At 40.1% G+C, this 70,146-nt stretch overlaps 3 protein-coding genes across 5 annotated transcripts; all 3 read right to left on the bottom strand.

The window, feature by feature from the left end:
• Positions 1-12,480: 12,480 nt before the first annotated feature.
• ankk1 (ankyrin repeat and kinase domain containing 1) lies at positions 12,481-19,979 on the bottom strand. Its single transcript, XM_028573971.1, has 9 exons — positions 19,780-19,979; positions 19,207-19,486; positions 18,929-19,080; positions 18,550-18,599; positions 17,829-17,975; positions 16,711-16,835; positions 16,256-16,290; positions 13,850-14,068; positions 12,481-13,513 (listed from the first exon to the last, which is right to left on the bottom strand). The coding sequence occupies exons 1-9, from the start codon at positions 19,977-19,979 to the stop codon at positions 12,481-12,483; spliced, it is 2,241 nt and encodes a 746-aa protein (XP_028429772.1).
• A 4,067-nt stretch (positions 19,980-24,046) lies between these two features.
• Positions 24,047-32,666, bottom strand: LOC114552874 (uncharacterized). Its single transcript, XM_028573970.1, has 6 exons — positions 30,112-32,666; positions 28,161-28,394; positions 26,846-27,002; positions 25,562-25,691; positions 25,076-25,243; positions 24,047-24,153 (listed from the first exon to the last, which is right to left on the bottom strand). Exons 1-6 carry the CDS (start codon positions 32,664-32,666, stop codon positions 24,134-24,136), a joined length of 3,264 nt encoding a protein of 1,087 aa, XP_028429771.1. The 3' UTR covers positions 24,047-24,133.
• A 7,211-nt stretch (positions 32,667-39,877) lies between these two features.
• ttc12 (tetratricopeptide repeat domain 12) lies at positions 39,878-64,578 on the bottom strand. Of its 3 annotated transcripts, none has more exons than XM_028574576.1 (21): positions 64,398-64,578; positions 62,036-62,190; positions 61,692-61,713; positions 60,567-60,644; positions 60,331-60,452; positions 59,837-59,896; positions 59,186-59,257; positions 58,786-58,846; positions 54,530-54,718; positions 51,661-51,730; positions 50,317-50,405; positions 49,713-49,881; positions 48,954-49,049; positions 47,613-47,676; positions 47,318-47,452; positions 47,017-47,109; positions 45,978-46,046; positions 42,665-42,766; positions 42,208-42,307; positions 41,730-41,958; positions 39,878-40,218 (listed from the first exon to the last, which is right to left on the bottom strand). In XM_028574576.1, exons 1-21 carry the CDS (start codon positions 64,450-64,452, stop codon positions 40,149-40,151), a joined length of 2,100 nt encoding a protein of 699 aa, XP_028430377.1. In that variant the 5' UTR covers positions 64,453-64,578; the 3' UTR covers positions 39,878-40,148. The 3 variants fall into 3 exon arrangements, with proteins under 3 accessions (XP_028430377.1, XP_028430378.1, XP_028430379.1); XM_028574577.1 differs by lacking the exon at positions 64,398-64,578 and adding an exon at positions 61,360-61,407 and having other exon boundaries at positions 62,036-62,104; XM_028574578.1 differs by lacking the exon at positions 39,878-40,218 and having other exon boundaries at positions 41,770-41,924.
• Positions 64,579-70,146: the final 5,568 nt, after the last annotated feature.

Here is a 70,146-nt window from a genome sequence, read left to right as displayed (position 1 = left end):
AGGATCATGACTTAATTTGGATCAAAAAGATCGAGATTAGCAAGTGATATGGATTCCAGAGTGGCATTGATTCCTCACATACCTTACAAATCTTGAAGAATTGGGAGGGATCCTCTTTCTGGAAATGGGCCAGGTCAAGGAGAACAACTGCTCTCTCTCTCTTTTAGTTCTGGACAATAGAAGAGGGATACAGACCAGAAAGGACATCAGTGCTGCATAAATAAAAAAAATATATGTAAATGTATATGCAGGTAAAGGGGCAAGTAGTTCCATTGAATCCATGCTGAACTTTGTAATGCCTTATTACTTTGCGTTGATTTGTTGAGGAAAAACTACAAAACTTACAGTTCCACTGCATCAATCATGACACTGAATTAATCTTCGGTCAGTTGTTTCTGAAGAAAGAAATAGAAACAAAAATACTGCATTAGCGTGGCTTAAAATACAAACAAATAGCATAGGTGTGTTGTCAGACAAGCTTGTTATTTCATGAAATGTAATGCGATTTAAGGACTATGCCCTATGTTGGAAGGCTATTTTAAACCAATCAAAAATAATGCATTAGTCAGCCCTTTCCCTAGTGTACTAAGGCCTACATCTATCCAAAGAAAACAAAGCAATTCAGTCTGATAACCCTTACTTCATTGCACGCGCGCGCACACACACACACACACGGTAGCGTGAGTAATGAATATTTCAGTTCAGTTTGAGAACTATAAATAGTTCACTACTTCAATATTATTATTATTGATAATATTCACGTTAACGTTTCACTTCATTTAGTTATTAAAATGACGGTTGGGGAAGAGGATATGAGAGACTATAAATCTTTAGCCAAAATAATCACAAACTCACTACGTGAATTTATATTACATTCTAAGTATTACTTAGGTAGCTCCATCCGCCGTCCCGCTGTCTCTCCTACCTATCCCGGCCCCCGCACCTCCTCCCCTTCTAGCTACCTGCCGGATCAGTGCTGCTGCAGATGAGGAGAAAGCAGAGGGGGGATGGGCTGCTCCTCAGTCACAGACTGTTTTGGCGGACACAACAGAGAAATACCTTGCCTGCTCGCCGGACAATACTGGCTTCTTTTCAACAGAAAGTCGCCAGATTTGTGGCTAGTCGCTTTCGTGAAAAACGGGGGTTTGAAAAGTCGCTAAATCTAGAGCAAAAGTGGGCGCACAATTCATGATAAAAAAAATAGTATCTTGCTTGTTTAAACTAGTTAACGTGTTTCAACGTCATAGCTCATTTGCTACATCTGACCATATGCAAAAGATACGTTATCAGAACATGTTCGGACAAGCGTGCCTAAATTAAACCACCTCAGCCTGCATATTTAGCCATGACAGAAATTCAAAAGAAAACAACATTTCCCCATGCATGCCTTCATCCATAGATATACAGCCTTCATCGAACAAACCAGCTAACTAGTCAACATAAGGGCTAACTAACTTAACTAACTTACATTCAGAGGATTAGTTCGTTACTTGCATAACTTAGTTGAAGGCAAGTTCAGAATTTCTCCACATAATCATTACATAGCTAGCTAGCTAATTAATGAGCAATGTTTGTTCTTTTCCCGTAATTCTCTCTCTCTCTCTCTCTCACACACACACACACACACACACACACACACACACACACCTCTAACATATCCCTTAGCTAGCTACGTTTTTGAAACTAAGGGCTTGCACGTTATACTGTAGGTTTGAATGGTCAGTTCACAGTATTTCGTTTTTAACTTTTACTAAGCTAAAGTTAAAAACTTTAGCTTAGTAAAAACAAAACTCAAGCTATACTGAAATATTAGACCATAGAAAAAGTTAAAAGTTTACTTATGCCAACGGTCAGCTCGCTTCTCGCGCTCAGTCCTTCAATAGAGGAGACGTTGACTAACGTGGACTGCCGCTCTGCGCATGTGCAAAATGACGTAGCGTGGTGAACCCTGGGTGAACTTCAACTTACATTTGAGAAGACAAGCAAGACTCAGTTGTGTCAACTGTGCATTAGAATTTCTGAGCAAAACACAGATATGTGTGTTATCTTAACAAAAGTATTAAAGTTTTGAGTTGAAAGTTGACTTGACCCCAAAACAAGTTGAGACAACAAAAAGGGGAAATATTTTACAGTGGTTGGAGGCTGCTCAGAAAAGTGCTTCTAATATCCTTCACTGGTCTCCGACTATAGCAACGGGATCTGTTGGTCCATTTATATACTGTCTATGGATGTCCCACACCTTCCGCTTTCTTTGTGTTGGCATTCTAAACTCTGGTCGATTTATTAGGACTTTGGTTAACTTTGTATCTGTCGATACCCAATACCGATCTGATACCGTTGTTGAAGTAATAATAAACTGTATACCTTCCACCTTTATACCTTCCTTCCACCATGTGGAAGAGACTAAAGACACCAGACTTTCCTAACTAAACATTACTTTCCTAACTAAGATAAAATAACATAGATGTAATGTATTGAATTCTTATTTATTTGTCATTTAAAAAACGATTGTGCATTCAAATCGCAAATATAATGTAATCAAACTTCTTAAAATAAATTTAAATAAATAACAATAATGGGCCTTTATATAGGTTTATAATGGCTTATTCTACTGTCAGGAGTACATAGAATATCACAAAAACATTTTAATGTCATTATGTTTACTAAAAGCTTTGATTACTAAAGGGTTTGCTTGGCTCGACGACATTATACAATAACTTTATATGAAGGAGAATCCATGAAACAATTACAGAATCTAAACAATTTTTTTTTCTGCAAACTGCAAAGTAGTAAAATAAACTTAAATCGAATGTAACAACTTTAACATTGTTTCCCTTTCAAAACAAAATAGTTGTAAGCTAGTTGAATAAAAACTACCTTGGCCACAGGTAAGTTAGGTTTTTGTAGTGTGGTTGTAGTGGGCGACTGAACGTAGCTCCGCTGTCAGCCTCCTTCGCTGTTTGAATAATGTTAGTAGGTTGGCGGACGTATTTCAGCGAGGCAAGACATCTTAAATCCAGTGTTTTAATTATTGCTCTGAACCCGTCCTTACTCAACGGTCTGTAGCGGGACCGTAGGTGGATTGCGTTCATAATGTTGCTCCGCTGCATGCTTGAAGTGACAAGTCTTTCACGTTAGCACTGTAACGTTAGCACGGTAACGTTTTAGAAACAAAAAACCTTGCAACAGCAGTCGGCTCCTCTCTTGAGCATACGTTGTTCTGGTGTATCTCCGGTCTTTCTTCATTCTCTAACTTTCTTCTCTGTTCTTGAATGTGCAGTAGCGACCGGAACCTCTCCCAGCTTAACAGACTGTTATGCTACCTGGCTAGCTAGCAGCTATAATGTTACCCAACATGCCATTTGGCGGTGTAGCTACATTTGTAAATGTAAAATTATTAGTGTTAGAAACTGTTTGTCACAAATTGTTATGTGCTATGGTGTTTTATCCTTTTAAAGAAAGTTAGTTTTGGGATATTAATTGTTGTGTTATAAAGTTACTACCATGAGAGAGAAGGGTACGCAGTTAACAGCGGTCCCAGTGCTGCCACGGAGAAAAAAAAATAAAAATAACTGGATCAGCCCATGGATCTGTTAATTTTTCCGATCCCCGATCTAGCTATTTTGTCTATATCGGGACCGGTATCCGATCTTAATATCAGATCGGTGCACCACTAGTATAGCTAAATAATAAGCTAACTAGGCCTCTCTACACCCAAATTAGAGTCATATGCCCAATTTTGTTGGCTACTGTAGACACATCCTGATTTTACATTTTAGTGCCCCTCACCAATTCATCTCCCATGCAATGGATCTATCAGATTTAAAGGGGCACATGCTAATCCTGTAACCAATAGAGCTGGGCAATATATCGATATTATATCGCTATCGTGATATGAGACTAGATATCGTCTTAGATTTTGGATATCGTAGTATCGTATTATGGCATAAGTGGTGTGTTTTTCTGGTTTTAAAGGCTGCATTACAGTAAAGTGATGTCATTTTCTGAACTTACCAGACTGTTCTAGCTGTTCTATTATTTTCCTTTACCCACTTAGTCATTATATCAACATTACTGATTATTATTTATCAAAAATCTCATTGTGTAAATATTTTGTGAAAGCACCAAAAGTCAACACTACAATATCGTTGAGGTATCGATATCGAGGTATTTGGTCAAAAATATTTTATATATATAATAATTAGAATTTCTCCGTATCGCCCAGCCCTGGTAACCAATTAGAATTGAGTGAGTGGGCTACATAAAGAGTTAAAAATTGCTTTTCACTTCAATTATTAATTACATTCTTTGAACTACAAATAATTTTGAAGAAGGAAAAAGTAAACAAAAGCCAAATCCATGCCTTTGGATTTATTATGGATCACTTATTACACTTATTATATCTAAATAAGGGAGCATGATGCATGACATAACCACATGTAGACTTGATTTCTCTTACATAGTGTCTAAGTAGAGATGGAACATACAATCCTCCCAAGTGTACTGTTAAGCTATGCAAAGTGCACTCACAGTAGGTATTCAAATAGTGTAACGTGTTGGGGGTTTCTGCTCTGTGCTAGGGAGATAGGAGTGAGATCCGCCATTAATCATTTTACAGGAACATGACAACACCAAGGAAAGGGAGCTGAGGGGATAAGAATACACTGAAGAAAACAAGGCCATTCAATGCATACAGTAGGTCAATAGCTTTGAGACTGCAGTGTAGGAATAGATTATGATTTTTAAAATCCTCCAGAAAATACTTTAAAATCATCTTTTTAAAGCCAAAGTGTGATCTTTCTTTCTTTGCATAGGCTTCAAAGGGTGTATGTGATAAGAAAGTAAATGCTTCCACTCAGTAACCTCAACAGAGGTGAAAAGGAGCACTTGTCACATGCAGCAAGCAACAACCTTGGGGAATTAGAGAGACCGACCTGTGTTTTATTTTCCACTGTCATATTGCAGAGTGAGAGGTTGCTAAGAGATGACAAGGGCAAAAAATGTTTTCCGTATCATCACTCTGGAAAAAAGCATAATCTCTTAGGAGAGATAATAGATCACTCAATCAATTACTGTGGCATCGACCAGAGACGCCTGCCTAGATTCCTGCTTGGCCCTGCTGAGGAGGCACATCTGGATCAAAAGACACAGCTGCACCAGTCATGATTGTAGCTGCTTAACACCACAGGGCACAGCTCAAGGGTGAGTTTAACCCTGCCAGTTAAGAGGGGCTCTGGAGGAAGTGTGTAATGGCTCTCCCCTGAGAAGCTAAATAAACCGATAAGTAGTCAGATTATGTCCTATCATTAAGATAAGAGCTTTGAGTGTCAGACAGACCTTTTCTAAAGGTAACTACCATTTTTTTCAACATGAACCCTATTTTGATATGTTGTGTAAGTGACTGATCGGAACAACAATCTTTAAAATAGGTCCAGTATTAAGCGTGAATGCTGTAACCAGCAGCCACCGACAGTGTTGCAATGTAACCCTATGGGGTAAATGGGCATTGTCAATTTGGTCAACTAAAAGGGCTTTATTTGTCATGGTTGTATGTTTCTGTATATGTTCGGTTTCCTGTTTTATTTTGAAGTCTCTGGTTTTCTTTCTTGTCTGGTCTAGTTTTACTTCCTGTCTTTAGTTTTCCCGCCCTTGAGATTGTCTTATTGTGTTTCACCTGTTGTTTCACCGGTTTCCCAGCCCTTGTGTCACCTGCCTCTCGTTACCTCATTACCTCCTTTATTTAGTCTCTGTCTTTCCCTTGTCTGTTGTCAGGTGATTGTATTTGTTTGGAGTGTCTGTGTGTCATCTACCCTGTTAGTCTCGGTGTTCCTGATGTTTTGCCTGTTCCTGTTTTGGATTCTGCCTGTTCTTGTTTTTGTTGTATTTTGCCTGCTGTTCCAGGACACCTTTTGTTTGTTGGATTTATATTGAAATAAATCCTTGAGCTTACTTCTGTGTCTGCCATCTTGCACTTGGGTCCTACATCCACTGAAACTCCTGACATTATTTTGCCACTGAAAGGCTTAGATTATTACAAGTGTCTGACAACATTATGGAAAGGATCCCTACAGAGATGGGCCTTTTTAAGCTCTTTCAGTTTAACCAGAAACAGCTCTGAGGTCACTAGCGCTAAACCCCCTAGACTACATAAAAAAACAACAATACTTTTATTATAGAGACAACATACACTACTGGTCAAAAGTTTTAGAACACCCCAATTCTTTTAGTTTTTTATTAACATTTTAGCAGTTCAAGTCCAATGAATAGCTTGAAATGGTACAAAGGTAAGTGGTGAACTGCCTGATGTTAAAAAATAAAAAGTAAGGTTACCCAAAACTGAAAAATAATGTACTGTACATTTCAGAATTTTACAAAAAGGCCTTTTTCAGGGAACAAGAAATGGGTAAACAACGTAAAGCTGTTCTGCAGCAATGGAGGTTGATCAAGCTTTGAAAGTTGGTGCTACCAATTCCCACAGGTGTTCCAACTTGTCTGGATTACTTACAACCCCCTCTGTTTGTATAAAAGTATTGTTGGAACACACTGTGGTACAATACCCTCATGAGCATTAGATAAACAGTATTGTACTGCAGAAAGTAGTGTGTTGCTATAAAAATGGCGGGAAAAAGGCAATTAACAATGGAAGAGAGACAGACCATCATAACACTTAAGAATGTTGGTCTTTCCTAAAGAGAAATTGCGAAGAAAGTCAAGGTGTCAGTGAGTACAGTATTATTCACCATCAAAAGGCACTTAGAAACTGGGGGAAACTCTGACAGGAAGAGGTCTGGCAGACCCAAAGCCACAACCGAATCAGAAGACAAGTTTCTGAGAGTCAACAGCTTGCATGATAGGCGGCTAACAGGACAACAGCTTCAAGCACAGCTTAATAGTGGTCGTAATAAGCAAGTCTCCGTTTCAACTGGAAAGAGAAGACTTCGAGCTGCAGCTTTGATAGGTCGAGTTGCAGCAAGAAAGCCATTGCATCAGAATAAGAAAAAGAGGCTTGCCTGGGCCAAGAAACATCGTCAATGGACTACTGAAGACATAGAAGGTGCTATGGACTGATGAATACAAATTTGAAATCTTCGGTTCATCACGCAGGAATTTTGTACGCCGTTGAGTAGGCGAAAGGATGGTTCCTCAGTGTGTGACATCAACTGTCAAACATGGAGGAGGAGCATGATGGTCTGGGGCTGTTTTGCTGGATCCAGGGTCAGTGCGCCTTTCACAGAGTGAAAGGCACACTGAACCAAAACGGCTACCACAGCATTTTGCAGCGCCATGCAGTACCCTCTGGTATGCGCCTAGTTCAGGGGTGTCAAACTCATTTTCCCAGAGGGCCACACTGGAAAAAGAGAATCACACCAAGGGCCAGACATGAGTTTATTGACGTGCTTTTGTTACTGCATGTCACTTTTTTTAACATTTTGGTAGCTTTTCTCCTCATTTTTGTTGTTTTTGTTCCAATGTTTTTTGTGGCTTTCTCAGATGTTTGTCACCTTTTTGTAAATTTGTTGCTTTTTATAACATTTTTGTATGCTTTTTGTTGCATTTTTGTTGACATGAAGCCCTACAAAAGTCGTCAAAAGAGTTCCTTAGCCATCACAGAATTTAGCAAATCAAAAAAAACTTATTCAAACTTTTTTTTTAACAACAACCAGTTTCACAGCCTGAATATGAAATATCTCTGCTGCTTCTGAGTCTCAGAGTCAGCAAATCTGCCATTTGTCTGCTTTGAATGTCAGGTAAAATTTATTGTGAACACAAATTGATATACGGGCCGGATCTAAATCTGCAAGGGGCCAGATTTGGCCCGCGGGCCTTGAGTTTGACACATGTGGCCTAGTTGGTCAGGGGTTCATCCTACAGCAAGATAATGACCCAAAACATAAGTCCAAGCTATGCCAGAACTACCTTAGCAAAAAAAGAACAAGATGGTAAGCTTAAAAACATGGAGTGGCCAGCACAGTCACTAGACTTGGTTTGGGATGAACTGGACAGAAAATTGAAAGCAAAGCAACCTACAAGTGCCACACATTTATGGGACCTTCTGCAACAGAGTTGGGAAGAACTTTCTGAAGAAATTGATTTCCATTGTAGAAAGAATGCCACAAGTGTGTTCAGCTGTTATATCTGCCAAAGGGGGCTGCTTTGATGAGTCAAAAATGTAGAATACATTTTGGTTTATAAATTGATTCCATGATTTATTCTTTTAACTTAAATTGTTCATTTGTTCTATTCTTTCATTTCAGAGTACAATAAGACATTGAACTGCATGAATTTCAATAAAAACCTGGAAAAATTGGGGTGTTGACCAGTAGTGTATTTTCACATGTCTATCGGTAAACTGTGTTTATTTCAACCAGAATTTGAATTGTCATGGTTGAAAAAGTGGAAAGACAATCCAAAACGGCTTTTCATAGTTTTAATTTGTCAACTTTGAATGAGGTGTATTTTACAATGCTAAAATTATGAATTTGAATTACTCTTCTATAGGAATGACATATACAGTACAGTATGTTCCATAAGCACAGTTATTAAAGAAAAAGAAACATTTCAGCCCTCTACTTTCTTTCCTTCCATAGCTCTTGGTGTTTGTACTCACAACTTACATGACATTATCTTCTTCCTGCTTTTCACCTCTTTGAATGAGGTGTATTTTACGATGCTAAAATTACTGTTTATTTACATGGAGGCTGGTGGCTTTAGTGAATGCAATTTCGCGGATGTTTTTATGTTTAAAAAAAGGATCTTACTCTTTAACAGAAAGGTCAACCTCCTTAGAAATCCTTTCCATAATGTTGTCAGACACTTAGAATATTAAACTGAGCCTGTCAGTGGCAAAAAGAGCACTTTTGTGAAGGTAAATACAAGCTGCACAATTGCCCTGTTAACTTAAATTGTTGCTTGTTTCACCTCTGCCAACTGCAGCGATCTTGCTTAATACTGGACCAATGTCACTGATTGTTGTTCCCATCAGGTTGAAAAAAACGGTAGTTGCCCTTTAACAGTGCAACAAAATATCTTAAAATCCTAATGCAAACATAACATCTGTACTCTTAAACAGGCTGAAGAGGGGTTTAGGGTAACATCAGACGGCTCATGTATAGCAGGCCCATATCTAAATTATCTTATTGTGTAAGTTGTTGAAACTACTATTATGTATGCAAACTGCTTGAGATAAGTTTTAGAGCCTTTGTATGCAGCAACATGTATGGGGAAATACACTATGGTGAGCTGTATTCCGTAGTCATTTTCAACCCGTTAAGTTAAAGCAATTGGAAGTTTCTGTTTCATTTAAAACAATTCTACAAGTTTGTATAATTGCATTGCGCAAAACATGAGCACAAGGTGGACAAAACATATTAAGTATAGTTTTAGAAATAGTTTAATTAAAGCTTAAGTGCGTAACTTTTCATAGTAATAACCGTCCGTTAACTTACATTCAAGCCATTGCCAAATGATTTCATATAAAGCTAATTAAGACTATCAGCTCCACACAACTCTCTCTGCATTTCTCAGTATGGCTATGTTCAGAAGATTGTGTCTTCCAGTGACTTTCCCGCGCCGAAACTCGAGTGAATATAATTACCTCTTCTGAAGAGTTGGTCATGTTTTTTTTAATCCTAGCCACTGCGTGGAGGAGGGTTGGGGGCGCATGTGCGATCACGTGAGGCTTTATCATGTGGACGCGCTGACAATTTTGTTGTCATTACTTAGTATTCCTCATGGGGGCGGCAGAAGCTACGCACTTTATCTTTAAACTATTGTTTTATTCTATAGGAATACAGTACAGTATGTTACATAAGCACAGTTATTAAAGAAAAAGAAACATTTCAGCCCTCTACTTTCTTTCCTTCCATAGCTCTTGGTGTTTGTTGTACTCGCAGCTTACATGACATTATCTTCTTCCTGCTTGTCTCCCTATTAGAAAATAAAATTAGTTTAGGTGCCTGCAAACCCAATTACTGGCTGATAGAGGGTATCCGATGTGTCACCGTGTGTGTAAAAGGTTGAGGCAACACCATTGATTTAGGTCGGGCCTGATTAGATGTTGGAAAGTGAGTTTAATTTTTCAGGAACGGTCACTAGAACAATGGTGTAGTTAAGCACAAAGGCCTGTTTCATTTCAATGACAGGACAAAAATGCAGTTAGACAGGCTAGACAATGACACAGATGTGTTTCATTCCCATCTGTTAAATTGCCACCATACTGTTTACTGTAGGTAACAATCACACAAATGAGGTTTCCTTCCAATTTTTGAGACACATAAATTTCAAATGGGAGTTGCTGCAGTAAAAAGTACACTTTCAACTATAAATCATCCTACCCAATGTGAAATATCCAGTCCTCTCTAAGGAGCCTTGTTTCATAACTGTAGTGGATAAATTAGGGTGAGAGCAGGGTCAGCAGATACTTTTCAGGCTGCTAATATAAGCCATGTGACATTATAAATAAGGATTTTTGCTTATCTAAATCTAAGACAGTTCAAGTGAGTGCTGCCTTGATAGCTGTCTAAATTATGAAAACAAATAATTTAACACAAGTATCACAGGAAAGGAACTCAGCCGAAGAATGAAACTAGAGAGAATAAGCAACGCTATCATGCTGTTAATGTAAATAAACACCTCCTGTGGCTACTTTTCAAAGTAAAACCTGTTTAATGTATGGCTTTTATTGTGAAGTAGCCACACCCAGTTTAGTGTAGGTTTTAGTTGAGGTTAGAAGTTTGTATGAGTCTATTTGTACACTTAAAGCAATTTTTGTCATTGGGTTGGTTTTATAGTTCACTAGTCAGGTGAACAGTACAGGCAAGTGTAATTTTAGTGAGCCTTAAACCTCATAGCATACACACTGTGCCTTTTCCAATTTGTCTAATCCCCCTAGGATTAGAAGAGGATGGATGATTCAGTGTTGTCATACAAACATTCAAAAATGGTTACTGTAACACTGGGAGACAACCCAAACAAGCTAGCAGACAGCAACAAATGGGTCGAATGTCATAGAGAAAAAATAGTTTAATAGTTAATAGTTTGGGAATAAAATAAACATTTAACAGACACTTACCAAACAACCAAAAAAGGGAAATAAATGTAAGATCAGCCTGAGTCTAGCTTAAGTCTGCTCTGTTCATTTACAATAATTTGATTTGGCTCACCTCCCACCCCTCCATCAGAGTCGGTCTCTTGTGGTTCCAGTGAAAACCCTGTTAAAGCAACACTATGTAACTTTTAGCTGCAACTGTAGTTTCAATGAGACAACCTGTAGGGGGACCGTCCCCCTACAGGTTATCTCATTGGAACTACAATTTGCGTCGGGTAGCACGATTTGTAGTTCCAAAAGGCCGGGACACACAGGGACACACTGGCTTTGAATTTCCGGAGAAAACAAACCCATCTGATGCGTTTGTCCAATCAGCTGCCGGTTTTCATTTCTTGGGCAACAATACAGAGTAGTGCCGCCTGCTGCTATGGAGATGTATTACGTTTCTCAAGTCGGTGTCGCCTCAGTGTGTTCCGAGGCAGTTTTTTGGACCTCGGGGACCCGACTGATCATTTCCACTGGCTTTTCTGCCGAGGGTCGGCCGTCTGGTTGGTGTGTACTGGCTATAAAAGTTATATAGTGTTGCTTTAAGGTGCAGGTCAGTACAGCTCCTGAATCCACACATTTCATTTCAATTTAATCACTTGACGCTGTGTTAAATGAGTGTGGCATAAGCTGGGCAGTGCATACCTTAGCCTGCAGGGAATAAAGCATACATGTATTTATAGTTGGAAGAGTTCAATATATGCATCAAAGTAGTGCTAGTAAAAGTAATCCACAATACAATAGTTCTGTTGTCATTATTATAGACACATAACACCTCTGAATGAATGCCTCTATAAATCATTATAACAGCAGCTGCACTTTTTTATTTTATTCATATATTCATTTTCATCAATGTGTGGCATCAGCAAGCATTAGCAAGCAAGCAGGTGATTCAGAGAGGAGAATCAATAAGTGTTTTGTCAATACATGGTATATCCCATTTTTCACTATAATGTCCCCGTAGGATCTTTTCTACATTGTCACGTCAACCAATCAATCAGACTTTATTTAAATAGCACTTTTCATACATAAAAATGTAGCACAATCTGCACACAGAGATATACACATATAACACAATGCCTGTACATTGTTAAAACATAAAATACCGATAGATAACTAGAATAAAAACAACTATTGCAATTAATTGTAAAACTAACTAAAACAAACTACATATAAAATAGACAGCAAGTAGATATATAATAAAAGGTGTAACGTGATATAACGTGTTTAAATAATAAGGCATGGCTAAAAAAGTTTTAAGTGTCATTCATATATATATATATATATATATATATAAAAAATGGAAAGCCCCATTCAAAAGGAGGAGAATATTACAGCTGTGTGATGTTGTAATTGTTATACTTCAATTCATATTACCTTCACCAGAACTACTTCTGCAGTAGTTCCACTATTTCCCATTTTTCACACCTCTGGGCCACATCTAGAGATGTGGATCCAGAACCGTCCATCAGAGTCCTGTCTGCTCCATTCAGCAGCAGAGCCTTTACAATAGGCATACAGCCATTCTGGGCAGCCAGGTGTAAAGGTGCCACCTTTCCTGAGTTTACTGCATTGACATCTGCATGATGTGATATCAAGTGGAGGACACTTGGTAAACTGGCACTTGTACAAGCTACATGCAGTGGCGTCCATCCTTCGCTGTCCTCCGACACGTTTGGGTCGGCTTTGGCTGCCAGGAGTTTTGCCACCACTTCCGGCTCACCCTGGTGGCAGGCAAGGTGGAGCGGGCTCCATCCATTCTCACCTCCAGCGTTCACACAACCACCCTGACTCTCCAGCTGGACCACCGTGGCTCCATGTCCCCTTAAGGCAGCCAGGTGCATGGGTGTCCAGCCTTGGAGGGTCTTGGAGTCTGGGCAGGCCCCGTTTGACAACAGCTGTCTGCATATGCCTGTATGGCCTCTCAGAGCAGCCAGGTGAAGTGGAGTGTATCCTATGCTGTCTGCACTGTTAATATTCACCCCACTCTTCACCAACTGTCTGACTATTCTGTTATGGCCTTCCTCAGCTGATAGGTGAAGAGCAGTGGAGAGAGAGCAGTCAGCAGCGTTGGGATCTGCTCCCTTGGAGAGGAGGAGCTTGGCAATATTCGGATGCCCGTAGGCGGAGGCTAGGTGGAGCGGCGTCCTCCCTTGTGCCTCCCGTTCTCCGATTGCTTCCTCTGACAGCCGTGAAAGCAGCAGGCGCACCACTGTTTCATGGCCATTTTGGCAGGCTAGGTGGAGGGCCATCCAACCGGTTTTTTCCCGGGCATCCGCCACTGCTCCTTTGTCCAACAGAAGTCGGACAGTCCTGTCGTCTCCGTTCTGAGCAGCAAAATGGAGCGCTGTCCACTGGTCCTCATCTCCCTGGGCGGCAGCTGCACCATGTTCCAGCAACAATGAGATGATGTCATAAAGCCTGTAGAAAAGAAGTTTCATTCATACTGTAGGGTACATTATTACTGACTCTTGTCAGCACTGTGAGGTTACAAGGCAAACAGCAGAGACGCCTACTTTACACTAAACTTAGCTAACCGTCTTCTGGGTCTAGCCTACAATCATGAGAGTGGTATCAATCTTCCCATCCAACTCTTGGCAACAAACAAGCAAAATGTCAATCTTTTCCTTTTAACTTTGAATAGAGGAGTAAAAGGTATTTGGTAACCTGCAGACATTTTCAAAATATCCAGTTGCAAGAGCAAATTTCTTTTCCTTGTGTCACTTTAAAAAAAAATATATATTTCTTTATACAGACCTGTGTACAACAGCAATAATAAGAGGAGTGTAACCTCTGGCAGTCATACAGTTGACTTCAGCACCCAGTCTCAGGACGTGCTCGACACTCTCTACATCACCGCTGGCTACCGTGTAGTGGAGGAGGCTCGTCTCGCCTGAAAACTGTGTGTAAACATGATCTCTTTTCACAGACTTTCTGAAACTACCGAAGTCCTTTTTGCACAGCAGAGAGAGAATGCTGTTGTTGCCACGATGGTCCTCTGTGAATTTGAAGCAGAGGCAGTATATGAGAAAAAGACCTGCAGAAATGGTGATAATAGTATTTTTTTATGAATTTGCCGTATTAAAGTTGAGTATGCTCATTATATTGTGTACAGCATTGTCCTTCTCTACATGATGGCTGAGGGTGAAGCTTTCAGAAGGCTGTTGACTTGGTGCTTAGTCAATAGCTTGTGCATTAGTATTTGAATATGGGTGTATAGAGATTTATATTAATGGAGGGTGGCCAGGGCTCGAGAGTAGCGGTTGCCCAGTTGCCCTTGTTTCGTGGCCTCTTGTTGCCCCCTTTGGCAACCATCTGTTCAATATTTAACGGCACAACAGTCTACCGCTAAAGCTATGAGCTAAAAGACACAAACTAGCACTGGTCACTGCTTTTGTCGGCAAAACAACACAGACGTGAATAAAGGTTGCGTTTACTTAAAACTGGTAAACCTTGTGTTATTGTAAAATACTCTTTTCTCATCTGTTTTTGTCGTTTAACAGTAGTTTACTGGTAAAAGAAGTAATTATTGTTAAAAGTTATTGTTTACAGTTAAATTATTATTTTTAATAATTTAAATTTCTCCCTTTTTTGCTAATCCGAAAATGTATCTGATCCGTGAGTTCTGTGATCCGTTGCACCCCTATTTGAGAGGGATGGGAAATTATATTGCAAGCCATTCTATCATTGTTTCATTATTAAAATGGGTGGTTAACTTACATAAGAAATGAATTGTTCCAAATATAGACGGTTTAAAACATGGCAACATTATTGTCAATTTCGGCAACCAACAGCTGATACCTGGTTGCCACCCTGTCAACCACTTTAAAAAGTTAGCGTTGAGCCCTGGTGGCAATGAAAGGATCACTAAAAAGTATTGTGAATTATCAATTCAATAATCTAGTCAAGTCTTTAGAGGAATAGGATCAAAGAGGTTGTGTGAATGTTCCTTTTATTCTCCCTTGCACTAATAGTTGACTTTGCTTTTCCCTACTAAAGGTAATATTAAGAATGGAACAGCACTGTAAATATCATTTATTAAATGTCAGCCCTCCAGGCTTGTACTGCATTGAACATGATTGTCCACGTGTTTACCTGAGGGAAGGTCAAGCATCTCAGGCAAAGCAATCTAAAATGGAAAAGAGAGAACGGAAATAGTACGGAAGTTATTTGCTGTGACATCAATCATCAGGGGGTTAATAAGCACTGTATCTGAGCATGGCTGTTTCAGGGGCTCGACACAAACTTTTTTTTCCCCAAGGAACACGTGTGCTCTTAGCTGAAAAATTTAGAAGCACATAAAGAATTGAAAATGTATCAAATAATGTTTTTCTTAATAAAAGCAATACGTGTTGACATTTACAAGCATAGTGATTTCAGTTATTTGAATAGAAAAAGTATACTAGGTTTTAGATCCTTTAATTATGTAATTATTTATACTTTAACCCTTGTGTTGTCTTCCCGTCAACCTTGAAAAAAACTTTTCCAACGTTTTAAATTTTCAAATTTTTCTTCTACACATTTTCAGCGCTTATTTCTACGTCCCATATTTTCTGATATAAAACAAAAATTGGAAACGGGTCAATGTGACCTGAAGTCAACACAACTGTATATGGCTGAAGGTTAATTAATTGTCATTATACAACAAATGTTCCACTGAATCCAGACAGACCCCTGGAGAATTCAGTCCAGTCAGCTATAGAGTGACTTACAAAAGGTAACTGCCATTACTGTTGGTGCACAGTGATACATTCCATATGTGCACAGAATATTGTGAAGAAGTTGTGTACTTTTCTCTTTCAAACCACACTTGCAGCTAAAAATGGCATTCATGTTACAGGATGAAGCCAACTGACATTAGCAATCCCCTGAATTTTATTCTAGCGCCATCATGAAGTAGAAGAAGACATTTTTGTTTTTAGTGAAATATTTCATCAACTATTAGTTGCCATGAAAAGTGGTTTCCAGAGGTGCGTAGAGGATACATCTTAATAACTTTAGTGATCCCCTGACCTCAGATGATACTCATCTAGCGCAAAACGAATGACATCCTAGCAAATGTTTGAATGCTGACACGCAAATTAAGATAGTCCACATGATAAACGTTATACCTTCTTGTGAAATGTGAAAACAAAGTGGCAAAGTTTGTAGTGACAAACCTACAGAGAATTATCCCCCGTATCTGCAGTTCCTCTCGGCTTTACAGATCTTTGTGAGTTTCAGCTCATTGTTTTGCTGCTCAGCTTTACTTTTTGGGTTCACTCTCATAGTGTTGTTCTAAGCTCCAAAAGCCCACTGTACACTACCTGCTCAGCACCGAACAGCGGACAGAACCAGTTAGCAACTACCTGGTGTATCAAGTCAAAAGTTGATATGTCAATGTTGTGTTCACAACTGCCACCAAGTGGCCAACAAATCAGTTATTGCAGGTTTAAAGTGACACTGCCTAATTACATCCTCACAGAGCCTCTATACTATTTTTGTTGTGTAAACTTCATTACCTTTTGCCACACTCTTCCTTATAATATATTTTACCTAAGCTGCTCATTATGCCAAAGGTGGAGTACATATAGCAGATACTGCAGTTCCATTCAAGCAGAGTATCGAGCAGAACTAACTTTATGCATTGGGTGAACCAGCCAAGGATGTTCTAATTCCTGTCCCTCTTCCCCGTTTTTGTGACATTGGATTGGTCCTGGGAACTTCAGGACTTTACTCAGAGCTTCCGTTTTCCTCACAGTGTCTGCAAACAGAACAGCAGTCAAGGAAAGGACTGTTAAAATAAATTTGCCTAATCACAAAAAAAATGATTTCTAGATCCTCTCACAATTGCATCACTCCAGAGAATGCATTCATGAATTAGGCTACAGGTCAATTCGTTCATACATATGGTAACAACAGGGAGTTTTTGTGAACATCACAAATTGGAATAGCTGCTGTTATGAATACAAATGAAATTTGTTTGTATTTCATTAACACAACTTCTCAAGCCACATGGTTGCTTTGTTTGCTACATTTTCTTTGGAAAAATGTGGACCGAAAGAGGGACAAGTGCCAAATGCCTTTTATCGCAGCAGATTAAAACAATGATGTTTCAACATGATGTGAAAATGTCTGTCTTAATCATTTGGCACTTGTCCATCCTTTAGTGTGTGAGAGTCTGTTTGGTGCACATTAACATTAACACTGTGTTTGATAGCATTTTTCATGTTTTATCTTGACAATCTCATTAAGGGAAAACAAATTGGCATAATTTTACAGTCAAAAATATTTAACATAACATTAAAATGACAAAAGCTAAATTATACACATCAGACACATTTGACAAATCACTTATCTTTCTATGGATGCAGCCAAGATATTGTGTGTGCTGTGATCCAGATGTATTTAGTTTCATCTTTAGGGCAGACTGGCAATAAACCAATAAGCCTTGAAAATTATCATTATCCTCGAGCTTCAGGAATTTAAAATTTTACCCAAATAGGTGTCTTGTGTACACGTTTGCAAAATGTTATGTAATCATGATCAATCTCTGTTATGTTACTTGGATCTCATTATGTAACAGATAATAGTGTTCTTTTTCATCGCAATGTATTTGGGAAATCAGCTTTTTCTGTTAAAGCACTAGCTCGATGAATGACAAAGAGCTGCAGTCCTTTTGAGAGCTTAAAATCTAAATTAGAAAGTTGGATGAAAACAATTAAAAAACAATTTTGTTTCTTTTTGACTTCTGCACCTGAGAACTGTAGCCTCTTCCTGTGATCCTGGTCCCAGCACTGCCTCATGATGTCGATTATCTCACGTGGCTTCTGTTCGGGTATCATCTCCACACAGGGTCTCTTACCATGTGACACCTGTAAAAGCACTGTGGTCGTACTGCACCCTGGGCCCATAAAACAGATGTCAGACGCAAGGTTCAATGTAAATCAACACACATTATAACATTAATTCAACACACCACACCGGTTATGTGAAGGTCAGAGTTTCAGGCTGTGTTTTTGATCTATTATGGCCCCGTTTTGACCTGGTATCAAAATCTGAGTGATCCGATCTCAAGTAGACAGCTCTAAGGTATGAATGCACCCAGCATGCATTGAGGACACTTTGAGATCCGATCACCCAGACCACATTCAGAGGTGGTGTAGGCCACAAAAGGCCACATTACAGAGCCAGGCTAGATGTTTCCCCAAACCATGACTTAATGAGTAGCATGACTAATTTATTAACGTTTAACAGTATGCGCATGCCTATCATTGAAACCTCTGCATCTATATACCTTTTTAGCATGTTATTTCAATGAAATATTGAATATCCATTGCTAGACATTACCACATTTGTGCTATGCACTGTATTTTTACATTTTGGAGAGCAAAGACTGGTTTCATTTTATCCAGTTACCTTTGCAACAACGGATTTGTTATGAAGATGGGATGCATTTTAAATGAATTCATCCCTACCTGCATATGGTTTCTGCTGAGACAGAATCTCCCACATCACTATTCCAAAGCTGTATGTCAAATCAGAAAGAGGCACATCAGTCTTAACTTCCTCACTTTTGCATACCCTGCATTAAGTGAACGTTAAGGCAGTCCCTTTTTAAATAAAAATAGCTCTATAACAAACACAAAGCTTTTTAAGAAAACAAAACCAATAAATATAAAATGGTATGAGAGAGGGAGTCAGACATGAGTAAAACACATAAGTCCCAGTGACTTGGGATAGATTACAAATATATACAGTGCAAAGTTACACTGTGTGAATTGTACATTGAATCGGGGTGGGGGGGGCAGCAGTGACTCTGATTTTTGAATTTTGAAAATGCCCTTGGCAAGTCACCTGTACACATCAAAGGTAGTTCCTGGAGGATCGGGGCACTGACTGAACGTCTCTGGAGGAATGTAACTTATGTTCCCTCTTGCTGTCAGATGCTCCACGAACAATTTACTGTTCATGCCCTCCTCCCAGTGGATTAAACCAAAATCTGAAATCTTAGTAGAAAAACAAGAATTCCAGAGTAGTACAGAATGAGCATACATTGCTCTGCAGAGCTCAGAAATGTCAAGAGATCACTGTAATCCTATCTCATCATGTTGTTTTCACTGAGTTTCACTGACCTTGACGTGGAGACAATTGTCTAGTAGGATGTTGGATGTCTTGAGGTTAAGATGGAGTAGTGGAGGTGTCATGCTGTGAAGGAAATCCATTCCCATAGAGGCCTCATGAATCATCTGGAACTTCTTTGGCCACATCAAAGTGTGACTGGCTAGGAGATTGTTCAGCGATCCATTACTCATGTGCTCCATCACCACAGCAGACGCCTCACTGCACAGTCCGTAGATGGACACAATGTTTTTGAATTTCACTTTGGCTATGTTGGACGCCTCGTCTATTGTTCTCCTGTGGTGGAAAAAAAATTGTTATGTTTCATGTGTGTGTTATTATGGTTAGTTGCTTTGGGGATTAAATATGTATTTTGAACTTTGATCATAGGAAACATTCCTCTCTGTGTCAAACATTGTAGAGGTGCAAATACTAATGAAACCACAAGATCTTTGGAATGTGCAGTATTAATTTAAAGTACACAACTGTGCCAATATGCTAAGGAATTGCTGTAAATTCAGACAGTTGCTTGTACCTGACAGCAAGATGATGACAATTTGTGCTAGTTTTCAAAATTTAAATCCCACCTGTAAATGTTGTTTGCACATAACGTTGTGTGAAAGCTCTTCAAGGCACATTTTTCCTGCTGGCGCTTAAGCCTGACCTGGTACACCTGACCAAATCTGCATTCTGCCACCTTAATCCAATCAGCCTCAAAATCGTCCTTCTTGAAGTTCCTGAACTGCCCAGGGGATCCGTCAAGGCAATCCATGAACACAGATCCCATGTGACACACTTGCGGTCTAATTCTACACATGAACAGGGTTTATCCTCTTGTCTCACATGGGGAAAGAAAAAGTCGTAGAACATAGATACACATTGCCGTAATATAAGTGGCAGCTGACTGTGTGTAAGGCATGTGGAGTCCCATAGATACTAGACTACGCTGTTCATTTGTGGGAGGAGCTGAGGCATAGAACTTGTTTGCACTACAATGTTGCAAAGCCGGTTTTTAGCTGGCAACACATGCCTGACTGCACTCATCATCCATCTAAAAGGAAAACTAAGAGATTCCTAAGAAATATTTAGATTCAGCACCAACAGATCATCAGGTAGGACAGTTTATATAATATATATTCACATTGTAATTTGGGTCTAAAATATGTATGTATGTGTGTATGTATGTATATATATACACACACACACACACACACACACACACACAGTAAATGAACTGCCTAATGAACCATCCACTTCTATCAAACTGCACTTTAACAAGGCACTTAGCCCCCAGCAGCTCCAATGGAACAGCTCAGTTTTCAGCTGTGTGTGTGTGTGTGTGTGTGTGTGTGTGTGTGTGTGTGTGTGTGTGTGTGTGTGTGTGTGTGTGTGTGTGTGTGTGTGTGTGTGTGTGTGTGTGTAACATGCACTTTTAAATAGTAATGTCTATATTACATAAATGGATTTATATATATGAAAACAAACACTAAAATGATGCCACTTCGTCTGAATATGAAGCTAAAGCCAGCCAATGGTTAGCTTAGTTTAGTATAAAATCTAGAAACCTGGGTGAAATAGCTAGCCTGGCTCTGTCCAAAGGCAACAAAATTTGATAACCATCACCTCTAAAGCTCAACACTATTATGGGGGGTTATGTGCCGATCTATTTCTTAGTCGGGGAGCGGTAATTTCCAGCAGAGACTTCAGTCAGATGGCCTACAGAAATGTTATTTAACTACAAGCTAGCATGTCATTGGTTGGTACCAATGGATTCCTTATATCTAGTCTAGTTTAGTATAGTTTTACATGGTACCAACATCTTCACTCTGGCTTTAACTTTCACTTTAGTCTAAATAGAGTTTTCCAAACCAATGTGCAAACACATAAGAATTACTTTGCTGTTATATGGGGCAACTGTGGCTCAGGAGGTAGAGCAGGTCATCCTCCTGTCCGCATGTCAAAGTGTCTTTGAGCAAGACACTGAACCCCATGTGTGTGTGTGAATCTGTGAATGTGAAGCACTTTGTCCGGTAGGAAGGCACTATATAAATGCAGTCCATTTACCATCAAGCAGTGTTAATGAAAGGATGCAATACTGTTGTCGTTTTGTTACTTAATACCAACAATTTTCAGATAAACCAAGAAAATAATCACATTCATTAGATGATGCATACTTCTTATTCATTTACAGTCCTAAACTGGTTGGTAAATTGCGTGGAAAAATGAATGTAATACTTTGCTGGCAAAGCACAAGCATTTGTTAGGTATAAAAGTATTTACTGTGACGCAAGCCATAACTGAGTTTCATTTCTCTCATATCAATCACCATCAGTCAGGCTGGTTGTCTCTTATTGTTTTCAATAGAAAAAAAGCGAATTATTTCTTTTGTCTGTGTTCAGAAAAATTGGTTTCAGTTAGAAAAAGATATTGCGTGGTTCTCTGCTGGAGGTCATGGAATGCATTTAGCACACTGTAAATTGATAATTATTAGATTATTAGATAATTAGTTAAGATGAATTGTGAATTTTGCATAGCTGCAAGCTGACTTTCCTGATGGTGTAGGGACTGTGATGTGTGAACTGCCTTGTACCTTGACCTAGACCTCGAAATAGCGGATTTCATCTTAACCGCATCATGAAAGCAGGACGTTATTTGAGAGAAAAGATTTAAACTGCCTGGCTTATGTGAGAGGATTACCGTAATAGGAAGCTCATCCAAGAAGATGAGGAAACAAAGATGTCCTCTACCCTCTCCCCTCTTATTCCCACCTGCTGCTCTGTTTTATAGGCTTTTCAGTTATATTTTACCACCACTCAACCATCTTCACGGCTGATTTTATCTTGGGACATTAAAGATGTGTTTTGCTGCAATGTTAAAGAGATAGGTGAACTCAGATAAGCATTTATAGACACACACACAAACATATTTATACAAATTGTTCTTGTGGGCCACTAGTAGCTTTGGCAGTCATATAAATATTTGGGCCATCTCCCTTGGGTTTCTTCATATAGCAGATAGCACATTCAGATTCAATATGGTCCCTGCTGAGAGCAAATCTCCACCACAAAATCTTTTTTGTGTGCTACACTCACCAGGCAGCTGCCTATCTCTTACTGTCTCTGTGTGTGTAGTGTAAAAGTAAATCGGTACACAATGTTTGTCTCATGAGAGAGGAGCTACAGGTCAGGATTCTGCAGTCACATATATTCTTCTATACTTCTGGCTCTTTGCTTAAGCTTTCATTTCAAAGAGACGGTTAGAAGATTTTATTAATTATTTCATTTCAATGGGATTTTCCCCCCTCCTTGCTCCTTTTTAAATCTGCTGGCTCGCCCTACAGGGATGTTGTTGAGAGAAAATGCGCATCAGTGGGATGATTTGCATTTATGTCCCATGGCCTGTGTGTCTGTGTTACACACATCATAAATGGAAAATGCTGTAAACATATTATTGTGAGACTTTAATAAGATTATAGATTCATTATATTTGTAGCACATTAATACACTGTGGATCATTATGGTGGGCTCGCATAAGTTTTTTAGCCGATATCTGAGACATGAGCAGAATCCTAAAAATCATGAAAGAGAGCATCATCATTAAGATATTTTTGAATGCACAGGCTTTACACAGCTGCAATGAAACCTGTTATTCTCATACATACACTAAAGCTGCACTCTTTTTGTTGTTTTGTATTGGGTAATATAAGCATCATCTTCTTGCAATACAATATTTACCCAAACACCCTAACCCTTCAACTCTCTGTATACAGGCATGATAATAGGTGAATTTAACATTCACTGACAGCCATAGTTTCATGCTTCGCTAACTCACACTATTATTTAGGACAGACTCATGGATTGATGTTCCAATGAAAACCAGGCACTCGTGATCAGATTCCTGATAGGCTACCTGAGGGGAGAAGTCTGTCTTCATTGATGAAACCCACATATCACAGCTCAGCCAATTGCATTAGCAGGCTCCCCCACGCTGGGTAAGCTGACTGGCTGGAGCCAAAGGCTTTTCTATTGCCCCTTATGTCCTCTAATAACTAACAGGCTTAACTCCAGTGTCTCTGATCCATATTCTGGGAGCATAGAAGGTGCTAAACATAACCAAACAAAAAAGAGTGGGGGGCACTGATGCAAACGGGTATGTTTACTCAAACATTAATTGGTTCCTGTGTATCTCTCAAGAGCATTGAACATTTTTTAATCAAATCCTTATTTTATGCTGATATTTTACCACTATATTTCTGCAGAATTCTAAAGATGCAAAGATACGTGAGAGAGAGTAACAACACTATTAATCATGACCTAGTCAGCCGAAGAAGAGGATGTCTAGGATTTGCTTGTGAGAGGAAACATTTGTAATATGATTATATATTACTCTTTTGTGAACTGGTTTAAATCTATTTCATCATCTCATTTTGAAACCATTGGAATGTCAGCTAAACCTCACTCAATATACAGAAGTATCGGTTTCCATGGATATAAATATTGTTTGGATAAACTTTGCCTGCTGTGTTGACCTTGATTTACATTAATTAATTTCTATGGTGATGATGTGAAATACCTCTGAAGATTCTGGCTATAGCAACCCCTGCTTGCACAGTGCTCAAGGAGTTATGCTTACATAGTTAAATTGCACCTATTGGTGAAAGCTGTGACCAACCAAATGAAAAGCATCTTTTATCTCCTCCCAAATGCCCTTATTGTATTTTCTATAGGTACTCTTTCTGCAGGTACACCTTATTAGTGTTATAGTTATAGTCACAGATAATGTTGGACGCAGCATGACACATGACATTGTTTTTAGGTTTTTAATCACTATTACTGAATTGTTGAAGTTGTCCAAGACTCTTTTCCCAGTTTTACAATTGCTACCAGTGAAATCCACCAAGGCCAACTGCTGCATTCAACCTCTATTGGAAGTGTGTTAAGCTCAACTGCATAGCTGTGGGCCTGCACACATAGTGAGAAAAGAAGAATCACAGTGTTATAAGTACATTATGTTCTTTCACTGATAACCTAAACATGAATGAAGGTATGTGATGTGAGAAATAATAGAAATAGACAGCTTTTCCCATTTTATATTATTTCATTGTAATGATTGAGGATCCAAGTCAGAAATTCAGAGCATGAATTGAAGTCACAGTCAATAATGATCGATCATTCTTCCTGACAGGCAGAACAAAAAAACAGTTTCTTTTAACTGTTATATAGGCTATATATTCATTAAATTGTTAAATGTTAGATAATGATTAAAGATGAACCATTTTTGCATTACTTTTCCATTATCATATTATGGTATTTTGATGCAATATGATGTCATTTTGATTGATAAAAAGAAACCGCATTGCAGAGGGTTTGTGTAGGTTTGCTTGCGATAATAAATGAGCTTGAATTTTCTCTAATCCAAAATTGAAAAACATTTTCACTTAACAGTCGATCACAGCGGCTCAATATAACTGTCAAGCCACGAACGCATGCATTATATTAAACCAGTATTAAGCTATCAATCTCAAACTGGGATACAAAGAGTATTGACTTGTTGTCACTGAGGGTAAATAAAGGGATCAGAGCAGCTTTTCTATTTGGGGATGGTGTTTATTTTCAGTGAATGATAATAGACTGCTCCTGGTTAAGTGTGAAATTTGACTGCAACCGCTGTGTCACCTATGAGAGGAGGTGTGAATTGTATTGCTCCTCATCGTCTAGTCTGGCCTGTACCAGCTGATACGACTGCCCGCCTCTGCTCTACGGTTAGTATGATTGACTGCTCCACTGTCTGTTGACTAATGTATTTGTCGGCAGTTATTTTGGTGAAGACGTGATCAGTTTAATTGGCAATGGTTCCTCCTTGGTCACGGTAGGATCAAGTCACCTCCTGGGCGCAGACAGCCACAGCAGGCCCGTGGTGGAGCTGCCGAGTGGAGCAGCCAGATTGCCCGGCGACGGTAGGCCAGCCACACCAGCAGCAGCATCACTGTGACAAGAGAGGAGCCAACCGCCAGGCTGACAATGACCAGAACCAGGTCCAGCTCTGATGGGTCTGAAAATCAAACAGAGAAGGCATCAGACTTGAGGCTACAGCCACAATTTGTTTATGCACTATCCTCATGAAGAAAAGAAGAAATGTTTCGACTTGGCACCAGGACAGAGAAGATGCGCTTGTAGAGTAGCTTTCTATGATAAACCCTCGGATTGCTATATATATGTACACACAAAGAGCAATGTATATGTCTCATCTCCCCCAATCCTATAGATAAATGGCATGGTCATAGCTCATTTCCTGTCTTGCAGCATCTCACGTGCACGCTTTGTTATCTCAGAATAAATATTTTTCTTTTAAGGCACAGTTAATAATTACCTATCTCCCCTGGGAAGGTAGAATTGTTCACTTCTTTCAACATGGGACCAAATGATATTCGATTCCTGAGATTGGTAACAACAGCCTCTGGACCCCCTAAGGAAAATGCACTCCTCTGCTGAAGGCACTGCTATAAAAAGACAAGGGAAATATGTAGCATGTGAGTATGAAAAATGACATGTAATTAACTTTTTTGGAAGAAGGATGGTGTTCCTGTTTATCATCAAAAATAACTGGAAAAATGCACAGAAATAGTAACTAAAATAATACAGGTGCACATCTGATAAGTAAAAAAAAATCTGTTTTCCTTTGTGGTAGTTTTTATTTTAATGAAAGGGCAGGAACAGAAATATATTTTTCAAATAGAGCTCTAGAAATAGGCTTTTAACTTTTAATCTAAGCGGCCCGCTCTGAGTTGGAGCAGTTCAAACGAGGTAGTTGAGATATAACTCATATATAAAAGAAATTTTTCAGGAAAAATATGTAGCCTGAAGTCAAGTGCCAAGAAAGAAACACCTTTTTGAAGCGTGAGGGAGGAAAAAAGATCAATGGAAGCACACAGACAGTTGCGGATTATGTGGAAGAACGTTTAAACTGACCATTGCCCACTGTCAATACTGAAACATGAGGATACACTAGAAACCTCATCAGAGAGCTGTAGAAGTGCTCTACAAAGGCAGACATCAAAATGAGTCTCCAGAGGTTATCCTCTGTTTCACCTCTGCTCTATAACGTGTATTTGTCAGATGATTCAGTTTATAAATCCGAGACCTTGTTCCCACAGCAGCAGAAGACAGTAGTTGGTATCAGCGTCCTTTGCTGCAAGTGAATTCTTTAACTTTACAAAGACCTTATCTGACCCTTTAGAGTGCAAAATGACATGACAGATGGTTTAGGCTGGGCTTCTTTGGCTGTCAGCCTCAGTCAGTACATCTCACTCTTGTCACATTAAGAAAGTGGTTTCTGGCAGGCTATTTTAATAACCCTACTCTCTCCCTTTTCACTTCTAATTTAGGATAATTATGTATCCTCTTACTTGAAAAGAATCCTTCCTCTCTTCCTAGTTTTTCTATCATATTCGGCCATGTATTCATTTATCTCTCTCCAGTTCATCACTCACTCCCTCCCTCCCCCCCCCCTCCGCCCTCCCATTTCCATCAACCTGTTCGCTCCTCATCTGTTTTCACAGTGTCACACCCCGTGTCACTAAATTTAAATCACTCTCAGCTGCTCGTTCTCTCCCCCTTTCTCATTCATTACACCACGCATCCACTGCAGTCTTACCCTTTCACAGTCAGATTGGTTCTTCAGGCAGACACTGAGATCACAGTGTAGGTACACTACGGAGTAATTAATCCTTTGGAAGAGACTGATGGTGAAGCTGGCACTGGTTGACAGGGAACTGGGCAGCAGTGTGATCCCCGCTGGCTCTGCTGCTAACCTGAGGCCCCAACACAAACACAGTAAAACCTTAGCAGAGTCATTTTTGCATGGAAAGCAAAAATGGGAAAACTGCAAATATCCTGCATGAAACAGAAAGTGAAAAAAGTGAAACAGCTGTCACAAGCCATTACATCTGTAATCAATCAATAACCCCAAAAGCAGGAAAAAAAGCCAGCTTGCCATCAATATTTTATATTAAGTTGAAACCTTAAGCAAAATGAAACCATTGGTAAAGGTCAGCTTTCACTTAATGTTGCTGTCAGATTAGTATCGTTACTCATGCTGCATAGTGTGAATAGGTTATGTATTTAAATTAAGCGTTATTGTCTAGAATGTATTCACCAGTATGCTGATGGCAAGTTTACTTTTATGATTTCAGGGTGACTTCATTCTACCTCAAAGACATATTAAAAAGATTTGTCCTAGGTGTTCACACTTTTTAAGAGTTCTGTTCAGATACACTGTAAAAGTCAAACAGACAGCCTATTCACAGTTTGACACATTTTAGATGCATTTATACCGCTGCCTTTCTAAGTGTGCAGGAGCAGACTGAATTTCTATCTATCTGAGTGATGCTGGCTCATAGAGATAACACCATCAACCTTCAGCGGTCCTCTGTTACTATAGAGAATATTCAGCTCTTAGAAATGAACCTGGATTGATGAATTATAATAACACTGTTTCTCTAGTAAACAGATTTGTAAGCAATGGCAGTCTGGCCAGGTTGTGTTGAGGCTGTTATAGAGGTTGAAAAGTTGCATTATTCATGCATGCACTCCATTTATATGTTTATAAAAACCAAGAGTCAGGTTTTTACCATTTATTTTGAAAACCTCAGTCCAATTTCCACTATATGAAGCAGCATTTGAAAGTAAAAAAGCCAACAAGGAAAGACTGCATGCTTTTCTTTTCATGAAATACAGTCCAGATGGCTGCACATAAATCAGTAAATGTACTGTAAATGTCCCACTGTGTACATCCTGTATTTGCTGCTTCTGCTCGTCTATATTTAGTTTTTAACATTACAGATTTTTTTGAGCTGCTTCTTTTTGCCTGAAATAAGCCTTTGCACCTTGAAATGAAAACACAGCCAACACTACCCCTCTTAATGTAAAACAACAAAACCTCTTCCCAGTCACTTTACTTTCCTGTGTACCTGGAGAAAAGGCAGCAGGTAGAGTTGCTGAGGTCAGGCTGGATGGTTGGGGACAGGCAACATGAGGTGACCTCGAGGTTTACCCGACTGTTGTTTGTCTTCAGGTTGATAACCACTCGGAGGTTCCCCAGGGCGGGCACAGAATCCCCAGGCTCTACACCTCCACCCAGGTTCAGACTCATCTCTGCTGTGTAGTTCCCACTGCCACACAGGTCATCTGAAACTTCCGTTACACTGGAAATATATATATATATTATAAACAGTATGTACTGTTTGTCCATACAGGTCCATATCGTCACCTTCCTAAAATAATGGCCTACTTCATTTTTTGACAAAAATGATTTTCTTGCCTAAGTCATCTCGTCATTGTGCTGGCCACCTCTGGTAAAATTGCCTACATCCTCAGTTGAACAGGTCGTGTGATTCTACACCTTTAATATAATGGCCTATGTCAAGAGTGTGACCTAGGCCGTTTTATTTTATTAAGTCAGAAGACAATCTGATTTAGGCAATTTAAAAATCTACCACTCTATCACTGAAGTTATTTCCATGATTCAGGGCTCGTCACCAATTGGTAAGTGATGAGGTTTCTGTGCATGTAAACACACTGATTGTTGACAGAGTTGAAGGTTTAAAATTGCCTAAGTCACAAAGGCATTTATTCCTCTTATGTTGCATAATTGACAGATATTGTTATTAGTATGTCAATAGTCAAAAATATATAAAAAAATGCAAAAATATATAAAAATGCCCAACTGATGGGTCGAAACGTTGCATTTTTATATTAAATATGGGAGTTTAAAGCAGTGATGCGGACATTACATTATTTTCGTTTTAAGTACTTTCATTTGTCCTGCACCTGCCTGAAGGTGGGATGTGCACACAGTTACTTTTTTAAAAATAGTCATCTATTGTCATAACATTTTTGAGTAAAATGATTAGTAAATATACAGTATATTCAGTATTTGGTTCAGCTTTTTGTGCTTTCTGAAAAACCTGAAAAAATGATTTAGGCCATTATTTTAGGAAGGTGACGATATGTTATATTACTGCTGACCATGGAAAAAGTTAATGTTTTAGCAGGTTTGTAAAGTTTAAAGATTCATTCACTCATTACCCTCCAGGCAGCAATTTGTTTCCATCTGTTTTGCTGTACAATGAAAATCAACTCTGGAGAACTGAAACTTGCTGAGATATGTAATCCATCACAGTGGATGATTTCACTGCTTGAAGCCTTTGTCAAAGTTGAGCAGGTACTCTTTTCAGAACTCTCCTCAAACAAGGTGCATTTAAGGATGCTCTGATTTCTGACAATTCAGATCAGATTCAATCTGCCAAACAGCATCTTATTCAATGTAAACAAGAATCCACAGTCTTAATCCACACAGTGGTGCTTTGAGCTAACAGTTATGTTTACCATGTATCATATTCACCAGTTTTGTTTAGTGTGTTAACATGCTAACAATTGCTAATTAGCACTCTACAAAGTCATGACTTTTGCAAGTATTTAGTCAAAATCCAAAGACTAAAAAGCTGGTTAAAAAGAAAGCTGCATGAAAAGTTAAGGGATTGCCAAGTTTATGGACTGACCGACTCGCCTACACTGCCGTTCCAAATGACTACCAATTCACAAATCTTTTCACGATATCAATGTTATATTGTTTTTCTTCCAGTTTTGATCCCCGATCGAACGTTATTGCTTGTAAGCAGCAGACTCCTCAATATTGGATTTAGGAGTGGCCTCAATGCATCGTCAGGAAGCATTTTCAGAACTGCACCTGCTCATAACATGCGTTACCATGTGACTATAACAATTAAGGGAACATAGAAAGCAGTTCGCTGTGATGGATGATCTACTTAATTGCATAACTTGTGCAAAATCACCAGTATGGTTCTTTAATTTGTTAAAGCATAATTAATAGATAATGCTGGAATAATACAATGAGATTACCCAGAGAGATAAAGATGAGGTGAGGTCTTTCTCCTGTGTTTGAGCCTTGGCAGCTCTGACTCAGACTCTGGCTCCAGCAGCAACAGCCTGCGCCCAGACTTTTCTTCTCCTGGCTCTTCTTGAGCCACAGCACGCGCTGACCTTGTGGCATTTTGTGCCTTAAATATCTCAGCTCTGGCTGCTCCTCTATTTAATTGTGTTTTTATATTATTTTCAGTGAGCAGTGTCCACTCCGCAGTCTTTCCAGTGCTATGTGCAGTAGTTGCTTCAACTTCAGATAAAGTGACCTCTGTTGCAACAGCCTCCTGAGCTTTAGAGGTCTGTCTGTGAGAGTGTATTTGAATTGTTTTCTCTACAAGTTCCCCACTCCTCTCCAAATGATCAGTTTCAACAAGTACTCTCCATGTTTCAACTGTCATACTCTTGGCCTTTTCTGACGTAGTCTCATCAACAGTGGCGTGGTCATGGTCAGACTTACTGGTGGCTGGTGAAAGCACTGCATTGTCGATGTTGGTGGCCTGTGGTGTAGCCTTTCCAGGTACAGGACGGTCAGTGCTACGGTTGACATTTTCTGGTTTTGTGTCAGGACTGTGCACTGCATTTAAATGATCTCCTGCTGTGTTTCCGGCCTGTGTTTTATACATTGTCTCTAGAGCGATATGATCAATCTCGCCTGTTCCAATTGTTTCTGTTGTCATGCTTGTCTCTGTAGGCAAGATCCCCTTAGGTGGTACAGAATCAATGACAGCCCCAAGTATCGTTTCAGGTAAGGCTTGCTTCTTATGTTGGTCTGCTCTGTCCAACCTATGTACTGTAGGAGTCATCTCATATTGAGGATGTTTAGATTCAAAAGCACTCCTTGTTGTCAGTGTTGTGATATCTTTAAATGATGAATTTTCAACTCTTGTCACCGTAGTAGACGTCGTGTCATGTACCCCTTTAGCTCTGTGGCCAGCTTTTAACAAACCTTGAACACTCTTCCCCGGATCATTAGTAGGGCGTGTTATTGCGAGCATACCAGGCGGGACATGCTGGTTTTGTTCAATCACCTGTACAGAAATTTCACGCACAGACTGCTCTACACTCTGGCTTTCTGTTGTGTTTCTTCTTCTCACAGCAGGGGGGGGTTTGCCAGTAGTGGCAGTTGTGGGAGGCTCTCTCAGTGACAAATGCTCATTATGACTATTGGACTGTACCATACGTTCAGCTTGTGCAGCCTGAGATGACTTTGTAATAACAAATTGCACACTCTCACTAGTAGTCAGCGCTGATTCATGAGCTTCTGTGGAGACAATGAGACCGCTTGCGCTAGCAGTTGGTGCCAGAGACAAAAAATCTTTGGTTTTAGCAGCGCTTATCTGAAATTCAGAAGTGACGTTAATAATCCGGTCACCAATTTGCTGTGTGGATATATTGTGGACTTTAAGGTGACTTCCTAAATGAATTTGTGCGACAGGGGGAGTGTTGTCACCCGCAGTGGCCTGTGGTGTGAAAGGATCATGTGGCTTTTCAGTTGCATGAAGATCCCTATCAGAAACAGCAATACTCGTCACATCATTAGCCTGTATTTTGGGCAGACTATCTGACTCAACAAATGCGGTGGTGCCAGTTCGATCATTTGTGTCGAGCACAAGTGAAGCAAAATCATTCGTATCAGGCACAAAATCCTCATCTATTGCCTGCTCAGTCTTGTGAGTGCTTTGAATTGCAGACATGATGGGCTGAGCGCTTGTTTCATTATAATCTAACTGGGAAAGAGGATTATTCTCAAGGGTAGTTTTCACTGTATTATTTGTGTCATCACTGCCATCTGCATTGAACAGGTCATTGCGCTTGTCATCATTAGTGTTTTTTACTGCTTGTTTCCCAGTCTGTAATACAGACAAATAGTGGAGGTCCTCAGTGGAACTAGCATGGTGTTTACTCCTGTCAATGGTTTGTGCTATAAAAGGGGACCTGTTCTTTTCATCTTTGCTCTCTGCCATCTGCTTTGTAACTCCCACGGTCAACATCTTTAGCACACTGTCATTCTCCTCAGTTTCATTTTCCTCCGCAACAGTCCCTAACAAGGACTCCGAATGGCCACTTCCGCTATTTGCACATTCACTGTCAGAGTTGGCCCTCAATATTTCTTTTGTTAGCCCCATCACGCTGTGGGTGCCAGGTAAGCTGTCATCTCCGAACAGCATGAGATTTGGCAGCGGTGACATGTTGCTGAGAGGAAATTGATCGTTCTTTGCTTTAGGGCTCATCGATGCCATTAGGGTCTGCACAGATCTCTGCTTGTTATCATCAACAGGAGCATGCAAAGCATCTGAATGGGCTGTCTTCTCTAACAGTTTAAATGAGCATGGCTGGCCTGAAGACATGTTAAAGATGGAGGAGGCGGGCTGACTTGTCTGAGGGGCAGATCGCCTTTGGTGAGGCTGGCCTATGGGGGTGTGGGCCACAGATGACAGAGCCGCGGCTATGGCTGGCCTGGTAGATGAGTAATTATACATCTGCTGGATCGGAGCAGGATTCACTGAAGTATATGTATTTGCTTCTTTTATCATGTTCGAAGTTAAAGGGTCCTTGACACCGGAATCAAATATACGCGCTGGTATAACGTGTGCCACTTGCTCTCTCTCATTAGTAGTCTGTAAAAGCGAATTTTCGTTCGAAACCAAAGTACTGAATTTATGATCTGAGATGCTGTGAATAATTGATACACTGAGGGTAGAGCTATTTGCTGTTAAGTGGGGCTGAGCTCTCAGGAACTCTGTTGTGATTGCCAGTCGTGGGCTGGTGGGTGGTTCGAGCATATTACTGCTACTTTTTAGTACAGGATAAGCTGATTTAGTTGCACTGCTGTGCGGGGAAATTGTTGGCTTCAGCGTATCGCTAAATTTTAAAGTGCTAAATCCAAATGCTTGAGAGAGTTGTGGGACAATTTTTGGTACGGCAGTGACAGAAAACCTAGACTCAAAAACTTTGTTCTGAGTACTTTCTTTAGTACGTGAAGACGTAGCTCCATGCTTTGTAAGCATAGCCCTGTGTTTAATCTCTGTGTGTGGATCTTTGGGAAAAGATGTCATTCTTGATAGTTTCGGGCTCTGGGATCCCAGAGTTGAGTGTAGTGGTCTGTGATTGCTTGTCACTTTGTAGGAAAATGGCTTACTTTTCATTTCCACAATTTTTGCAATATTTTCCCCTGGATGAATGCCTTTGTGCTCAGGGGCTCGCAGCTGTTTAATCAAACTGTGGCAGGAAGACAGGTTTGTAACAGTGTTCCCTTTGTCTCTGTTATGTTCTTTGGAATTAGTAGTAGGTCCAAGGGGAACATTTGTCATGTCCTCTCTCCCAATTTCTCTGTTGTGTTTAATGTCTTCCTCGCTTGCTTCTACCTCTCTTCTAGCCTCTGCTCCTATCGTTGTCAAAGACTCTCTCTGCTTTTCAGCTACATCTTTGGTGAAAGTCTTTGTCACAGCTTTTTTTTCAGCACCTGCGTCTCTTACTCCCCCTTGTCTTGGCTCTTTGTCTTTTCTCAAAGTTACATCCTCGTCTCTCATGATCCCTCCACCTTCCTCTCTACTTGTCTTGGCCTCATGCTCTTCCATTTTATCCTCCTCTCGCTCTGTATTTTCATTTATCTCTACTCCAGTATTAATTATCTTTTCTTGTTTCCCGATGTCCATCTTATCTGATCTCAATAATTCTTCTCTTTTGTTTACCAACTTTTCATCGTCCCTGCTCTCTTTTTCTTTCTGCAACTTTAGTATGTCTTTTGTCTCTTTAATTCCTTCACCCTGCTTGCCCTCTATCGTGATAATCTCTTTGTCCTCATCTTCTGCAACTACAGTCAACACCTGCTCATTTTTATCTCCCGGCTTTAGATTGTGGACTATTAGTGCATCTGTGATTAAATCCTTGTTATATTTTACAAAAGATAGCTGTGTCGGTGCCTCATGGTTATCATTGCTCACATCAAACGTCCTCTCCTGAGTGATTTTTGATTGACTCCCTAAAAGTGCGCTCATTGTCAGTCTCTCAGAGAGGGACCGGCTTGATAGTGTTGTTAGAGTCGACATGGACACGGCATCATCAAGGTCCCGTCTTGATTCGGAAAAAAACAACTTCACAGGCACAACAACTTTTCTTGTTGACGAGGTTGGAGTTTGTGGCTCATGCGCTGGTTCTGAGGGATCAACAAAATACTCTTTAACAGTGCTTAAATGTCTGTTAAATGTCTGAGAATCATGTTTGTCTGTCAGGTGTCTCTCTACAGATGTAAACTTGATGGTAGAATTCTTTGGTAACAAAGTCGATATGGGCTCTTTGGCCTTAGAGCTTCGTTTAGCTGTTGTTTGGCTCCTAGCCACAGAGATCAAAGAATCAGCTCTACCTGTCGGAGAGTGAGACTCAGGATTTTTGACTGCAGAAGTGCTTGGCCTACTAAGGCTGAATGGTGCTATTGCACTAGAAGCTTCAATCGATCTCATTCTTTGAGTTGGATGGGATTCAGTGCTTTGATCGCTACCTTCTAGAAGAACACTTTTCTGACTGCTGGTGGGAGTTTCTGCGACATCAGTCGAATTGCTGACTGACCCACCGCTGAAGTCCAAAGGTTGGTTTTGGACAAATACATTTTTGAAGTCTGTTGAGAGACTGTGGGAAGCATTTTTGTTATGCTTACTGAAATAAATCAATTTTGACTGCGGGTCCCCGATGCTCCCCTTTTTTCCAAGCATCTCTTGTTTCCTCACAGTGTAGAGTGACTGTGATGAGCGATAAAGCGCTGGGGTTGTTGAAATCTGTCTCTCTGTGACTAACGTTTCACTTGAAGAGGTGTGCCCCGATTGTTCCTTAGTGTCTTTTTGTGTTGCTGATGACATCTCAGCAAGAGGCCGTGTGTCAAATGCAACCGTTCCTGTATCTAAAAGAAAAAATCTGATTTGGGAGTCGTTCAAAATGCTTTGACTATGATTCACCGTTTTATTGTAGGATGAAGAAGGAAGTGCCGGGTTGTAATCCAGCTGTTCCCTCACTGCAAAACGGGAATGCTTGGTAACGTTTTGCTGACTGATGTCTCTGTTCAGAATGTCTTCTTGTTCTCCCACTTGAGGGTGTAAACTGGGTAATGAGGATGTAAATGGACTGAAATCTAAAGCGAGCCCTTCTACACTAAGAGAGTCCGATGAGCCATCAGGTGACAGTGCAGGCAGAGCCACAGATTTCTCAGTGGACACCTCTCTTCGATCTTTGTGGCAGGTCAAACACAAGTTTGTCGAGGCGTTTCCTCTCACTGAATCTTCTGCTGTATCGCTGCGGAAGGTGGATTGCACGGTATCAAATGGATACTCATTCCTTTCCAGGTTTGAAATCCCCTTAGTGTCCTTGACTTGGGATTGTTTGTCATTATCGTCATTACGCAGCACAGCCAGGTTATCAATTACACGAGAATGAGCTGCAGATAGGATTGGAACTCCCGGCCCTCTGTCAGCAGATGTGAGAGTAACAGAGTCAGTGTTTCTCTGATTCCTGTTATCAAGCCGAGTGTGAAGCCAAAGAGAGGCTTTCAATGCATCTGTGGACAAATAGGCCGCTGGCTCGGAGGTGCCATTCAGCATTGATTCAAATGCAGCTCGTGAGGAAGAGAAAACGACCTTGTCATAATTAGAAATCAACGGATTTTCTGATTTAGTGTGAATCCTCATGTCTGATGGAGAGTTTCGCCCATTTCTAGAAACAAAACCGCTCGTTGACGCAATTATAGCCGATGCTTTTGGGATTTGTGTTCTCTCAGAAAATGCCGTTGGTCTGGCGTCAAACACGACGGCCTCTGGAAACTTGGCAGTCGCTGCCACTGCAGTGTGCTGATGTGTATTCTCTGTAGGTATTGCTTCCTTGCCATGACCAATTGTGTTTTCCTTTTTCAAAAGCAGATCTTTTGTGACAGTTGTGCCTTTTGTTTGTTCTGTGTGGTAACCTTGGAAATCTTCTTTTTCTGCCCAGACTACAAAGAGAAAAAAAACAACACACGTCACTCACATTTCTTCCCCGAGCCAAGCTGTCCTTCCTAAAAGTATAATGTAGCATAAAACTAAATTGAAAGTCATTAGTAGTCTTGTAGATCCATACCATAGATTACCATTTACTCAAATTAGTCCCAGTAATTTAACAGGGTTGCTCATGCTATTTGCTGGGTAGAGAATCAACTAGGAGTTGCGTAATATATTCATGGTATATGTATCGTCGTCTATTTATGTTGATGTGTGTAAGTACCTGGCAGAGGGCGGTGTAAAAAAATTCCAAATAAACAGTATATCAGGAGATCCATTGATATTCTACACATATAATGTTAAACATGCCTTTATTGTTCTTCACAGAGAAATTAAATTCATTATCTGCATTTCTATAGGCTATGGGTCTCCGATTGCCGTGTTACAATTGCAGAGGAGCTACATCTGGAAGCTATCTGGCTCTTGTTGTCAGGAGTTGGGTGGGCTCAACCAGGCCTGGTCAGCTACTTCAGTTTGTTTCCTTATTCTTTGCTGGGTTATACATTGTGTTGATCGTTTTGTTGTTTGTTTAAAATGAAAAACATTTCTTTAGCAGACTACTGTCGTGGTCTCCATTTCTTTTTCACTGTCTAACAGCCGGGCTGTAATGGCAGTCAGGTTGCTTCACAAACTACTAGCTCAAGAAGAGATCGGATGCATCTCTAACACTGTTTTGATGATTGGAAGGAGCAGTCTTGCCGCCACTTAATTTTGTGCTCCCTCAGTGATTGTGGACACTTGGAAAGAGTGTAAGCATCAATTAGGATGCTTAATAATTAGGCAGTATTTTTAGATGCATCATTACAGCTACAGTTTAAAGTACAGTCCGCTGGTAGGCAGTAGCTGTGGCGCTAAGATGAAAAATATTATCAACATAAGCAATTTCACATGCGGTAGAGTAATCTAGTGCTGCACAAATTTAAAAAAGGAACCGAAGTAGCGCTTGCATAAACATAAAATAAAAAAATAAAATAGCAGGGATTTTGCTAATGATTCCTGCAATGTGTTTGACAGATAGCAAAACAGATGGTTTACATTTAAACCTCCACAGGGTACATTTAATAATTTGAACCCTGTTGTGGCAGATGCAAAAATCAAGGGTAAAAAAGAAATGATGTTCACACCCTTCAGTGTGTTCTTTGAGTTGAGATGTTTTACTGTTTATTGTAGCACTAATATTAGCCAGTTTTCTAATTAACTAAATTTGTGTAGGCTATTTCACATCTGATAGTGTCAGTTATCAATTTAGATCATGACAACACCTGTATTCTACAAGATGCTATATTAAAACATAGAAGAAATTATCAAAGACTGTGGGAGGAAAAGAAACTAATTATGTTAACCCAGCTGTATGTGGTGAGAAGTTTCTCTCTACTTTATTGATAAGACAAAGTAGTAATCAGCCACAGTGGGAGGCAGACCTACAGATTTACATATGAAATATTTAATTCTATGAAGTTGTTTATTTTTGTTCTTGTGGCATTCCACACAATTAGTTGAAATTATTTATAAATGTCTTTGCATGCCTTACATCAAAGTGAAAAGGACAAATATTTAGCTGCTGTTTGTGACTTTAAGTGTAAACTGCAGGTAAAATCCTTTATATTTATGAGAAAGAAAATAAGGGAGAATCCAGAAAAATTTCCTCATGTGTCACTGTTTATAGATACGCCAATACAACATTTATCTTCAGGGCTGTACATCTCATAACTGAGAACTGTAAAAATACCTTAAATTAAGAAATTAAAGGTGTATCTATTCATTCAATATTTACCAGCAGGTGCACAAATGAGTTGGAACATATACTAGGTAATTACTGTAGCTACAAAAATAAACACAAAAAATAAGCACATACCTGTAAGCAGGAAAAATCCTAGTGTGGAACAGTAAAACCTCCTCATTTCTGTTCAGTCTTGTTTACTATCATTCAAACCCCAGTGAATACGTGTTCTTATTACTGTTTAATCCAACTGAGCAGAAGGTATCGGTTGTTTGCAGACACGCACAGATGGTGTCATCCCTTACAGGGGGCTTTTGTCCTCTGCAGTTCATTTATACGTGGATTAAATTTCTCTGTAGCCGTTCCTTTTACAGTCACTGCAGGTACTGCGTAGTCAGGTACAAAAGATGTTACAGTGTAACAAATTACATATCAATTTAACGTACTCATTTATTGTTTAACTATGATATTAATAAACTATTTTGAAAGTGGCATAGATTAGTGCTAACATTACTGACATTATTTCTAAAGAATTAGGGTATACCTTCTCATCTGCTCTTTAACTCAGTGATTCGAGAAGTCATTGGGAACTGAAACTTTGTATGACAAACCGGAGATTCATTTCTACTTAAAGTGACTTGCAATAAAATACCATATTCTGTATTGTCATGGTCATCCCTAGAACTACTGTAGATCTACTGTACATCACTATCATGGCTAAAAACTCAACATGGCCTAAGGTCTAAAAACAGTTTTCAACATTGTTGATGCCAGCCTTTTCCACAAAAGCTTTCCAATCACAGGTTGGTGTGAAATTGCACATAGCCTATACCCACAAACACACTCTCAGTCACCTAAAATCACAACCTCAGACCTTTTCATAATATAGTGTAGCTAAGGTGAAAGCAAATGTCATTCCAGTTCCAATGGGTGTGCAAACATTATGCTAGCAGAGTTATAGCTCTGACCTTCTAATAGTGGCTGGGCTCAACAGTCAATAGTGAGAGCAGCACTGTAGTGCAGTGGTTAGTGCTGTTGTCGCGCAGCAAAGAAAATTCCACATTAAAATCCTGGACACAGCCCTCTCTGTGAGTTTAAAATAATCCTCATATTTCAAAGACATGCAAATTTGGCAGACCCCCAACTTAGTCTAAACATTCGCAATAAAATGCTAATTAGTTTATTTCGAGATGATTTGTCCTTCCAGTACTGTCATCACGAGAATCCTACACAGTAGTTTTTTATCAGTAATATATACAGAACTCAACTGCACTTTTCTGGAAATGAAACCCCCAAAAAATATACAAACCGACCACACATCTAAAGAACCAAAAAATAAGAGATATACCAAAGGCCGGCACAAAGTAAAAAGACCCTTTAGGACACACTCTTTATTAGCGTTGTGATTATGGTCACATATAGGTATGGCTGACAAAATTGCCTGTAACACCGGCTGTTAAGTAAGCCGTATACGCCATAATTTGCCTCATGGTAAATAAGAGACGGGTTAAGTAAATGCCCCTATGAAAATCCATAAACCTCTTATCCATGTCTCACTTCAAATCCCATCAGTATGTTAATGCTGCCTGATCGATATCAGTCCTTCACAATCCAGCAATTACCGTTTGTATCACTGTATAAGCAAGCTCTTGTTTGATTTAGCAGTGTATTCTGTCATATATTTAGAATTTAGTATTCAGACAAATATTTTCTGCAATAAAATATTAACGATATTCTAATCTTATAACTACGGGCAAACACATTAGAACTTAATGAAACGTGTGTGCTTTTCTTTTTGCATCATTTTTGTATTTGCAGCGCGTTTGTGTATTTGGTTGTGTTGTGTGTCTATGCAGCATGTTTGCTATGTGTTGTCAAATGAATGAAGATGTTTTCTTAATTTGCTTGTGTTTTGTCTATTTGCGTGTTTCATAAAGTTGCAGTTTGTGTGCCCCTGTCGGCCACCGTATATAACAGACGCTTAAAGATCAGCCAAGAACGTTGCTTATGTTTATTACCTTGTTTATGTAGATGAAGCAATTAGGAGCAGAATCTTATTGAAATGAAATAAATATTTGAATCTTCTCAAGACAGCAAAAAAAAAAATCCATATCATTTAAAAATGATGGATATAGATTGGAATCTAAATTAACGATGAGAGTTTTAAAAAAAAAAAAAAAGAAAAGAAAATTATTATTACATTTTATGATACCAGGACTGGCCCAAAACAACAAGACTGATAATAAGAGAAGAGATAATAAAATGTTGTACTGGGTTCATGTGATGAGCTTCATACAGGAGTGCAGGATCTCAAGGCCCTGCAGTTCTCGGAGTTTGTTCACATGTCTGGAATTGAAGAAAGCAGTTCATTAAAAGAAAGCACAGTGACGGTGTGTTCAGTGAACTAAAGCTCAACACATCATCAACACACAGCCGAGCTTTGTAGTCTGAAGGTACAGTAAAAATGGTCCCAGGAACAAAGAGACATATTTGCTGCTGCCCTCTTCCATTATTAACGAAGATTCCAGTGCAACACAACAATTATACTCACATAATCAGAGAGGTGCTGCACTATATGGAAGATGGCCTGCAGCAGCACAATATCATTTTGTAGAGAGAAAAAGGTGTTTACACTTAAATTTTACCCTGCAGTACAAAAAAAAACAATAAAGGGAAATACTGAACTTAACGTACGAGAAGCTAAATAGCTTCTCGTACGTTAAGTTCAGTATTTCCCTTTAAGTGTACATTGCCTACAAGTTTACAATATTGTAAACTTGTAGGCAATGTACACTTATAGCTTTTGTGTAATACATACTGTAAGACAGCAATGACGATGGACTAAATTAACTAAAGTTCGATTAAACAATCAAACAAATTTAATGATGACTACGACCAGATCACAAACTTGCCTTGAAACCTGAGACTAATATTATGAAGTCAAAACAGAATCTAAAAATGCATTCAGTGCAATTAATGACATGACTTAATCTGCTGCTGGCTATCAGCCTATCCATCATGATTAACCAATTAACTGCAAATATATAAGAGAAAAGTGGTAGTAGGCACAGAAAGACATATATATATATATATATATATATATATATAGAGAGAGAGAGAGAGACACACACACACGCGCGCACACACACACTACCGGTCAAAAGTTTTGGGGTCACTTAGAAATTTCCATTCCACTCCATTATAGACAGAATACCAGCTGAGATCAGTTGCATTGTTTTTTCAACCAGGGCAGCAGTTTTCAGATTACATTATGTGCTTACATAATTGCAAAAGGGTTCTCCAAAGTTTTCTCAGTTAGCCTTTTAAAATGATATCAGATTAGTAAACAGAATGTGCCTTTGGAACATTGGATGAATGGTTGCTGATAATGGGCAATGTAGATATTGCATTAAAGATCAGCCACTTCTTTCTACAACAGTCGAGAACTCTTTTGCAATTATGTAAGCACATAATGTCATCTAAAAACTGCTGCCCTGATTAAAAAAACCAATGCAACTGATCTCAGATCTCTGTCTGGAATGGAATGGAAAGTGACCCCAAATATATATATATATATATATATATATATATATATATATATATATATATATATATATATATATATATATATATATATGCTGACTTTGAGATGCAAATACAATTATAATAAACATTTTGAATATTTCAAGTCAGCCTGAGCTAGAAGTCAATACATTTGCCTAATGTGTGACCAGAGCCAAAACATCACATTATCACATTTCAGTGAGGCATTTCATCTCGCCTATCAATGGTCCTTCAGGCTAGTTTCTGAAATGCAATCAGCGGCATGTGGTTTATAGAGTGAGGTGAGAGGGCACCTGGGCTCAGATCGACACAGCTTCCCCAGAGCAATTGCTGCATTTTGACGCACGGCTGTCCTCTTAGCGTCCCCTGCAGCGTGGCGCAGCAGCAGCAGCACAATATCAGTTCCCAGCAGGGTGCTGGCAACTCCCTCTAATTCAAAGCAGTGGGCCAAGCACAGGGCTGCATTTCCTGACACCATCTCATCACAGCTGGAACCCAGCAAATAACGTAAAACAGACAGCTCTGTGTAGAATGATAAATGTAAAGGGGAATAAGAAGGGAATAGCATTTTTGAATTAACAAACACACATTTAATGACATGTGACTCAACAGATATACTGCACAGTGCACTCACATTTATGCAGTATGCATACAAATGTAGACACACACATACATATACTTAATTTGCATATTAGGTCAACCCTACAATATTATTCATAAACTAATGAAAGAGCTTGTAAAAGAAATGGTAACACGTCTGTCATTTCTCACTTTTATCAGACTTCACCAGCTCCTCCCGTGCCGAGTGACTGGCAGCAGTGCACACAGTCAGAGTCTTAATGGCGTACTTAGTGGCAGTCTGCCCTGTTCCCTGGGTAGGCAGACACAAAATCAACAAGACATTAAACAATTTGAATGTATATTTGTAAACTCTAACATCATGCTGACAAAAACTAAACTGTAGTGGAATTAGTAGAAGAATACATACTTCAAATATTGATCCCATTCAGAAACGTTAATATAAGTACAGAACTTTATACAAAAGTAGTTGTTTTTTCAATAGCATGTTTTCATCATGTCTTTAGATCATGACAGGGAATGTTTAAGGGTATATGTCGTCATGGGCCGTTCTAAGAATAACAAATCAATTTAAAGATGGTAGGGAAATACAAATAAGTGTTGATGTTTTCACAGATACTTGTGCTGTACAGTATGTACAGTTATGCACCTTTAACAGCCTGCACATGGTCCGGACCACATTCCCCTGAATAACGTGTTGAATGGCCTCAGGGGACTGAGGGAGGACAGTGCTCAGCACGCCTGTGGCTCTCTGGAAGACAAAGAAGAATGTTGGCATTAGAAACGGAGATACCAAAGAAAACCAGCTCCTACTGGAGACAAAGAGAATGGAAGCGTAGTTGGAAAAAGGTGGGGAATAGGAAAGGAAAAAATGTGAAATCAGTGTAAAGGCTTTTATGGAGGGTGTTTGCAGCAATAAAGTACAGAAAGTCCATTGTAAAGACAGTGAGAGACTTGCCTGAAAACATATTTGACTGAACATAAAATGATAGTGAACAGGATAATAAAAAGAGAGCACAAGATTAGAAGCAAATAAGATCTAGAGGTCACACATGGGTGCTTTGTCTTGCAGAGATTTGTTGAATCAGATTTTTTAACAAACAGTATTTTGAGGGCACATATAAAGTAACTTGAGGGCATGAATTAGTCAATAAAGACGACAAAATAAGTGTATTTAGTGTGCAAATTAGTAATTGGAGATCATTATTTGTAAATCAAGGGCTCAAATTACTCATTTGAGTGATCTTTTTGATAATCTTCCCTTTTACCCACTGCAGCTTTCAGCTGAGTATCACATTCATAGCAGCAGCAGGCAGCCATTTTCCCAGAATACTGATTAACCCACTGTACACTGCCTCCCCAGTAGAGGTGGGCAATATGGCAAAACGATCATATCACGAGACCAAATCCAAGTTAAGAGCCTACCACATACTCCTACTACAGCTCCAATGTGATTATGTTGTCGCTTCATGTCTGTTATATTTATTAAAAGGAATTTGTTTGCTAACACGATGGCCAACTTTTTACGGCAGTAATACTATATGTTAGGCTGTGTGTCTGTCAGCTTGTTTTGGAGTTATTTAGCCTCCTAGTGGCCTAGTCATTGAATGTTTACAACATGTTTTACTAGAGTGGCATTTTCTTTCACGGTTGGTGCAAAGTGACTAAAATAGAATTAAATGGCATGGGCAAACTAGGTAGTACTCCTTGGCTCACGCATGCATGCTCCTTACACCTCCTCTCAAGAAAGCTAAACCTAAATGGACATAAGTTTTATTTTAAAGCAGCAATATTTGGGGTTTTAGAGCTTTGTTGTAACCATTATGATGTATTAGAGAGGAAAGTGAAGTCAAGATAAGACAAGAACAGAGAAAAACTTTCAGGATATTCAATAAAAATGTTGAAATCAGGAGACAATGAAGAAAACGTTCCAGCCATGCAGTGAGTGAGCACTAAAACTGAGGAAAGTGACAGATGGTTGGAAGTGTGGAACTCTGAGGGCATTGCATAGGCAGTGTGAAACTGCTATAACAGCCATTAGCACAGACAACAGCACCTGGAGCTGAAGTTTTAATCATCTGTAATGACACATATATACAATCATCTGAACATTATGGATTGCGGATTCCACCTTTTGGGGCACATTGCCAGTGTGCTCACAAGAAAAGGCCCATTACTCAAGACAAATGTCTTAATTTTATCTAGTTACCTGAAAGGATGGTTTTATGCCCTATAGGATGTATGGAAGTTTGGAAAACAAACAAGAGAAAGTTTTAAACAAGTGTCTTCAACAACTGTAAAACTTTGTCAGTAATAATATTTTTCAAACCTTTCTTGGTCCGACACCGTAATATAACCAGAATGTCAGTTATGATACAGTGAAGCAACTACTGTACATATACACTCAACAAAATTATAAACACAACACTTTTGTTTTTACCCCTATTTTTTATGAGCTGAACTCAAAGATCTAAGACTTTTTCTATGTACACAAAAGAACTATTTCTCTCAAATATTCATCTCACAAATCAGTGTAAATCTGTGTTAGTGAGCACTTCTCCTTTGCCGAGAAAATCCATCCACCTCACAGGTGTGGCATATCAAGATGCTGATTAGACAGCATGATTATTGCACAGGTGTGCCTTAGACTGGCCACAATAAAATATGCAGTTTTACTGTTTTGGGGGGGTCCGAAAAAAAAAAAAAGAAGTTTCTGGATATTGGCAGGACCTGGAACACGCTGTCGGATACGCCGATCCACAGCATCCTAAACATGCTCAATGGGTGACATGTCCGGTGAGTATGCTGGCCGTGCAAGAACTGGGATGTTTTCAGCTTCCAGGAATTGTGTACCGATCCTTGTAACATGGGGCCGTGCATTATCATGCAGCAACATGAGGTGATAGTCGTGGATGAATGGCACAACAATGGGCCTCAGGATCTCGTCACGGTATCTCTGCATTCAAAATGCCATCAATAAAATGCACCTGTGTTCGTTGTCCATAACATACGCCTGCCCATACCATAATCCCACCGCCACCATGGGCCACTCGATCCACAACGTTGACATCAGCAAACCTCTCACCCACACGAAGCCATACACGCTGTCTGCCATCTGCCCTGTACAGTGTAAACCGGGAATCATCCGTGAAGAGAACACCTCTCCAAAGTGCCAGACGCCATCGAATGTGAGCATTTGCCCACTCAAGTCGGTGATGACGACACATGCAGTCAGGTCGAGACCCCGATGAGGACGAAGAGCATGCAGATGAGCTTCCCTGAGATGGTGTCTTACAGTTTGTGCAGAAATTCTTTGGTTATGCAAACCAATTGTTGCAGCAGCTGTCCGGGTGGCTGGTCTCCGACGATCTTGGAGGTGAAGATGCTGGATATTGAGGTCCTGGGCTGGTGTGGTTACACGTGGTCTGCGGTTGTGAGGCCAGTTGGATGTACTGCCAAATTCTCTGAAACGCCTTTTGGAGACGGCTTATGGTAGAGAAATGAACATTCAATTCAAACAGCTCTGGTGGACATTCCTGCAGTCAGCGTGCCAATTGCAGAAATAGTTCTTTTGTGTACATAGAAAAAGTCTTAGATCTTTGAGTTCAGCTCATAAAAAATGGGGGCAAAAACAAAAGTGTTGCATTTATAATTCTGTTGAGTGTATGATGTGTTTTTCTACTGGGCGCGTCTGCGCTGCGTTCTGGAGGCACCGCAACCCTCACGAGCAATCGCGGCCATTCAAGTCAATGGTTGATATTTCAGCACCCGCGTCACGGCGCGTCCCAGAAGCGTGGGTGAAGCGGCACTCTGTTCCACTCAAGAAACGCGCTAGGTCTATTTCATGCGAGCTGCCCTGCGTTCGGAAAGCTGGTGGAAATTCTGATTTTTCAACCCTCCTGAGTACTGTAGTGTACTGTAGTGTTGGTTGAATGATTACCACTAAAGTAAGGTTCACTCACAGTTATGACGCCTCCGTCTCTATCCCTCAGCAGGCCCAGGCAGCAGTCACAGAGTGAAACAGCATGCTCCTACAGAAAGGAGAGCAAACGTGGCTAAACCAATTTTCACATACATAGGTGACATCACACATCATGGCTCCCTCTTCTTCCCTTGTGCATTGGCTTTAAATGCTTTTTAAGATTATGACAAATGCCCTGTGAAAAGTAACCAAAAAAATCCACTTGAGCTTTGAGCTGTAGTCATGTTGTAATTGTTCTTTATTTTATATATATAGTGTTGGGAGTAACTAACCGCGTTATTTCAGTAACGGAGTAATCTAATTAATTACTTTTCCCATCGTTGCAACGCCGTTATCGTTACTAAGAATGTAAAGTGGCGCGTTACTACAATTTGGTTGAATGAAGCGCAAGGTGTCAGGCTTGGGCATCAGCTGCCTGGAGAGAGCAGGGGTGGGGATGATGACACCGTTGCAAATGCGATGATGACTGGCTGGGTGGGCGGATGCCCTGCTCACGCTGTCTCACTGCACGCTCTGACTACCACTAAACACAAGACAGCGACAACCAACCCAACCCCAAGCCCAAATGCAGATAGCGTGAGCTCCAGCGAAGGAGACGGAGCCACTCTGTTAAAACAAGCAATATATATATACACTACTGTATATGTATGCACTACTGTATATAAACAAATATTATTTTATGGTGCCAAATCATAACATTAGTTATCTCAACCAGAATCATTGAGTGCAGCTGCAGTCTAAAGGTCAACTGCCTTTTTTCCAGATTAGAGCAATAGTCCCTCCAAATGTCTGTGCACGTCCCTGGTCAAAACATATCATTCTTTTAAGGTGGCCCCACCCTGAATGACAATTCAGCTCAACCTAAGATACAGTATCATCATTACGTCAGTTAATACAGTGCCCACTATTAAGATGGCAAGAGATAAGGACAGAAGTTGATTTGACTCATAGCCATGCATAACTGACACCCCAGGCAAGGTAAATATCACACATCAAGTATCACACATCACTTGTCTTACCTGAATGATTGGAGAGGTGATAGATGAAAGATTGATGATCAAACCAAGCATGGGGTAAATTACCGCTTTGTATTCACATGCACTGCACTGCCTCTGCAATGACAGCCAACATATACACTGAATTAATGCATAGTGAGTTTAAAAACTAGCTAAACATTTTCATAATAGCCAAGACAGACTAAAAATGTCTAATTGTGTCATTCAGACTACTGTGGTGTGTGTTGTGGCATCTGAATTCAACTCAATGAACAAATGATTTGTACTTTTCGATGCAAAGACTCCAGTCTGTGAAGATACTAACAATGGCTTCCACAAAGGCCTTCCAACATTCTTGATCATGAGCAAAACTGTGACAGATGACGTCATCTTGAGCCAGACAGCCAATAGCTGATATCAGTGATGCAAGGACATGCTGATTGGATTTGCTTATATTGCTCTAAAAAATGAAGAAAACAGATGTGCAGATTTGCCCAGACAGACACACACACACACACACACACACACACACACACACACACACACATAAACACACTGATACATATTCAGCACATACTGTAAATCAACATGAAACTTTGTATCTACAATACACCTCTTACCAGTAGTTTTGTGAATGGCACAATAACAGAGTCTGTCAACACGTCCCTTAGCTGAATGCAAAATCTGTAAGAAAAAGTATTTGAAAAATATTTCTGATGTACATGTAAGATATATAATATGTATAGGGCAGTATACATCTATAAATATGCACAATGGTTAAAGGCCTTCCCCTATTAAACAAATAAGTGCCTATGGTGCATCAGAAACCACCTGAGACCCAGACTGTATATAGAGAGATTTGTATGATTCTGAATCAATGTGAAATTTGGACCTGTTGTGTAGTGTATTCATTTTTACTCCAAAAATATCCTTGAAAGCCCAACATTGACCCAGCTGAGCCTTTACACTGAAGTGAAACCTCTGTAGGATAACACATTTGTGTTGAGTAACTCTCTTTGAGCTATAGACAGGGAAAATTGATCTCCCCATTTCACTGCTTGACACTTTGAACTTATTTCCTGCTGTGTTGTAGAGCCTGGGTTGTCCTTTCATGTTTTGTTTTCATGGAGGCACCAGAGAGAAAAACAGGTTGAGAACGGCCTTTTGCTTTCAAGTGACATAAACACTTGGATCGCACATATTGAATTATTAAAGATGTCACACTTTCCATTTCTCAGAGGACCCTTCCTATCATGATGCAACAATGCATTTTAAAGTGCTTGGATGGATATGATGTGTGGGAGGAAACTTGACTATCTGGTGGGTCATATTCTGAATTCTGTATCTGAAAATACAGTGCTGCTCATGAGTATAGGAACCCCTGCTAAAGTTGACTAAAAAGAGGAATAAAAAAAAAATCATCTTTTGGAAATGGGGTACTTTCCATAAGATCATCTCTCAATGCAAATCAAACCAGCTATTAGGCTAACTGAAATAAAACCATGCCAATCTCTAGGTATGGTGAAGGGTATATGATGATGTGGAGCTATTTTAATTCCAAAGGCCAGGGGAACTTTATCAGGATGCTTAGTATCCTGGATCCATGAAATAACTGGCCTTTAAAAATAGAAAATCTGTCTGCCTCTATGGGTATTTAACATAGGGGTGTCTATACTTATACCCCCTGTATTTTAAGGAAGAACATTTATTTATTTACAAACATTATTCAATCACAAAGAAAATTGATGTTCTCAAAGGTTGGATTTTTCCTCATTTTTTCAATTAAGGCATTAATTAATTGATTTTTTTTTTTATTCCTCTTTTTAGTCAACTTTAGCAGGGGTTCCTATACTCATGAGCAGCACTGTATGTATTTCCTCGTCCAGAGATCAAATTCAACATGTTCTAAGATGTGAGGAGAATAACTGTGGTGTTTTAGTTAGGCTGTATATCAGTAATACTTGTTTTCTGCTGCAAAGTTCTCCAGAATGTTGACCGCTGTGTTCTCCTGCTGCTGCTTTGGCTTTGAGATGCACGCCATGAGGTTCCTCACTAACCTTTAGATCCAGATTAAGAGTAGAGCAAGATAAAGAACAAGAGAGGAGAAAAAAGAGAGAGGAGAGAAAGAGGATGGACAGAATAATATATCCGTATTATAATAATGCCAAAAAGGAGTAATAGTATTAATTTTTCCTAATCCTCTGAAAATCCAATCAGCTGCAGATGATGATGTATAATATATTTTCTTCTTGAAATCTCATTAATTGGACATGGCAGTTTGACTGACGATCACAAACAAATCAAATCACCTAAAGCCCCTGGACTGATTTCATTAGAAAGGGAACAATGTGAAATGCAAAAAGTATAGGGATGGGAGGAGATAAAGGAAAAAGTATTACAAAATAATTTGGCTCATTAGAACATACAGTAAGTCTACCATCTCTGTCTACATATTAGTATATTCTTACTCCAGCTATGTTATTCCTCTCATTAGATTAGATTCAACTTTATTGTCATTGTGCAGAGTACAAGTACAAAGTCAACAACATCCAGTTTGCGTACAACCAGAAGTGCAAAAAGAAGAAAAAAGTGCATTGTTAAATACACAGTATAGCCAGGACAATAAAGAAGTTGCATGGTTGCATTAGTTGCATCTAATGACAACATTAATATAATAATAATAAATAATAAATAAATAATAAAATAAACAAATGTCTTACATGTGCACATTCAGGTTGTCAATGGCCAAACGTCTGCCATGTGGCATCTGTGAGTACAAACATATTAATGCCAGGCATTCTTCCTGCACAGCAACATGCTCTGATGTTACCAAGTAAACAATGGACCGTCTGGTGACTGGGCATGTCATCAACATTTTCTGGTTTTCATCTGAAAGCAAAAGGAAAACATGAATAAAAAAAAATGCGCTCACTGGACACAGTACCGTGTTATGTTCCCAAAGAAACAACAACCTAGTCCATAAACCCAATTACATGAACACTATACTTGTGTTGATATGGAAGAAATGTGTTGTTGTTCATATGGTATTAACACACAGACACGTGAATAGCAGTGTAAAGAAATTATCACAGTTGGCAAAAACAGTTGATGTGCCCACACAGCTTGTGCAAATAAAGGCTTAACAAAAGAGAAGGTGCAAGTATCACATTGACAAGCTGTGCAGTAATGACACAATGCAATTATAGAGGATTATAGACGTATTTCAATTACTTAATTTTTCTTTTTATTTCCTGCTAACTCAGTGAGAGCAAATTTCTACTTGGACGAAAACAGAAAAGGAAGTGTAATCCAATAACTACATACCGTTTCCACAACAAATAACCCTCCATAATTTCAGAACAGACACACACAACTCCTGGCTGTCTGGATCCTTTGTTTTCTGCAACAGGCAACTGTAGAGAAAGTAAAACTCAAGTATGCCAGTAAAGATGTATCTCAACACAACATAAAGGATGGAAACCAAATGAAAACTACAAAATCAAAATGTAACACATGACGCATGTCCAATATTTACTTTAGGGTCAAGAATCAGTTAATTACATCAGACACATTCAACATAATTCAACATAAAGAGCAAGATGCCATTTAATTTCATATGGATATTAAGCAATCTTGGTGCAGCAGCAGAGCCCTGTTTGTATGTACTAAAGAGCATTCTACTATCCAAAAATAATGAATGATGAAAATGTATTTCAGTATGGCTATATATTTTTAGCATACAGTATGCATTGGAACTGATACTACACTTACATGTGAACATCATAATGCACTTTGCCCTTCCATTTATCTATATTTGATGTAAGAACCTTGTGTGACATAGCCACTTGGCCATCACTCACATGCTACCTGAGAAGGCATCTGTTATCCTACTAAGGGGTTTGCAATTGTTGTCTCTGCCCTGAGGAAGCTTGTATGTGCTGCTTCTTGATGGCTGAAGGTTATAGTCTGATTTCTTATCCCATTATCTGTTATAAATTATAACATTAGCCATCTTGACAATGCCTTTTTTCTATAAACAGGGTTTTCTTTCTTCTTTTTTGCACTTTTTTGGAGACCTGTGCATTCAATACCAGGGAGCAACTTGAATAAAATATTCAGGCTCCACTCCTTTAAAGCTTTCTATAGTAGGCAACAATGCACTGGCCTTCTTTGTGACATGGCTTACATAGGTATTAGTTGGTTGCGTCTGGCTATATCTCCCAACAGTATCCTTATTGACCATTTTCATCAAGCTCAGACTACAATTTGGTTGCATTCTCTATTTTCGTGACACTGTGTTCTAACTTGAATAATGACAGTGCTGACAATGGGGCAAGATGAAAATGTGTGACAAGTTAATAATAACCTTACTGATCTGACATGAGGGAGTCATAATTTGTACCTTGTACAAAACACCCCCTCTTTCATGGACAAAACATAGGGCCTTTGCTCATTTCAGTGCTCATCTCAATCTTCAGTGTGATCATCTTTTCCTCTCGCAATCACACAAACAACAAGCGAGAGAGAGAGAGAGAGAGAGAGCGAGGGCAGGCGGAGAATGATCTCTCTAGTTTAGGCCATCGTTGTCTCTGTATGGCCCTGTCTCTGGTTCCATCTGTCAAAGCTCCACTGAGGGCTGACAGCTACCTCTCCCTCTGGTCTTCTTACCTCCTCACCGTGTCATTGCTGCTGATGATACTAAAGCCATTGTTCAGTCTGAAAAGGGTCTGTCCTGTACCTGTTAAAAGAGAACAGTAGATAGTGTAAGAAGGCAGAAAACTACATGTCATCACCAGGTAGCCTTGTGGGTTTTAGAGAAACACAACACGTCTCTCTTAGTTTAGCTTGCTTTGTTCACTGGTTTACAGTCAAGGGCACGAGAGAAAAGAATAAATAAAATGTGTGGACAGATGAAGGTGAAGAGAGGAATGGTTCTTTTTTCCACTTATAATGAGTTAACATCTACAGAACGTAGAGTAGGGTAGTGAGGGAGCACTTTTAGGGGGAAAAGCTTGTAATGTCAGCCCTGCTGATATCCTTTCAGTTGTGAGTTATGTAAGTGTTGCCCTTTTCCATTGAATGGCACAGTGAGACAGGTATTATATCATGTGACAGTACACTTTTATTCTTCTAAATGAAGAAAAAAGAGTGATTTGATAAGAAACATTTGCCATTCTGCTGTGGCTAGCCAGTGCAAAGGAATACAGCGTATTACAAACAGTGATACATACAAGTTAAAACAAAATAGAGAGTTAGCATTACACAATGATTTACTGGTGATTTTACTTGGTTTACTGAGCGACAATCTTCACTTGAAAAAATTTCATCCATCTTGGCTGTGTGGTCAAAGTACCTGAAATTATACAAGCCCCGTATGAGAGCAGCAATGGTGTGAAGCATGTCAGAACTACTTGTTTACAGATTCTTTCTTAGCTGAAATATAACAAATTAAAAAAACTCTGGAGAGAGCCATTGACCTTGACAAATTGTACTGCTAGGTAGTTTTCCAAAAGCCACAATTTCTGCCTTTTGGCAACAGCTAAAACGTGTTACATCAGTGGTGTGGAGTTTCAAAGTCATTTCTTGGGTCAAAATAATTTACAAAAATATCAGCAGCTGACAGGAGTGGTGAACAACCTGGTGGAGAGCAGCTGCAGCCTGTCTACAATGCCTCCTTGTCATTCAGTAGAGGACTTGGTATAAATACATATCTTGCAATCTTGTGCCCAACAAATTTTCCACAAGCACAAGATCACGATTCTGTTTACCATACTAAAAAGAAATTAGAGACGTGAGAGGCATGTTCCTGCATAGCCTGTTTGATTTCACTCTTCTGAAACCTTGAGCAACAGGCACTGTGCTAGTTCTAAGCTAAAATTAGATGTGATTTGTTGTCTGGAATCATTTCCCCCATCAAGTTGCAGTATGGGATTTGTTGTCTCTTGTTTTTAGTGGTACTTTGATGAAGAGTTAGTGTGGGCCAGTGCTCTTTTTCAACTAAGTTTTTATGAGCTGTTTTTTCTTGCTCAGGGACGCTGCTAGAAATGACCCCTGACCAGGGGAATAAATATAGACGGTGCAGGCGGTGCGGTTACACTGGGGTCCATAGAGAGAGGAGGCCCTCTAACGATGTATTGGGATGAGAAGGGGCCCTTGCAAGTGATTCAGATTGCCACCTTGGAAATACGCCTGTGTTCAAAGAATACCTCATTAAATTAATTAAATAAAAAATGGTGAAATTTGCTATATATGCCTTCAAAAAAGTCAAACCCATCTCCGTCATGGTTTTCATTTCTTTAGGTAAAATAGTCAGTAGCAATCAAAAACTGATATGCTTACTCTACATAAAGTATATAAAAACTATAAATAAACTCTATAAAAACACATCATGTGACGAGATGATAACAGCAATGATAATCCTGGCATCTTCCAGAGACGCTGTCCATTTACAGGACCTCAGGCTAGGCTGTCATAAATCTACAAAGCCAACGGACAGATACTACCATTCACTATCTTAACTACTCTAAATCTGACAGGGTTGAATGCAGGTACTGCCACTGAGGTTATGGAATGGACACCTGTTATCACATGTGTTTCATTAAATTGCACCCAAGACAGCCCCAGAAGGCTTAATACTAGTAGTAGTGTTTGCTGCCATCCCATAACAACCCCCCCTTTATATCTGCTCTCAACACCAAATACATCTAACATTGCCTACACAACCCTGTACACTACAAGCTCATACAATATTTTAATGTTAGTCATTTCATTTTTAAAGTTTATTATTCATGTCACTTAACTGATGGAACAGCTGACACTGCTGTCTCGGAACAGCCCACTCAGCAGTTCAGCAACCAAATTACATAATTTACAGTATACACCAAAGGAATGTCTAATTCTGCTAAATGTGATGATCAGAAACAGGTCGCAAATCAAATCATACCAGCACCGAAGGTTTTACTCCTTTCCAGGCACTGCCAAATAGCAGACAACTTGTTTTTATTGATCTGATAAGGAAATAAAAACACAAACAAAATTGTTCTGCAAAGCATTTTTTATGCAGCTGTTTAAGTGTAATTTTATAGTGTTCCATAGTGTTATGGTACATATACCTATCCTCTGACGTTTTGCTCTGTCATTGTGGCTTTATACTCTATATTGGAAAGGTGCTTTACTGTGACAAGCAAATGGAGCATGAAGAGGAATCAGTGATAGACAGTGTTAGGTCTCCGCTCTCTTCCATTGTCATAGAACAAGACATGAAACTATCAGTTTTTGCAGCTGCCCTGTTTCACCTGATGCCATGCCCAAAAATGCTCGCTGTGAGTACTTAAGTACTATATTGACTGTTTTTTCTCCTTTGAGTCTTCATAACCCTAGCCTGAAGGCTGATATAGTTTTCTGATACGTCTAGCCATAGAACCGGGAAATACAGTTGGTGGATCAGTGAAGCAGGATATTGAAGTAAGAGTGGGTACAAAGAGATTAAAGGAAAAGGATAATTGTAGAAATAAACTTCTCCCAAAAGAACACTTACAGTCAGTAACCGCTTGTGACAGAATCTCCAATCCTCCACAGTAGTACAAGGGAATCTGGCCGGGCCTTGACAGCTTCTCCAGCAGCTGGGGCACTCTTGTGGCATTGGCCTCTCCCTTGTCAAACTCTTGCATTGCATTCATCTCCTGACTCGCTCTAACCTCTTCCAAATTTACCTGGGTCAGGTGTTCTGCATGGAGAAAGCAAAGGAGGTAAATAGGAAAGAAGAGAAAGCAGACTGCGGTCTGACAGAAAGTTATTACCATCATACCACCATAGCAGTAAGCATAAGCAAAAGTATTAGGAATGTAATGCTGCACCACATAGGACAATAGCAAAGAGACTGCAAAATGGTGTACATATGTGTGATGATAGCCACAAAAAAAGGAAGGTTAGGTTCTGACCAAACATTTAGCGCAATATGTAGAGACATTTTTCAGAGTTTATAGCTGGATGAATCATTTTCAAAAGTATTTGTAAACAAAAAGCTATAGTATTAAAACACAATTATGTTTGTAATTACTGGGAAGGTTTTGGCTGGGCAACAACAGAGTTGACATTAAGCTTCAGGTTAGCATTAAGTCTTGCAATTAAATGGGCTGCAGTCAGTGAGACCACATCACTGACAAACAACTCAACAACAATGGAGAGTGTCCATTCTACTTTTGATGGGCTCTGGTCTAACTTTAAATTTAAGGTATATGCGGTAAAACCATTACCAACAATGTATAAATGATTTAATGGAATAATAATCAAATGTCTCCATCTCCAATGATCTCCATGAACCATCACCTTATCGTGGTGGCGAGGTTTGTGTGTCTCTGTGAACCTGAGGGCTGTGTTGTCTGGAGCTTTGTGCTCCTGGTAGGGTCTCCCAAGGCAAAGTGGTCTCAGGTGAGGGGCCAGACAAAGAATGGTTCAAAAACCCCAATGAAAAAGCTAGGCAGAGATGGAGTGACCCTGCCGGAGGAAGCCCGGGGCCCCGTCTGGAGCCAGGCCCAGGCGGGCGGGCTCGTCGGCGAGCGCCTGGTGGCGGGTTTGCCACGGAGCCCGGCGGGCACAGCCCGAACAAGCTACGTGGCTCCCATCTCTCCAGCCCATGGGCCTCCCACCTGTGGGAGGAACCGTTGGGGTCGGGTGCGATGCCACATGGGTGGCAGTGAAGGTCAGGGGCCTCGGCGGACCAGACCCGGGCGGCAGGCGCTGGCTCTGGGGGCGTGGAACGTCACCTCTCTGTGGGGAAGGAGCCGGAACTGGTGCGGGAGGTGGAGCGCTACCGGTTAGATCTGGTGGGGCTTACCTCTACGCACAGTCTTGGTTCTGGAACCATACTACTGGATAGGGGTTGGACTCTTTTCTTCTCCGGAGTTGCCCAGGGTGTGAGGCGCCCCGGGCGGGTGTGGGGATACTCACAAGCCCCGGCTGAGCGCCCGCTGTGTTGGAGTTTACCCGGTGGACGAGAGGGTCGCCTCCCTCGCCTGCGGGTTGTGGGGGAAAACTCTGACTGTTGTTTGTGCATATGCACCAAACAGGAGTTCGGAGTATTCGGCCTTCTTGGAGACCTTGACTGGAGTCCTGCATGGGGCTCCAGTGGGGACTCCATTGTTCTGCTGGGGGACTTCAACGCACACGTGGGCAATGATGGAGACACCTGGAGGCGTGATTGGGAGGAACGGCCTCCTGATCTAAACCAGAGTGGTTGTTTGTTGTTGGACTTCTGTGCTAGTCATGGATTGTCTATAACGAACACCACGTTCGAACATAGGGATGCTCATAAGTGTACCTGGTACCAGAGCACCCTAGGCCGAAGGTCAATGATCGATTTCATAATCGTTTCATCTGATCTGAGGCCGTATGTTTTGGACACTCGGGTGAAGAGAGGGGCAGAGCTGTCAACCGATCACCATCTGGTGGTGAGTTGGGTCAGAGGGTGGGGGAAGACTCTGGGCAGACCTGGTAAGCCCGAACGTGTAGTGCGGGTAAATTGGGAACGTCTGGAGGAGGCCCCTGTCCAACAGACTTTCAACTCACACCTCCGGCGGAGCTTTTTGTGCATCCCTGTGGAGGCTGGGGGCATTGAACCCGAGTGGACAATGTTCAAAGTTTCCATTGCTGAAGCCGCGGCGAGGAGCTGTGGTCTTAGGGTCTTAGGTGCCTCAAGGGGCGGTAACCCACGAACACCGTTGTGGACACCGGTGGTCAGGGAAGCCGTCCGACTGAAGAAGGAGTCTTTCCGGGATATGTTATCCCGGAGGACTCCGGAGGAAGTTGCAGGGTACCGAAGGGCCCGAAGGGCTGCAGCCTCTGCCGTGAAAGAGGCAAAGCAGCGGGTGTGGGAGAAGTTTGGAGAAGACATGGAGAAGGACTTTCGGTCGGCACCAAAGTGCTTCTGGAAAACTGTTTGCCACCTCAGGAGGGGGGAAGGGGAACCATCCAAGCTGTTTACAGTAAGGATGGGACACTGTTGACCTCAACTGAGGAGGTAATAGGGCGGTGGAAGGAGCACTTTGAGGAACTCCTGAATCCGACTAATACGCCCTCTATGTTAGAGGCAGAGCTGGAGGATAATGGGGGATTGTCGTCGATTTCCCAGGCGGAAGTCACTGATGTAGGCAAACAACTACACAGTGGCAAAGCCCCGGGATTGATGAGATCCGTCCAGAAATGCTCAAGGCTCTGGGTGTGGAGGGGCTGTCCTGGTTGACACGCCTCTTCAACATTGCGTGGAAGTCTGGGACGGTGCCAAAGGAGTGGCAGACTGGGGTGGTGGTTCCCCTTTTTAAAAAGGGGGACCAGATGGTGTGTGCCAATTATAGGGGTATCACACTTCTCAGCCTCCCTGGTAAAGTCTACTCCAAAGTGCTGGAAAGGAGGGTTCGGCCGATAGTCGAACCTCGGGTTGAGGAGGAACAATGCGGTTCCGTCCTGGTCGTGGAACAACGGACCAGCTCTTCACTCTCAAGGATCCTGGAGGGAGCCTGGGAGTATGCCCAACCGGTCTACATGTGTTTTGTGGATTTGGAGAAGGCGTATGACCGGGTCCCCCGGGAGATACTGTGGGAGGTGCTGCGGGAGTATGGGGTGAGGGGGTCTCTACTCAGGGCCATCCAATCTATGTATGACCAAAGTGAGAGCTGTTTCCGGGTTCTCGGTAGTAAGTCGGACTCGTTTCAGGTGAGGGTTGGCCTCCGCCAGGGCTGCGCTTTGTCACCAATCCTGTTTGTAATATTTATGGACAGGATATCGAGGCGTAGTCGGGGTGGGGAGGGGTTGCAGTTTGGTGGGCTGGGGATCTCATCGCTGCTCTTTGCAGATGATGTGGTCCTGATGGCATCATCGGCCTGCGACCTTCAGCACTCACTGGATCGGTTCGCAACCAAGTGTGAAGCGGTTGGGATGAGGATCAGCACCTCTAAATCTGAGGCCATTGTTCTCAGCAGGAAACCGATGGAATGCCTTCTCCAGGTAGGGAATGAGTCCTTACCCCAAGTGAAGGAGTTCAAGTACCTTGGGGTTTTGTTCGCGAGTGAGGGGACAATGGAGCGGGAGATTGGTTGGAGAATCGGCGCAGCGGGTGCGGTATTGCATTCAATCTATCGCACCGTTGTGACGAAAAGAGAGCTCTCGATCTACCGGTCAGTTTTCGTTCCTACCCTCACCTATGGTCATGAAGGCTGGGTCATGACCGAAAGAACGAGATCCAGGGTACAAGCGGCTGAAATGGTTTTCCTCAGGAGGGTGGCTGGCGTCTCCCTTAGAGATAGGGTGAGAAGCTCAGTCATCCGTGAGGAGCTCGGAGTAGAGCCGCTGCTCCTTTGCGTCGAAAGGAGCCAGTTGAGGTGGTTCGGGCATCTGGTAAGGATGCCCCTGGGCACCTCCCCCTAGGGAGGTGTTCCAGGCACGTCCAGCTGGGAGGAGGCCTCGGGAAGACCCAGGACTAGGTGGAGGGATTATATCTCCAACCTGGCCTGGGAACGCCTCGATCCCCAGTCGGAGCTGGTTAATGTTGCTCGGGAAAGGGAAGTTTGGGGTCCCCTGCTGGAGCTGCTCCCCCCGCGACCCGACACCGGATAAGCGGACGAAGATGGATGGATGGATGGATAATCAAACTGAGTCATGTGGGAAAAAAACATAGATGTGCACCAACTTAAAATGGTTGGAAATGATACATAGCAAATGAGGGCAGTTATCACTAAAGGACTTGAATATATTAAAGTTTTCCTAACCCCTAAAAAAAAAGAATTCAATTTTCTTTACCTTTCATCATCTTTTCCCTTGCAGGTTCAATTTCCACAATCTTTTCAAAGCAGTTTCTGGACTGAAAAAGAGAAGAATTTTGATCATTATTGGTTATAAGATATGCTTCACTTCTAAACTTATGGAAATCAATATGATTCTGGTCACTCCAAAATACAACAGTATCTCAGCACAAGAGTGGTATATAGAAAACTATGATGCACTTTACAATACTTGCATTAACAAAAAGTTTAACCAGAAATCAATGTTAAATATAAGCCTATTTTCCTGTTAATGTATGCCTCTAAAAAAAATAATACTGCTATTATTCTCATTCTCTATTCCTGGCATACAACTGTAATTATGTAGCCATGTTTCTGCTATAGCTAGATGAGATGTAATGGGAGGAAATCATTCTCACCTCATTATATTTCTTTAATGCCAGATATGCTTTCCCCATGTGTAGGTACGCCTTAATGCACCTCTCATTACACTGACAGAGAGAAAATGATCAAGTGAGTGCATTAGTTAAAGCGCTTCATCATCAACACATCTACATAATGGTGAATTTATGTCTCTGCTTGACAACACTAGCACAGGAAGGGAGAAATGTTCAATCTAAACTTCAGAGACACCCTCCACTCCAGAAATGTGTTACAGATATAATATTACAGAAAATCATAGTTGCTTTATAGAGCATACTTGTCATCCAAAACTAGAGCAAGAATTTTTCATTGTAAACTTGCATTTGGCTTGAGTAACCTGAAGAAAACATAACTCCAAACAAACTACCAAATTAGGAAGAACTCATGAACGCTATTCATTTTTGTCCACTTTTTTAAACACAACCTTCTCGCCAGAGAACATTTCTGCAGAGCTGATTAGCTGTATCGTGTATCTATTACTGTTTCTGTTTGAGTGCAGTGCAGTGCAGGACAGAGCATAGCCCACTGTTAACCCATTCAACCCATTTTCCTATATCTCCTCTGAGCGCCAAGCTTCACAAAGAATGGTACCTCAGATGACACTATGATGAATGAGACACTGACCCCAGTTCCCAGCTCGGTCTTACCTTCAGGGCCCATTCACAGTCACTGATGGCCTCCTGGTACTTCCCCAGCTTGATGTAGGCCTAAATAGATTTAAACATTGGACAGGTGGTAACTGGGCATTAAAAAACAGACACAAAATAAACTTGGCCTGAGTGGGCTCACAAGTAAAGAATGTGATTAGTTGTGTAGCATTGTTTGGTTATTAATATACCACAGAGCAGACTTTCAAGATGCTGGGTCTTTGGAAGGGAGCATATTGATAATTAAATTAACTTAATTGCACATTGCCATAATCATATTCAAATTAAAATAGCTGCAGACCCTCAGGTCTGAAATCAAATGTTTTTTTCATTCTGTTACAGTAAAAGGCACACAAAACCAGCTCAGATTTCTTCTTCTTTAGTCACTTTTGCCCACAGTGTGGGATAAACTCATGGGATTAAATTACAAAACACAATTTGTGTTGTCGTTATAAAACATTTGAAAGATGAAAAACATAGTTGAAGATATTCACTTGTGCTCGGTTGGTGTACAATGGCTGCATGTCCCGTAGTTCAGCCAAGCCATCACTGTAATACTGCACAGCAGTTTCATAGTCTTCTTGAGCAAAAGCTTCATTTCCCTTGTCTTTGAGAGCTGCAGTAACAAACGGTACAACATTTAAAAGGACATACTGCTTGCCCAACAGAGCAGCAAGTATGCAAACTGTTCACCTCCTACAGCATCTTTAAGGAACAGAGAATCACACACCAGTTGCCTTTTTTGCTTTTGCAATCCTCCTTACACTTCTGTCTTCAGCATCTCTCTCCATAATCGTCATGAAATTCACTGGTAAAAAAAAAAAAAAAAAGGAAGGAAAGGGAAAACTCTTAAACATGAGTGCAAGAACAGAAAAGGATATAACTCTAAAGATATTTGTCATCAGGCAATACTTCAGATTGCAAAATCCAATCATCAATACTGTCCAGTCTAATCCTAATTTTGCAAATTCAATGTATGCTATGTTAACTTCAATATTAGTGGTTTGACACACAGAGGTCTAACAGGTTTGTGCATTTGCGGTTTAACTGTTATTGATGAGTTTGACCCCAGAATTAATTGAAAAGAAGTGTTAATATGATGAAAAGCCGTTTTATATACAAGAGACATATATAAAAGACATGCATGCTAACCTATACCTAGCAATTTTGCGTGGCTTCTCCCACATTGTCTGATGAATGAATATTAAGTGTAGGGCCTTGGTGGACTAAACAGTTAATACTACAAGCCTCATATCCACTAAGCATTGCAAGAGTCCTCAAACCACAAACAAACCAACAAAAACATATCACTCATGTCCAATCATTCATTTCCTTTAACCCATAGCAGAACCCTCCTCACCTTGACATACTGACAGTTTGATAAGGGAGTGACGAGTTCACTTCACACCCTTATCAAACCTCTGCCAGCTAACTGGTCTGAGCAGGAAAGTGGGACATAGAGCAAAACATGGTCACCCTCAAAACTAAAATTCCAGAGGGCCACTGTAATGCTAAGGACACACCTTGTAACACATCTCTCTTCATACTATGGCACATGGTGAGTCACCAACCTGCCAAACAGATGCAGTTTATTGATAAATCTCACTGTGCCTCAGGAAAATGTCACGTCTGCCCTAAACTTCAACTGGCCACATAAAAATAGACCTTAAATGTTACAAGAAACTACTTACTGATACATAATGAGCAAAAATCAGAACAATCTTTGAAGAAAAAAAAACAGATACATAGAGTATTTTTATTGCTGTATTTTGTTTGGTTCAGAGAAACTTTTCATATATGTCTGCTTAAACAATGTTTAAATGAAGTGGAAGGGACAACCAAATAACCCACTCACCTGGACTTTCATTCTGCAGACCCTGTAAAACAGGAAAAGAACAATAAAATAGAATGTTTAAAAAAAAAAATACCAATCTAGTCATTACAGTACTTACTGTACATCACCTTGTTCTTTCTTAAATGAAAAGGCCAAGATAGACAACAAGAAGTTGTGAAAATGTGCTCTGTGTGTTTGTGTGATGTATTGAGAGGGACAGAGATGGCAAGAGAGAGAGACAGAGCCAGAGAGACAGACCACTTGAGGGACAGACCAAGGCACAGACAGAGAGAGAAAGACTGAGACGGACAGAGAACATGAGAAGACGTGCAACTGTACTTTGGTGACTGTGTGCATGTATTTACCAAGGAAGGCTGAAGTGGTGGGTTTGTGTTGATTGTAGTCTTGTTGACTTTTGTCCTGCAGGGTTCATCCAAGGCAGCAATGTAGCAATCAGCTGTCTCCATTGCTTTTTGCTGGACTTCAGCATCAATGGACTTTAGATCCTTCACTATCTCACCTGAAGATATATTTTACTGTTTACAGTCTATACTCACATATTAAAAAAATATATATATACACTACTGGTCAAAAGTTTTAGAACACCCCAATTTTTTTTGTTTTTTATTGAAATTTTAGCAGTTCATGTCCAATGAATGTCCAAGCTTGAAATGGTACAAAGGTAAGTGGTGAACTGCCTGAGGTTAAAAAAAAAGTAAGGTTACCCAAAACTGAAAAAGAATGTACATTCCAGAATTTTACAAAAAGGCCTTTTTCAGGGAACAAGAAATGGGTAAACAACGTAAAGCTGTTCTGCAGCAATGGAGGCTGATCAAGCTTTGAAAGTTGGTGCTACCAATTCACACAGGTGTTCCAACTTGTCTGGATTACTTACAACCCCCTCTGTTTGTATAAAAGTATTGTTGGAACACACTGTGGTACCATACCCTCGTGAGCATTATTTGAACAGTATTGTACTGCAGAAAGTGGTGTGTTGCCATAAAAATTGCGGGAAAAAGGCACTTAACACTGGAAGAGAGACAGACCATCATAACACTTAAGAATGTTGGTCTTTCCTACAGAGAAATTGCGAAGAAAGTCAAGGTGTCATTGAGTACAGTATTCTTCACCATCAAAAGGCACTTAGAAACTGGGGGAAACTCTGACAGGAAAAGGTCTGGCAGACCCAAAGCCACAACAGAATCAGAAGACAAGTTTCTGAGAGTCAACAGCTTGCGTGATAGGCGGCTCACAGGACAACAGCTTCAAGCACAGCTTAATAGTAGTTGTAATAAGCAAGTTTCAGTTTCAACTGTAAAGAGAAGACTTCGAGCTGCAGCTTTGATAGGTCGAGTTGCAGAAAGAAAGCCATTGCTAAAACGTCAGAATAAGAAAAAGAGGCTTGCCTGGGCCTGCTGAAGACTGGAAGAAGGTGTTATGGACTGATGAATCAAAATTTGAAATCTTCAGTTCATCACGCAGGATTTTTGTACGCCATCGAGTAGGCGAAAGGATGGTTCCTCAGTGTGTGACATCAACTGTCAAACATGGAGGAGGAAGCGTGATGGTCTGGGGCTGTTTTGCCAGGGTCGGTGATTTGTACAGAGTGAAAGGCACCCTGAACCAAAACGGCTACCACAGCATTTCGCAGCACCATGCACTACCCTCTGGTATGCGCCTAGTTGGTCAGGGGTTCATCCTACAGCAAGATAATGACACAAAACATAAGTCCAAGCTATGCCAGAACTACCTTAGGAAAAAGCATAAAAACATGGAGTGGCCAGACTTAAACCCCATTGAGCTGGTTTGGGATGAACTGGACAGAAAAGTGAAAGCAAAGCAACCTACAAGTGCCACACATTTATGGGAACTTCTGCAACAGAGTTGGGAAGAACTTTCTGAAGAATATTTGATTTCCATTGTAGAAAGAATGCCACGAGTGTGTTCAGCTGTTATAGCTGCCAAAGAGGGCTACTTTGATGAGTCAAAAATTTAGAATACATTTTGCTTTATAAATTGATTCCATGATTTCTTTTTTAACTTAAATTGTTCATTTGTTTTATTCTTTCATTTCAGAGTACAATAAGACATTGAACTGCATGAATTTCAATAAAAACCTGGAAAAACTGCGGTGTTCTAAAACTTTTGACCAGTAGTGAATATATATACTTTGTTTACCAACATTGTTTATTTTGACTTGATTGAAGTTTCATACAATTCATACATATTTCCCTAATTCTAACCTACTTGTAAATGTTACCACATACAAATTACCATATACGAATAACGTTACAACTTTCCAACAACTTCATCAAAGTGGAAATGATCATATAGGCTACAACAAAATAGCTAGCCCATCCCAAGTATGGTTGCATGAAACAGTAGCTAACGTTAACGTCATTGTACGTAACATTAGCCTAAGTGGTAACGTTATTGTCTAACTTTTAGCTTTATAAAAACAATGGACTGTCTGAACTAGCTAACGTTACAACAATAATTTGAGTGAGTTGGTATACCAACTCACTCAATTATTTAACGTTACGTTAACTTAACTTACAGTAACTGTTTCTACAAACAATACTTGACCCGATTGTAAAGCTATTTAGCAAACTAGCTAGCGATAGCTAATAACGTTCTTGCTCCCCTTGATTCTGGCACAAGATAACCAGATGCCCGATAACCTAAGCCATTTTTAGCGTTAAAAAGGTTCACCGCTATATTACTCACTTATTTTATCAACGTTCTTCAAAAAACTCTCGAAGTCTTCAAGTTTGTCCATCATGCTTTTGCCTTTTCAAGCCTGCTTTTATTATTTACCAAGATACGTAGCTAGCTAGCTCTATTTTGTCTAACGCAAAAATTTCTTCACACTGACTTTCAGTCAGAAGTCTCAGTCAGCGTTGAGTTACCATAGTGACGTGATGCATTCAAAGCTGCTCGTAAACTCCTCTACTAAACTTAAAACTGCACACAATGTCATTAACGTTATGCCACAGTAGTAGGCCTAATGCGTAGAAGATAATAATTACATTAAAGAATAACAGAATTCAGTGAAGTTGTTTTATTGGTCGGTTTGTACCATAGACAATATACAGTCTATGGTTTGTACCCTTAGACAACAGATAAATAGGTTGTAACCTACCGTCTATGGTTGTAATGTTGTATGCAGTACAAAGACTAACAAACAAAAGCTTCAAACAAAATATATCAAGTCCCGTATCTAATCCCATTGTTTATTCTAACTGTCGATTATCTGTTTCTTAATGCCGTTTTTCTTATCAACTATCACTTACCACTTTATCACTTTGCCACAAGTGCACATTGTGTCGCAGAAGTATACACAGCAGTTCAATGTGTGATCTTCATGGCAGCACTTGAAGGCAGCAGGGTGGTCATATTGTTTTGTAACAAACCTGTGTTATGAACAAATATAAATAATTGTATGGCTGTCATTACTCTTTGATATTTTATTCACTAGACTGTAAAGTTCTTCAGGGACCCCATTTCCCTGCATATATATTCTGTGCTTCCCTACTGTGCTGTGAGTTTAGTAGGCCTACAGAGCTGCCAAATATACTGTATATTTCCTCAACACTTCAATAAACCTGCTATTACGTTAAAGGTGCTCTAAGTGATGTGACGTGGTTTTTAGGCTACAACATTTTTTGTCACATACAGCAAACATCTCCTCACTGGAACACTGTTTGTTATGGTTTGTTGTGCAGGTTGGCGCAGTTTGTTTTTGTTGCCGTTTGTGGAGCCTGGGCTGTCTACGGAACAGTGTGTTCAGGGGACAGGCAGCTAGCAGATAGTGAGGAGATGTTTGCTGTATGTGACAAAAAATGTTGTAGCCAAAAAAACGCATCACATCACTTAGAGCACCTTTAAATGACCACCTTGATATGAGGACATCCTACACTTTAAACGTTCTCCTTGCTTTTTCTCATCAACAGATCAACACTGCCACCTTGTGGTTCAAGACACATAAAGAGACACAGCTTTGCAAACACATTTCGAATATCATCATCATTATATAGTAGATGAACATTCAATGTTGCCATAACTTTAGGAAGGAGTAAGAGATTGCCTATCTTAATAAAAATGTAAAGAGACACAGTGAGAAGAATTAGGCTATAGCCACAAAATCAGTAGAGGAAAAAAAACAGCTTTTAATGAGCCTCATCAGCTGAAGAGACACACATTCTGGATTTTTAGAGAAATGTTTGGCATATTTTTCTTCACATAACCAGGCTGTGACTCCTTGCATTCTGTGCAGCAAAGTCTTTAAAGGCTGAGTGATGGAATAACCTAGAGGGGCCCATCAGCAGAGGAACATTATTATTATTGCATATTATATTATTATTATTATTATAGCAATTATAGCAATGGGAGCATTGACCTCATCCCTCAAAGTCCACTGAGCCAACAGCTAGATCCCAGTCACAACACCCACAGACAGTGAGGCTCTTTATCCTCTTGACACAAAACAAATAAGTATAAAACATTCCAGAGTCACAACACACTTGCCATTCCCTGTAATCTTTTTTGAAATATTAAGTTGTAGGTTGAGAGAGATTAGCCAGATACTTGAGCTCAGAAACGTCATTGCACATGTCAGCTTTTGAGAAACGATAACAGTGCTACACTGCAGTATGTTTGGATTGAAGCAGGACGGAATGTATAGTTATTTTTTGTGACGGCTTACAGACGAGAGCTTTTCTATAGGCACACTCCAACAGCTGTGGATGCCACTATGTCATAGTCAAAGGATGACAGATACAGGCAGCACAATGCTGTCACTGATTAAATGCTCTCCTCTTTATCTGCCTCTGCACAATATATCAGCTTATGGCTCCAGTCTTTCTTCTGAGGTTATCTCAAACGATGAACCCCACTTCAAAACTTCACCGCAAGCTAAAATGAGTTTCTAGTTTGGCTATGCTTTTTAAAACTTTTTATACCAGTACAGTTAACATTACAGTATAACTGACATAGACTGAACACAGTGTCCTTTCAACAATCTTTAATTTGTGGTTTTATACTAAAAATCACAGTAAGTCCAACAGAAATAGTTGGACACAGGCGCCCAGATAGCTCAGTTGGTAGAGTGGGAGCCCATATATAGAGGTTTACTCCTCAACGCAGCAGGCCCGGGATCGACTCCGACCTGCGGCCCTTTGCTGCATGTCATTACCCCTCTCTCTCCTTTCATGTCTTCATCTGTCCTGTCAAAAATAAAGGCTGAAAATCCCAAAAAAGAATCTTAAAAAAAAGAAATAGTTGGACACTAAAAATTAAGCAGTTGATCCTTCGGTTTCCTCATTCATATTAAAATACTCATCTTCCACTTATCCTATCAAAGATCCTAACAAAATTACAAAGTGTTTTATAAGGAACAAAACAAAACAAAGAATAAAAAGCCAGAACAAGAAATAAAGCGTAATGATGAAATGATGAAAAAATAAAATGAATGTAATGCTATTACTGCAATCAAGTTAATTTAAAGACATGGATATTTACGAAATGACTGCAATGTACAGGATAGTATATTACGATTAAACAAAAATTGATCTGTCCTTTAATCTTTTATATATAAATGTTATTTTCAGAGTACTGGAGTCAAACAACAAAGTGTAAAATGGGAAGAAACCAAGCATTACAGCGAGACCTTGAACCGGGTGAATGACCATCACTGTTTTATAGTCGTTGTATGTATTACAGCACTGCCATTTGTGGCTCAAACATTACCTTTCACATCTGATTTACTGGCACTACAACTGAGACATGATTAATGGATGCCATTCCACTGCAATCAAACCTGGCGTCAGTCAGCTGTGCTCACTCAGTGGAATGCTGCTGCTGTCACTCGAGGAGGTATCTATTGTTATGCACTCAAACGTTAATTTTGCAAGACATCTGATTTATGAAAATATTCCTGATTGCTGTTGAGAATCATATTTCAATCATATTCAGTTGAAAGTGAGAAAATCCGCTCTTCAGTTGAGAAAACTATGAACTTAATTAGCACTGATTATGGTATTGTGCGTTTGTCTAATTAGCTATGAAGTCAAGTCAGCTTTATTGTCAATTTCTTCGTATATACTAGACATGCAGAGGAATCGAAAGTTCATTTCTCACCATCCCACGGTGAAGAAGAAAAATGCAGAACAGATAAGACAAGTTCCTACCACAAGAGTAAAAAAAAAAAAAAAAAAAAAGTGCTCAACAGTAAACGGCAACAGTATCACAAGACAAGATCACAAGACAAAAACACAAGAATGTCACAAGCAGCAACATGTGTTTTGGTAGAGCAGAAAGATGTACAAAAGGAAAGATTAGATTAGGTTAGAGAGGGCAGAGAGTTCAGTTTCCTGACAGTCTGGTGGAGGAAGCTGTTTGCTAGTCTGGTGGAGTGGGTACTGAGTAGCGCCCTTTATATAGATCTATATAAAGGGCACTAGCACTGAGGCTTCTAATATCTCCTGCCAGAGGGCAGGAGGCTGAAAAGACTGTGCTGGATGGCTGTCGTCGCTCACAATCATGGTCACTTTTTGGGTGAGGCGGGTGTTGTATATGTCTTGCAGGGAGAGGAGTGGGGCCCCAATGATCTTTCTATCTATGAAGATGATTAGATTTGGATGCATTCCGAAAGAAAAAGAAAAAAAACAATTGCTGTTTGTTATTTGCTCAAGAGATTGAATGCACAGGGATCAAAAGTGAGATCTGAAAGCTGCGAAATAAAAAACAGATCATTTATTCATTAGTCAGCTGCACATGAATGTAGAAACTTTATTGGAAATAGCATTATTGGACTTACCATAAAACATCTTATTATAATCATTGCAGTTGTTACTGTATTTCTTTTAAGAACTCACATACGTTTACCAGGAGCAAACAAGTGGCATCATTACCCCAGCTGAATTAATTATTATAATTTAAACTGCACTGCCACAACTAATCAGAATGCATTATTAAGATGATGAGGATCATGATGATGATGATGAGACGACAATCTTACTTGCAGAGCAAGAAAATGATTTGCAGAAGAGGGTAACTCTGTGTCTGAAGGGTGCAGGAAGTGGAAACTAGATGCAAGAACTGCAGTTAGGCTACTTTTTGAATTAGTGAAATGTTTATGACACTCAGCATAAATACAGTAGTTCCTCGTGTATGTGGAACAAAGATGGTGTTGGTACCAGCTATTGATGTCCATTTCATGTTTTATTGTTCATATTATGATGATTTAACTGAGCTGTGTTTTAGGAAGGAAACCTTTTTTTGTGGCAGATTGTATTTTACAAGCTTAGTACAGAAGACAAAGTTATTTGCTATGTAGTCTCGCTTTGCCAGACCTTCCTCCACAGCGCTGCGCACGAGGGTCTGGCTAGTCCACACAGCATTCTGGGATGGGAGAAAAAAATGCTCTGGTTTATTGGCATTTCTTTAAACCAATCACAATCGTCATGGGTGGTGCTAAGCACCGGCAGCAGCCTCGACGCGCTGCAAAATAGTCTCAGGAAGGAACTTGTTTTGGTGGAATGTGTACGTTCAAAAGTTATTTTTGAAGAAAAAAGAAAAATAATTCTGTCTTGGATATTTTTATATTTTACGCATATCTTGGTAATATGTCACTTTAAGTGTATTTTTTTATGTATTTCCAGCACTACCCCATCCAGGTAAAGCCCGAGTTACATGAGACACCCAAAAAGCCCCAATTTCCTTCCAATCACAGATACATGATTTTTTTTCCTCTCCTCTGGCTGCTCACATAGCTGTTAGTATTATACAACCCTTTAAACCACACCCATGAAGGGCATGGGTCACGACTACCATTAGTCATTGGATCCAGACATTGGCCAACAAAGCATTACTCCTATCCACTTAAAGTGAGACAGAGAGCCACTATGGAAGGTGGCCAGACCCGTGGTGGTGTGGCTCCATCCTACCTAGGATGGTCCATCTTTAACACTTTAAAAAAAAAAATTTAAATCTATAATTTTTTTGTATTTTGCAACAATGTACATTTTGCAAATACCAAGCTATCTTACTTAACATTTACATTTTCCAAAATCTTACATTAAATATAACGTTAGAGGCATCAAGAGGCTGCTGTTCGTGACTACAGTAAATGTTGACTAACTTGTGTTCATGCTGTAACCAATTAAATTCATTTTGCATGTAAATGGATATATGTTCCTGTTCAGTTGCACAAGATGAAATTGATCTCCTTTTCATTTTTTTTTGATGGTTTCATTTCCTGATTTCATTTCCTCAGTCAAACACATCTTTTCTAGCAAATTCATGTTAATACTTGCCCTCAGAGAATCAGCTGAAGCTGTGGATGCTTCAAGGACAGTCAAGACCCTAAATATCATTGGACTTGTCTGTGGAATAATTTTGATCACCATATTCATCGCTATAAAAGCCACTCAAATGAAGTGAAGACAACATTGACGGTGCCTGTTTTTGCCGGTAG

This window comes from Perca flavescens, chromosome 3, assembly GCF_004354835.1.
Source record: "Perca flavescens isolate YP-PL-M2 chromosome 3, PFLA_1.0, whole genome shotgun sequence".
In the NCBI taxonomy this organism is placed as follows: domain Eukaryota; kingdom Metazoa; phylum Chordata; class Actinopteri; order Perciformes; family Percidae; genus Perca; species Perca flavescens.
The sequence above is the reverse complement of the archived record's forward strand: the minus strand, read 5'-3'. Positions and strand labels throughout refer to the sequence as shown.

What these genes read in the sequence shown, in the direction of transcription:
- ttc12 (XM_028574576.1), bottom strand. Translation starts at nt 64,452, where the DNA reads ATGATGGACAAACTTGAAGACTTCGAGAGTTTTTTGAAGAACGTTGAT. An exon ending in GAAGAACGTTGATAAAATAA is followed by an intron (nt 62,191 to 64,397) that starts GTGAGTAATATA and finishes ATATATCTTCAG; the next exon opens with GTGAGATAGTGAAGGATCTA. An exon ending in TGCCATTCACAAAACTACTG is followed by an intron (nt 47,453 to 47,612) that starts GTAAGAGGTGTA and finishes TTCATTTTTTAG; the next exon opens with AGCAATATAAGCAAATCCAA.
- ankk1 (XM_028573971.1), bottom strand. Translation starts at nt 19,979, where the DNA reads ATGGGATCTGTGTTCATGGATTGCCTTGACGGATCCCCTGGGCAGTTC. An exon ending in TGTGCAAACAACATTTACAG is followed by an intron (nt 19,487 to 19,779) that starts GTGGGATTTAAA and finishes CCACCACAGGAG; the next exon opens with AACAATAGACGAGGCGTCCA. An exon ending in ACTACCTTTGATGTGTACAG is followed by an intron (nt 18,600 to 18,928) that starts GTGACTTGCCAA and finishes TTTGACATACAG; the next exon opens with CTTTGGAATAGTGATGTGGG.
- LOC114552874 (XM_028573970.1), bottom strand. Translation starts at nt 32,666, where the DNA reads ATGATAAAAGAAGCAAATACATATACTTCAGTGAATCCTGCTCCGATC. An exon ending in CCTCATCTTTATCTCTCTGG is followed by an intron (nt 28,395 to 30,111) that starts GTAATCTCATTG and finishes ATATATTTCCAG; the next exon opens with TGTAACGGAAGTTTCAGATG. An exon ending in TACCTTCCCAGGGGAGATAG is followed by an intron (nt 25,244 to 25,561) that starts GTAATTATTAAC and finishes TTTGATTTTCAG; the next exon opens with ACCCATCAGAGCTGGACCTG.